Genomic DNA, 71,915 nt, shown 5'->3' on the forward strand with positions numbered 1-71,915 from the left:
AAAAGGGAAAAATTTACTTATCTGTTTGGTCGACCAAAGGGTGTTGGGAAGACGCACGCAATTAGATTACATTTTGCAGGGTAACATGTTTCACCTAGATGCTTGGCTTGAGGTTTTTCTTGTGGTTTATAATGGATTGTGTTATGGAAAGCTTAGTAAAAGTGGCCTTTTCCTTTTTCTTTTATTTTATTTCTTTTTTTTTTAATTATTCACTTGAACTGTTTAAGTCTACCACTGTAAATATATTTCATAGTGCAGTGATGGGGCTATGGTACCATTATCAGTGTAGACCTCAAGACCATGCCAAACTCAAAGACGCTGTGCTTGCTTCCCCTTTGCTTCAGAAAATACTCATTCGTGCTGATCTAAACCAGAGAGGGTGAACAGGGAGGGGAATTCTGTTAGTGCTCTTCCTAGGCCGTGTTGTGTGGATAAGCAGTTTCTTTTATTTCTGTATATTCACACCCTTTGCCCAGGTAGCGCGTGTAGGAAAGGTTAGTGTTTCCTTGTGTATAGCCCTTTTGGAGTAAGGAGTCTGCACAGAATCCTCTGTATTACTGACTTGTTATTCAGCATCACACATGGATAATTATTATTTCTGTAAAAGAAACCTGATAGTTTGACAGTGACTTATGAAGCGTGCTATTTGTGTTTCTTGGTGTTAAGTTACTGCAAGGACTGGCTTACGTCTTGCTTGCAATAACTTCCTTATTCTGCCTCATACACTGCAATATCGTGGTAAATGGTTTAAATGGTGTAGCGAACGGTGGTCAGCTTGTGCACCCTGTTCCTTCCTTGCTATGCAGGGGAGGCTGCAATGGTGAATGGTGGAATTTTGCTGTGGTAAAATCCTTCCTCTCATAGGAAGGAGTGCATGGAGAAAAATCATGTTTAAAGTCCCTAGGTTGTGTGTATTTTCTCTGTACTATGAGAGTCCCTTGAGTTAATGCATCTTTTGCAAGAGTGTCCTAATGGAGACTTCCTTAAAAGCCCAGCTCCTGAGATGCTGTTCAGTCCCAAGGTGGGCATGGGCTGGCAGGTGAAGGAAAGGGCATCACCTGGGGGGGGATCCTTTAGGTTCCTTGTTGGGCTTTTGCAAGCACTGAGGAATAACAAGCTGGGGAGTGTGTGACTGCTCTGGAGGGGAAGAAAACCCCCTCCAAAAGGGAATTCCTACAAAGTTATCTGACCGCTGCACCTTGCATGTGGAATGTAGGAGTTCCTGGGTGGCTATGTCTCATCCTGATGCTCCTGGGCTGCCTGCTGGCCCCACAGGCTGGCTGACAGCCCCAGGGGGAGGGGGAGACTGGTCAACTGCCTCTTCCTGGTGGTGGTGGAGCAGGAGGAGGGCCACCACATTGCATGACGTCTTCAGGTATGGTACAAAGTAGAGGAGGTCACGCATAGTTGAGCCATGCTGAGGATCATGATCCCTACTCACAGCTTACTGCTGTTTTCCCTGCAGGGCTTCCTTGCATGGGAAGAAAGAGGGGATGTCAAAGGTCTGAATGCTGCTGAGCTAAACTTAGGATTTCATTTGCCTGGGGTGATTCTCCGTAAAGAAGCAGAAAGGCTCCCCTCTTCTGCTTCCCCCCTCTCCCAAACGTGTTTGAGTTGTGCTTGTTTGTTTTAACATCTGGAAAATGGCACAGTATTCTATTTAAATACCTGCTCCTTCAGGCCAGCACACCTGCTGGTACGGTGAGAAGCTTCTCATCATGTGTTATATGTGTGTGCTGTCAGATTAAAACGCAGTGCTGTGACTTAAAAGGAAATTTCAAAGCGCTTTTGTGCCTGCCTCCCAGCATGGTTTCCATAAGCACAGTACCTGTGTGGCAGGGTATTTCAAAAGGAGAGCGAGGTCCTAGTTAGTAGAGCAGTGATATTGTGAAAGGGCTGTAGATGCAGTTCCAACAAGAAGCATTAAAATACTTCCCTTAGGGAGAAAGGAACACATCTGAATGATTTCAAACAATAAGTAATAGTCCCATGAAAATTGTTTATGACAATTGCTCCATCGTCATTGTTTGAGTTTAGTTGTGTTTTGCTTTGGGAAGTTTCCCACTTCACGACTTTTAGCTGAGCAATATCTTGAGGGGTGCATATATGAATGAGATCATTTTACTTCTCACCTTTAAAAAAAATCAGACAGCCCTCTCTCCCTAACCCCCATTCTTGCTTATATTTGAAATGAGAGGATGATCTCTCAGCTGTCAACTTGTATTGAGACTGAATCAGCTCAGATCTTGGACAGTGGCTTCTGAATTTGGAGACTGGATGAGTATGCTCCTTTGCCCTTGGACACACCTCGGAAAGTGCAAGTGGATTTTTTGAGTCCTTATGTCCACATAGTGAGACATCTCAGGCTTTCCCCCATGGCACAGGAATACATATAAAAGGCGTATAATTTTATAAGTGAAGCAATGATCAAAATGTCATTGATGGATCTGGCTGCTATCCCTAGGTCAGCCACTGATTTTGTATTCTCTTGGGTAAGCTGCTTAACACATCAGTTTCCTCACCCATAAAATGGAAGCAATATTTCTGGGGACAGTGACGAGGTCTTTAGATGAAAAGAGATATTGAAGGGCGAAACGGTGCTGTACCATGATGATTATCCTTATACTGAGAAGGTGCAATTTTCAGGTTTAACACTGCTCGGTAATGATTAATTGAGTTGCGTAGATCAAATTTTTAGTGAGAGTTATGAAATACTTTCCTGAAGAATAATATGTTTTAAATGTTATGTGAGATTTAAGAATCAAAATTTTGGTCTCGTATTTCAAAGAATTTTAAATGACCTTCAGTCTGAGCCAGTCAGTGGTTTGAATATGCTAATGAAATCACTTTGCTCGCAAGATGTTTTGTTGGTAATGAAACTCAAAACTACTGACCGTGTTAAGCTGATGATGTTTGTCTGTCTAATACACTAATATTCATCAATGCAGTGTGTGCAGGCAAAGTTCAGGCATGAATATAGATGACTAGGATTTTCTGGGAGCTCAGATATAATAGTCTCTTCTAGGTCTCGATCTTTGTAGCCAGCTGATGACCTTTATTTTACACTGATAATGAAAGAAAGCGGAATTATTTTATCACTTAGCTCCATGAATACAGAAATAATTGAGTTCTCATTACTAATCATTTCAGCAAATTAGAAAGTCCCATTTAGCCCACATCTTGCCAGCTGTACTTGTACTGAGTAGTGTTTTTGAAGTATTTTGAGACTGTTTACTGCTTAATGTGCTGCTCAGTGAGGATATCAAAATTCAACCCTAATATTCTGAATGTTTTTCAGAGTCCAGTTTTGGGGTGGTTTTTTTTTTTTACTTGACTGTTGCTGTCATTTTAATTAGACTGAATATAGGTAATTTTTCAGGATGAAGTATGAACGTTACAGTTACCTTGTTAAGACAGAGAAAAATGTATCTATACAAGCTGTGATCTGAAGTATTAGAGTTTAAAAAAATAAAAGGCAGTAACCTCAGAAGATTCAAATTAAATTTAGGAATATCCACAGATTTCTCTTTTATCTTGTGCCTTTACTATTGTAAATCTTATTAAGTAACATTGTAATTCTATAAATGTTCATAAATTTGGATTAATCCCAAAAGAGTAGATATCTAAAGTTGCAGTTTTTCTGGAAAGCTTTCCTCCCACAATTTATTCTTTGTCAGATAACTGTACTATCTACATTAAACAGCACTTGTAATACTGTAGATCAAAAATCTTTTAATATTTTATCTAAACTAACCTCAGATAATTAAAAAATTGTATTTGATTTAATTTGTGAAAGCTCATCAAAGATGCCTGGAGCATTAGGTGAGGCCTTAGTTTCTGAAATTCTGAATGACTTTTCATTAAAGGTGAAACTTTCAATTTAAATACGTTGATTTCATTTATTTTATGCCAAAATTGTTGAAACTGAAGATTTTGCTTTTAGTTTTGGAACTGTTTTATAGTTGAAAAGTGTTTATCAGTTCTGCTGGTCAGATATCCAAATATAACTGGGAACATATCAACCTGTTCCTCTTTCCTGTGATACGTAATGAGAGAGGAGTGGGGAGTAGGGACAGGAGGCATGGACCAGCGGAGGGAAGCAGATGAGCTTCATATTAGAGGGTGATTGTTATGCCAGAGGGAGAAGAAAGAAAAAAAAGAGAAGTCTCATTATACAATACATTTCCCACGAGTTTTAACTTATCCTTGTCCCAAGTTTCTAATAAAGTTGAGCAATGGGCAAAAGTATTAATCAGTGTCCCAGAATGTGATTTTAGTTGTTACTTTTTACACACCTTTCACGCTTCCCTGGAGAGGCTTGGGCATATGAGGCACAGGTTTGCCTCTGGCTGTGAATCATGTGAAATTGCTGGCAGCTTATAGTGTCTAGACTACCAAAGTTTTTTTGGTATTCATTCTAATTAAGTTAATTGTAGAGTCGGAGATGAGATCACATAAAGAATATATGATTTCTTTATCTATATGGTTCTTTCACTATATGGTATGAAGGGGGTGAAGATGCTCTTGAGGATTGCCTTGCTATTGCAGAAACTTTGCTGTGATCCACCAAGAGCTGGACATGGGCCTAAACCCAGACCATGAAATTCATCTTCCCAGGAAAACACAGGTGTATGTTGTTCAAAGAAGGCACAAGCTGTAATGCTGAAGTCATCTTGCTGTGATAAACAGCCATGGAAGAATGTTTTGAGCTTTTAAATGTACTCTGATCTTTTCAGGATTTTTGACTTCTAGAAGGAAATTTCTGAAATCCTTTCAAAAGATAGTCAGGTTAGTATTCAATGCCCCTTCTGGGAATTAAAAAGAAATTTTGCTTTCAGAGATATATGAAGAGAAAGATACTTTCTAGAAAAATATTTGAGGGTTTGTTCATTGTCATTGTTTAGCACAATTGCTTAATTGTATAAGGTCAGTTTCTGAGAAAAAGTTATATTTGGTAGATTTTTGCACTTTGGATAGGGAAAAGCTTGTACTGCCAGTTAGATTCTGGCTTTTCTGACAGATCTTGTCATCTTTAATAGTAAATGGACTAATTCATAGCAAAGCTGCAGAGATTAGATGATGCGGTCTCAGGCTACGGGTAACATTGGTGAATTTTGGTGTTAGGTGGGTAGGTATTCGGATGGCCGATCTGAGTGGTTCCAAGGCCTTTTCTGGGGAGACCTTTATGATCTCGGGGATCTGGATTAGCAGCTTTACCCTGGCAAGCTGTCTCCCTTAGGTCTGATTCATTTGCTGTACTTCCTTTGCCCTGGTGTGCTTACACTCATTCCTTTACATTTTGTTTCCTTCCATCTTTGTGTCGCTTCAGGGTATAAAGGGGCATTTCTGTAACATTCAGTTCTCCTCCTTTCCATTTTTTTTAACTTATTTTTAAAATAAACATGACTTTTTGATTAACTGCATTTGGGGGGAAATTGTTTTGCTGATGAAAGTACAATTGAGATGCAGGGGATGTGTATGTTTGCACCATTTTGGGAAATGTGAAGGGACCTTTAAAGTGCAAGTGAATGTAACTCTTTTCTATGCTATAGTAACTTTTAAATGTTAGAGTTTTCCAAATATTTCATGTTACTATCCAGCAGGCAAAAACCACCCATATCTAACCGTTATTTGTTTGCCAGGTACCATGTTAAGAGCTTTTCTCTTTTTAAGAAAGTACTGTGAAATCGAAGTCTTGGCAGGTGACACCATTTTACAATGTTTGTTCCTTACAGAACTACTCTGATTTTCTTGTTGTTTGTTTGAACTAAGTTTTAGCAAACGTGTACTATATGGTATGGATGAATGATCTGATCTTTTGAAAATAGTTTTTTGTAGTTGGACACACTTTTGAATCTGAAAATATCAAGAAATATGACTTCTGACTGCAGAAGTTTGATTCATAATTGACAGCTTAGATGCAGATAGATAATAAAGTCAAGTACTTTAAAGCTGTGAGGCAATGTTGAATTTGCAAGATTCACAGTACCATTTACACTCTATTCAGTGTACATGAATATTTACAAAAGCTTTGTGAAAGCAATGTTTGTCTTGTAATAGGAAAGAGAAAACTAGGAAAGAATTAATGGTCTGGCAACTGTAGCAAAAGCCCGTGTTTGCATGATAAAAGCTTCCTGGTGTTACAGACACCCTTTCAGAAATGACACAAGAAAAATGGAAAGAAGTCATTTGGACAGGAATGAGAGTGCTCACTGAAAAGTTAGGTTGTTAGAAATAGCACTGTGTGGATTTAAATTCATAACCAGGTATATGAAAATCTTTTCCTGTGTGGAAAATTTCCAATTTTCCAAATGAAAAATTACATTTAAAAAATAGACGTTTTGCCACTGAAAAGGATGTTATGTGATCCTGAATTAACTGAAAATGAGCCAACGATAACACATCTGAGTTTTAAACGTGGCCTTCAACAATTGTGAAATCGTTATTATTAGTAGTATTTTGTAAATGTTTTACGGATGTCAGCTATAACTTTTTTTTTCCACGTAGTTGGCTAAATTCATGCCTGGTACAGGTCCACTGGCTGGGCCCAGTCATAACGGTTTGCAGCCCAAACCTACACTACTTTTCACTGGAGTTACACTGGAACAAGCTTGGACCACTGACAAGAAGTGCCAGGGTCGCTCTCTAGCAGCGTATGTGCCATGTGTAACATTTTGAGAAGCACCAGTCTGGGAGCGTGAAGCAAACCAGTAGAACTTGTATATCTGTCTTATTTAAGTTTGTAGATCTTATCTATAAGTTTAAACGTATTTTATGATCCTCCCTGTACGGGGAGCTGCTGACAACAAGGGTCAGGTTGTTCTTTGAGAGCCGTGGGAACACCACCTTTCCCTGCAGACAGCAGATCATGTCTGAGCTGTACGTTCAAGGGCTCTTTTCTGCAGAGATGATCTAACGTTAAGGACAGGTGGTTTGGAGAAACAAATCATCTTACATTCTTCTTGGTCTTTATCAAGTAGTCCCACTTGGTCTAAATCAGGCTTTAAGGCTATTGTTTGCTCTAATGCAATTACACATGTTTTTCACTCAGACTCCAGCGAACCAGACTTTGGCAGCAAGACCGGATAAGCCTTCTATAGGTTTTTAAAAGTGAATTGCATTGTGCTGGTCCCTGGGAAAGTGTCTTCCTTGAAAATGTTTAATCTGCCCTCCCTCCCCATCATTTGTGGATGAAACTATCCATGGCGTACACTGACAGTTAGCCAATTTATGTCTCACCTAAGAAAGAAGATATTTTTTTCCCTCTGCACAGTGTAATGTACTTAGAGATGTCTTTTTCATTTACAGTGTGGGAAGTAAACCATAAATCTATGATATCCCTCTGTCTTTTTAGTATTTCAATAAAATGAGCATAGTAATTTCAGTTAAAGGTCTTTCTTGATAGTAAAAATAAGGGGAAGAATTATGTAAATATGCAGATCTTTAGAACAGTTGTGAACTACTGAAAATATTAAAGTGTTGCAAAAATGGCACAGCATTTTCAATGGTATCACTAGTGCTTATTTCCGTCCAGGTCGCTGGTTTTGTGTGGTAATGCTGGCATATTTAATGCTTATATTCCGAAACGTGATGAAATCTCTCTCAGCCTTGCCCTTTTGTAATGCTCAGTTCTTCCAGCTCCTATTGCTGCCACCTACAGTTGTGACAGCTCGTTCTGTGAAGACAAGTCCTTGAAGAATGAAGTGCACTTGTGATACTGAGGAGCAGCCCAAGCATTTGTATTTAAGGGGCTACCCTCACCATTACTGTGGGCTTCACAGACCAGCTTTCTCATGTAGCCTGTGCAGCAACGATAAGAGTATTTCAGCCTGAGAGCTGAGGGCCAAGTGTGCTACCACATTGACATGAGGAGAGGAGGAACTGTGCACTTGCTGTTCCAACAAGGATCTTTTAGAGTCTGTGTGCACGTGAAATGGCCTCCACTATGTTTTGCAGGTGCTCTTGTTACACAGCATTGAGCAGGAAAAGCTTGGATGCTTCATGCGCAACAGTTACGACAGACTCCTCAGCTTTGTGTGATTGCTGAGCAGTGCAGAGTGTGCCAGGAGTACAATGAATCAGGAAAATACCCTACACAGAGGAATGATACAACTGAAAGCCCCAGCAGAGCTGAGACTCTTTGGAAATCTGGAATGCAGCTGGAGAATGCTCAGCTTGTCGTTTTATCATGTATTTGCAAAAGACTGTTACTGGCAAAATAGAAACAAGTCAGAAGATAGTTTTCTGATTCCTTCGTATTTGTTTCATAGTTTTACCCAACCCAGTAAAAACTGACCATGAAATTATGGAATTAAAACCTGGGAAGTTAGGTATTCTGCATAAAAATGAAACATGTGACAGAGGAATTTTTACATGCAAGTACATTGTGCAAAAATGTACAGGGGTGGCAGGATGCAAATTGTAGTAGCATCAGAAGTAGAAAGAGTTAAAGTTCCCCCACCCCATGTGCAGGAAAGGCAAAAGTGCAACTTACTCCCTAGGAAACCAGAGGTTCTCTGAGATGCATTATTGGGTGAGAGGAATACATGGGGGTGTATACGTATATCTATACGCACACACCCTCTCTAGAGTGCAAATGTACATGTGGGTGATTATGAGTGGGATATGTTTCAGCCTTAGGAGTTTTGTAGTGATTATACTTGTAGAGAATTCCATCTCTACAAGCACTTTATTTGAACAAGCCTTATATATTAAATTTATCTAGAAGGTGGTCTTGGAGACCCAGGAAAAGGAATGAATGAATGATGCTGCCAAGACCTGCATTGTGCCTGGTTTCCTCTGCAATTATGTAGTGCTTGGTGAAGGTGAGGATGAAAATCCATGTTGTTGATCAGCACAGGATCATCTCCTGGGAACAGAGAGCGTGCTCCTGTGAGCAAAACGATGGTGCTTTCCCTGGCTTGTCTCACAGCCAGTCCTGAGAGCCTACAATGAGAGGCTCACTCTGAGCTGAGAAAACCGTGTGAAGGGATCTTTCTGTCACAAAAACAAATAGCTTAATTCTGTCTAAACAAAAACTCAAAGGTTATTTGAAGGCTCTCTTCAGTATTTTGGGATTCAGTCAGAACAGTTATAGGGGGAAAAGAATCAGTCTCCTGACATGAGGTAAAAATTGGAGATAACTTAAGGGAAGAAAGTAAAGTGAGCTCAGCATTATCCCATAATGGACAGTGTAAAAAGGGACTTCATCATTAAAAATGTTAGTTTTTCTTAGTTCTCCTTATGGAAGTAAGAACCACTTGAAAGGCCAGTTTCAACTGAGGATTCAGGAGGGGGCAGATGGGTTTTACTGTGGCATGTACTAACATCACATGTTACACATGTGAGAATGGGGTCTGTGTCTCAGGGCAGAAAGCCTCCACTGAATTTTTGAGAGCACTTGTAAGTGTAGGGAAGGGACGATCTCTTTCAGTTGGTGAAACTGGAGCAGCTAAACTGGGGAAGTGTGGTCTGGATGATCGGGTAGTGAGGTGGATTGTGAACTGGCTGAAGGAAAGAAGCCAGAGAGTAGTGGTCAGCGGGACAGAGTCCAGTTGGAGGTCTGTGTCTAGCGGAGTTCCGCAAGGGTCGGTTCTGGGACCAGTTCTATTCAATATATTCATTAATGACTTGGATGAGGGAATAGAGTGCACTGTCAGCAAGTTCGCTGATGACACAAAACTGGGAGGAGTGGCTGATGTGCCGGAAGGCTGCGCAGCCATTCAGAGAGACCTGGACAGGCTGGAGAGTTGGGCGGGGAGAAATTTAATGAAATATAACAAGGGCAAGTGTAGAGTCCTGCATCTGGGCAAGAACAACCCCATGTACCAGTACAAGTTGGGGGCAGAGCTGTTGGAGAGCAGCGTAGGGGAAAGGGACCTGGGGGTCCTAGTGGACAACAGGATGACCATGAGCCAGCAGTGTGCCCTTGTGGCCAAGAAGGCCAATGGCATCCTGGGGTGTATTAGACGGGGTGTGGTCAGCAGGTCGAGAGAGGTTCTCCTCCCCCTCTACTCTGCCCTGGTGAGGCCGCATCTGGAGTATTGTGTCCAGTTCTGGGCCCCTCAGTTCAAGAAGGACAGGGAACTGCTAGAGAGAGTCCAGCGCAGAGCCACGAAGATGATTAAGGGAGTGGAACATCTCCCTTATGAGGAGAGGCTGAGGGAGCTGGGTCTCTTTAGCTTAGAGAAAAGGAGACTGAGGGGTGACCTCATTAATGTTTATAAATATGTAAAGGGCAAGTGTCATGAGGATGGAGCCAGGCTCTTCTCAGTGACATCCCTTGACAGGACAAGGGGCAATGGGTGCAAGCTGGAGCACAGGAGGTTCCACTTAAATTTGAGGAAAAACTTCTTTACTGTAAGGGTGACTGAACACTGGAACAGGCTGCCCAGAGAGGTTGTGGAGTCTCCTTCTCTGGAGACATTCAAAACCCGCCTGGACGCGTTCCTGTGTGATATGGTCTAGGCAATCCTGCCCCGGCAGGGGGATTGGACTAGATGATCTTTTGAGGTCCCTTCCAATCCCTAACATTCTGTGATTCTGTGATTCTGTGACAGCAGCTCTGAAATTGCTGGCAGAAACCCTCAGTTAAACCATAACTCTTTAATTTTTAACTGTTAGAATTAAATATTAGAAGACAATTCAGAAACAAAGGACGAGAGGGCTTTCTGGGTGATAATAACTTCCATGTATATTTCTTGAACCACTAGAGTATGTCCAGTGAAGCCTTTCTCATCCATAAGGCACTCTCTCACCAGAAGAGTGCACATCGATTTGGTTTCCATAAGCTGTCCAAACTTGGGATGCTGAGTGTTGAGATTCAGATGGTGATTGGGATTTATTAGTACATAATTAGTAGAGCCCTGCCTTTCTTTTTAAGATCTGGCCAAAGACTGTAGTTTGGAGGGAGGACAGATATAGGTCATATAACAAAATAAGGGGGACTATTTCTGCTCTAAGGTTGTAGATAAGCTGGCACATCCTGTTAATTTCTGAGGAGGAAAAAAGGACCTTGGGTAGCCTTTATGTTAAGATTTTTTAAAAAAAACAACCAATCCAAAAAACCCTCATCGCTCCAGGTCTCCCATTTGTTGTCTACCAGCCTGGAACAACTTGAGTTTTCTGTGAGTGTAGTCAGAAGAGAGAAACTGCTCTTAGTTCAACCTGGCTTCTCCAGTCCCAAAGTCTGATTGCTTCTTGACACAGGAGAGGAGCACTGTATCATCCTTTGGCTTATGATTAGCATGTTCTCATGGCCAGAATGGAGTGTCCTTGGACAACAACCTAGCACAGGTTCCTGAGATGTCAGCATGGCTGACAGGAGGCGTTTCTCAGGTCCGTGTGGCCCCAGGACCTCCCTAAACAAGCGGAAGAGTATCTATTCCTGCAGATCTAGATAGGAGCTGGGATAAGAAGAGCAAATGTTGGCAAAACCCTTCTGAGGCGGAGTTAAAAATTGGCCATGAAATTATTATCTACAGAGTCATAGGGTAACTTTGGGTAAGGCTCAGTCTGAAGCCCAGCCAAATAGCTGAGTATGGCTGGTGTGTTAGGGCTTCACCACCAAGAGCATCTTGGCAGAACTGAAGTAGTAGCAGATTAGCACAGTATCCACAGAGGGTTGTAACAAAGCTTTAGGAGAGGTGCTATTCTCTTTAGAAATAAGCTCCATTATTCTATCTGATGAATGTGAAATTTGTCAGATACCTAGTATTGGTAACACCCTAGCTAGTCAGGATCCTCAAAAATGTAGCGAAATAACTTTATTTTAAATTGAATGCAACTGAAAGCAGTCATAATCAAAACAAAAAGAAAAATAGTGAAGTGGTTTCCTGTAGTGAGAAGTAGGCAATGTGGCACAAACACATAAAAATAAAAATCCAAGTCATTCAGCTGTATGAAATGCAACACTAAATAGCAGTGGCGTGAAAAACTCGTTTGAGGTGGTGTCGGGCATGGTGTCACAGAACAGCTTTATACCGTACTCTGAAGAAAAGTTCAATACCTCATGATTGCTGGCTGCATGTGCTTTCCCAGTCTCTCTTGGTCCCAGCTTCTGTGGGTGAGTACCCTTTATGAACCTACTGTAACCTCCTCTAATGAACTGTATAGGTCTGGAAAGCTTGAGCACCTGAGCAAAGTTAGGTAAGTCTTCTGACCTCAGGAAGAAATGGAAATCTGGAAGTGAGCTCCATCTTCTGCTTGGGAACAGGCTAAAACCTCTTTGCATCTAGCTATGAGTTTGCAGTAGAACTACTACCTGTTGGGATTTGAGAAAAAAGAATTGTCAAGGACAAGACTGTAAAGTTATTCTTAGTGGGTTTTTTTCTCCCATGGCTTCAAGGCCCCAGCAGGTAGGTGGACTGAAGCCCTTCTTGGATGTATCATGTTCCTTGTTGAGGGAGAAAAGGTCACCAAAAGGATACAACATTTGAGAACTGTTTGTAGTCTGTAAGGTGTTATAAGGCACTGTCATCATTGATGACTTCTGTCTTCGTTTCCTTCAGTGCCATGCTCTGATCTGAGAAATTGTATGGGTTCCAAATATATGCTCAGCTGAATAGAATACTAGAGTTTAAGACTCAGTTTTCGTTCATTAGTCGGTGTACTTATGAGTTCACAGATTTAATATATATCAGATCAAGCCCAAAGTAGTATAGGTAGCAGTTCATTTGATGACAGCATCTTCCATAATATTGCAAGGATTATTTTAAAGTTTTTGTATTTTTTTGCAATATGAAAGTCCATATGCGGGTAGTAGTTATGTGCATAGAGACTCACCACTGTTAAAGCACATGTATAATTTGCCATCTGAAGTACTTCTGAAATTTCTCAACAACCTCAGACACAGCCGTCCTCAAAACACATTTAAAGATAATATCAAGAATTCTACAGAATGGCTCAATACAATACCGCTTTTCTGCAATTATCCATGAAAAATGACAGAATAACATGTATGATTGCTCCCATATCACATATCTGAAGTATTTGCCGTCAAAACCCTAATTCAGACATTTGAACCAGTTTGGAATACCAAACACAGAAAGTATCGTCATCTTTACATAAAATAAATTAATGGTCCAACCCAACCATCTTTGGTCACAAAACACCAAAAAAACACCCCCCCAACACAACACCCCCCCCCCCCCCCCCCCCCCAAAGAAAAATAGACCACAAAAAGACCCCTCCACATCAATACATTTTACCTCCTAAAAAGTAAAAATAAATTAAATAGACCATCTGTGTCATTTTTTCCTTTAATTTTTTTGGCACATACATAGAACACGGGACTGTGGTGTACTGCAGTAATTTTCATCATTTTTAGGGTAACCTCTATGTTCTTTACTGCTCTGAAGTAATTCCAATCTCATGCCAACAAATCACTTAGTAAATTCTTTGAGAAAAGATCCTGCTTTTACTTAATGTGAAGCACAATAAAGACCAGGACCTTCTGGATGAGACTGTAGATGCTGTGGCAGTATAAATTAATGATAGGAACTGTGAATGAGTTTTATATGACACTATGGGTTCTTTCGAGAGTTTATCTTAGATACATAAGCATGATGTGCTAAATGTTTAAAGCTACCTGTTCAGAAACTTCCTCCTGGACACAGCTGCTCCATATTACATATCTCTAATTTATACTAGTATACGTTAAGATAAATGATCACTGTGCAACTGCTGGGAGTTAGGTTAATTTAGATTATTTTGCTATAGGTTCTTGACTTTTCCAGACTTTTGATTGAGCTCGCAGCCAGGTTGCCTTCCAGACAATTGCCCGGATGAGATTTTGGGGGCAGGTGTTAACTGTGGAAACCTACTTCGTATTAAACGTACCTGTCTCATTGCTACCGACTTTGGAGACGATACTTTTATATATTTTTTTTCTGGTCATTGTTCTTCACAAAAGACCTAATTGAAAATATCTGTTAAATCATGTATCTGGTTTCCTTCTTCTTCCCCCCCATTAATTGGACACGTATTGTGTTTGTGTGGGAAGGAAGGAGGCTTTATAGCAGTATAGCAATATTGCTGGGAAAAGAACATTAAAATGGATAAAGGGATTTCCTAGTGGTATAAATACCTGCACGCGACCTCCCCGCGCTCCGGAGCCCTCCTGTATATGTACCTGCAGGTAAAAAGCCTGGAATAGAGCTTGAGCTGCCGTTAATCACGCAGGATCTGTTCTGTTAGAAAACAGGGGCGAGTGGCTCTTTTGCCTGTTGGAGGGCATGACTTGCCAAGCATTTTCTTCATCTGACACCTTTGTACCCTTGAATTCTGACTCTTCTCCCTCTCTGCCTCTGATAATGCATCACAGCGCCGCAGAGTGCCTGCCGGTTTCTAACCACGCCACCAATGTGGTGTCCACAGGTACTTTTTAAAAATAATCTTGCTCTCAGTAACTCTCCTTTGTAATGTTTTTGGTTGATACGTGTTCATCAAGTTCTGCAATATTTAAAGTGTTTGGTATCAATGCTATGTGTGATTGGGGCTACATTAAAGTAGAAGCATTTTCACAAAACTCCGCATGACGAGCAAATCAGGAAAACCCAAATGTTTGTGTTGCAGCTAAATTTGTAGCTTTCTCTAAGTTTTTTTACAAGATTAGGCTCAAGTATGCTACCAATGCATTAATTTAGAACAGGTTCAAACACTGCCACTATTGTTATGACTATATTGTCTTCAAAGATAAGTGTCATGTAAATTAATTGAAAGTTCGTTTATTATGTAACCACAATTTAAAATTTAAATTACTTTAAATAGGAAATGTATTTAAAACAGGTCGGGTCTAAATGTCATTTGGGGAAGCTTTCAAGAACGAAAAACATTGCTTTACAAAGCATATTGCATACTGAATCAAGACTAAGATTTAAGTGTGACGTTCAAAATTGGTGGCAGAAGTGTCATCGATATTTTTGAATTTTTTGTGTTTGTGTATATAATCTAATTAATTGCATTTAAATACTAGGACTATGTAATCATTGAGCTATCTGAGAGAGAGAGAAAAAAGAGCTTTCTTGCAGCCTTAAACCTGCAGAAGTGGGATTCTGGAATATAGGAATCGTTGATGGAAAGCTTTCAGGAACAGAAAAATAAATAGTTTTGATTTATTTGAAATTGAATTAAGTTAAGAATTTTATTTGGAGTCTTAACAAGAAACTAGCCTTCTCCTGAAATGCATTGGTAATAAAATATTTTAATAAAAAGAAAAAGCATGTGAGTAATGAAAACTGAGCATTGATGATAGATAATAGGATCTTATACATTAAGCAGAAGGCTCAGAATATCCTAATATGGCTGTTCGTTAGCAGTGGTAGTAGGGAACAGGAGAATTTAAATTTTGTATGAGGCCAAATTTATTTCTCTGTATAGTAGTAGCATTTTCTAGGTTGATCTGATTCATAATAAAAAGTATATGGTGACAGCCAGCCAAAAGCATTTGCTGGTCTGCTTCAGATTTGGGGTTTCATATTTTGTAGTTACCACCCAAGGACAAATACCACTGTAGTCAGTGGGAATTTTGTTTGCAGGATCACATCTAATTAATTGTTATTATTGAATTTAAATATCATCCTCCTCACTATTTAATTTTAAATCCTTATTAGCAAGTTGAAAATGCTATTTTTGTGCATAAAAATTATAGCCTATGAGTTACGAAGTAATAGCAAAAAACCACCAGTAAATGCTTAGATCTTATCTCGACAGAAAAGTTGCATTGCTCTATATGCACTAGTATTATTAATTGCATGCATTTTATTTGCAATATTTATTAATTTGCATGCATTTACACTAGTATAAGCATGCCTGTTTTAGCAGATTTTGTATCTGTATAAATATATCTAAACAGGACATTTAACTGTTATGATTACAGTTCTAAAAAAACAGATTCTAATCCCTAATTAATTATACTGTTTTAAACAACTGGAATGTGTGCTCAAGTGCACTTTTACACGTCTGAATGTTCACGAACATGAATTTTTAATATTATACTTTATAGCAGTTGTTAGAGGGGACAGTATATGCATTTCTGTGCCTATTTATGCATGAGAAACAGCCATATCTCTCATTTTGCATTCAGTAAAAAATTGTCTGAGCGATTACTGAGCACGGATCTGAAACACCCCTGTGAAAACACAAGAGATAAATTAATTGTGTGTTTGTTGGTGGTGATGATGGGAAAAGTTGATTTAGGCCTAACTTTTTAGAAGATCATAGAGTCTATCATCCTATTTCCTTACCAACCTGCCAAAGCACTCTGAAATGTTTCTGGTGGCTTGGCACTTAAGAAAATGTGGCTTCTGGATACCTCAAAGCAAATGTCCCAAACTGCTGCTTTTGGAAATGCAGGTCTTTTAGGCATGCATAAAATATTGCCTGCCTTGATGCCTGTGTTCACTGTGGTGTTTGCACAACAGTGAAGCCAATCAATTTTCTGGGAGCATAGAGCAAGTTTTTATGTAAGATTAAATGAAATGGTGTGTGGAAGTTGGGTGGGGAGAGGAACCAGTCTCCTCTTGGAGAGTTCAATGCTCCCCTTGCTCAGCAGTATATGTAAACTGGGTTATGCCCATAGATTATACTATATGACAAAAATAATGCACCAAGACCACAGCATGACAATTTCTGGTCTCGGCTCAGAGGGTATCTCACTATCTATACTGGCGGTCTCATCTGGTGCGACCTGGCCAAGTGCCTGGACTTCAGCAGTGTTAATCTGATCGTTATGGCCCAGAGTTAAATGCTTACTAAATGCACACTAAAATTGCGTACAAGGGTATGCTCTGCCTCTGAACTTAAAAGCTGTGTCTTGAATCCTCACATATTTCCTTACCAGTCCCATCTGTTTTGTCTTTGATCCAAACTCCTATATGCTCCTGTATCTGCTTTGCCATGGCGACTTTGGGAAACGTTTTGGCAGGCCTTCATTACTCTGTGCCTTCCTGTCATTATGGAAATCAACCGTCTACCTACGGGGTGATGGCAGGTAAGAGACACACCCTCAACCGAGTGAGATATTGGCACGTTGATTTTGGCCAGTTTTCCTTTAGAGGGACTGATTCGAGACAGTGGCTTAAAGAGGACAGGACTGGGGTTAAGGCACTAAACAAGGGGTTAGAAAATTAGGAGTCAGTGCCCAGAGTTTCCCCAAACCTCCGCATCTCTCGGGAAATCACTCTGTATCTTACTTCTCTCTACAAGACTGGGACAGTGCTGCTCTTTTCACTCACCTCTGCCCACTTCCCCTGGCAATCTTCACTTTTTGAGGGACCAGGAGTAACATGCCCGATATACCTGTGTATTACCAGTACCTGGGGTGATGGAGCCCTGACAGGAGCTATAAAATAAAATAGTGGCATGCTGGAAGGACAGCTGAATTCGGCAGGCAGATCATACAAATGATCGTGGATTTTTACACTCTGAATGTATGCTAGCATCCTGCTCAGTCCCAGGCTGAGTAATAAAGATGAACTGTTATTCCATGCAAGTCCAAGTAGCAGTCAATGAGATAATGCCATGAACCAAATTAACATGATTCCCAGGAAATAATAGTGAGTTGGAGCTAATCCAAAATCAAACTCAGCATTTTATTTCACTTAGGAATGAAGGAAATTAAGTCAGCATAGCTGAATACATTTGCATAGGGACTTTTAGGGACAGAGAGTAGACTTTCTTAACCATATGCAAATGTCCAAATGCTCCTGTTTCACTGTGCATTTATGTGTCTGTTGCAAGCATTCCTGGAATTGTTCACGTCTCTGGGAAAAGTTAATAGGCATTAAACAAAAGGTATTGCTCAGAGGTTCATTTTGTTTCATTCCAAAATAAATACATCTTCATTTTTCTCCTCTCATTTTTTACCCTTACTTTTTGTTTTAGGCATCAAGCCTGCAACTCCAGAGATGCTATCAGCAAGTCTCTCCCAGAGTCGCATCTTACAGACATGCAGCATGCCACATCCCAATGTGGTAAACGGTGTCAGCACCTTGCAAAGCAAGTCCTTCTCTTTTTTAGTATTTTCCTTTATTCTTTGAGAAAATCTTTTTTTTTCTTTTTTTTTTTTTGTGGTTATCTTGTGTGAAGCATATGAAATATTCCTATGGGGTTAGAACCTTCAATGGTGGTGAGAGCAATCAGGGCAGTGAAGACAAGAAAAGTAAATGGAGGAAAGAGTGGGAGGTTAATGAAGTTCTGAGTTCTGCTACAAAGTAGAAAATTAGGAAGGATGTCCTGAGAACCTCGAATTTATGGGCTGCTCACGATATACAGAAGAATGTTAATATTTCTCCAATGATTTCCCCCCCCCTGCTTCAGGTCAGAGACTTTAGCTGTGTGTACAATACCTAGTGAAAAAGCAGCCTTCACTCTTAGTTGAATCTCCTTGTTTGATATTTGTCTGATATTTGTGAACAAAAGGTAGTTTTGTTTCGGGCTTGAGCAATTTCTTTTTAAGCAGAATGGTCATTCTGAATGTGTTGGGTTTATTTTTTTTTTTCTTTTCGCTCTTACCTGTGTACTTTCCTCAAATAAATTTTATGCCAAAGCTAAACCAAAGTAATATCTTGTCTGGGCATCAAATGGTATTTACATGGAAATGTTCTTTGTACTAGAAAATAGAGACTGGCACATTTTAGTGACATAGATCCATCAATCTCATTGTGCCACTTAATACCAGCTGAGGTCATGGATTGTTGTTTGTTTAAGCTTGGACCATTTACCATCTTATTTAAGTGGATCACAGTTTGCTATGAAAAAGGATGGCCATGGCCTGTGAAAATGTCTGTCCGTTTTCATGTACAAGAACAAGAGGAGATCCTCACTCTTGGATACTTTTGCATATGTTACATAATAAATATTACAGACATCGATTATGAGATGATGAAGGCATGTTTTTATTGTGTAGCAATATAGAATAACTGTACTGAGGGGTTTTTTTTGGTGTTGCTCAGGTAGCCTGACCCCTTGCCTTTACAAATTCCCGGAGCACGCCCTGAGCGCCAGCTCCTGTGCCCTGGGCCACAGCTTCACGCCCATGCACCAGTCCCTCCTCACGGACGATCCCACCACCACAGACTTCAAGCAGGAGTTCCGCAGAAAAAGCAAGTCTGTCGAAGAGCCTGTCGACATGGACTCCCCTGAAATCAGGGAACTGGAGAAATTTGCTAATGAATTCAAGCTGCGGAGAATTAAGCTGGGTATGTGCTTTATGTCTGCGAACAAAAGATTGAAAAATTCCAACGGAGGTCAAATTATTTCTCAATGTTTTACAATCTGGACTCTGCAGTTGTCTCATCATAACTCTAACCCTGCCTTGCACTGCCAAACTTTCTCCATTCCTAGACGACTTGCAAGTAATGAAAGAACTTCAGCTTTTTGCAACTTAGTATGCAGAAAGTGACATTAAAATTTCCTGCTCTTAAATTATTTGTCTTAAGTGCAGAGAAAATTATTGCTGTTCATTAAATTACACTCAGTAGCAGGTGTGTTATTTTGCACAGCCCCAAATAGCAGCACGTGACAGCAGCACGTGCTCCCACCTCTTATGCCCATTCTCTTTTCCACGAGGTGCTCCATCTCACAAGATGCTGCAATGTCATTTTAGTATACAAGGTGGATGACATCCATGGCAAATCTTTCATACCAGTAGGAAGCATCTCTTCCTGTTTTATTTTCTTGTGCCAAGAGGCAGATATAGCAGCAACTGGTATCTTTGTTGCTATCTGATAACTACCGGGGCTGATGTGAGAGGGATTGCATTAGAGGATCTCTGGTGAGCTGCTTTGCCTTCACTGGGCAGTCTTAGCTGAGGACAAAGGTGGACTGAGCCCTGTCTTTCTCATCTGTAGGGAGTTTCTCCTTTCTGCAGGATTGAGGTACATTGCCAAGTAAAAGCCTGTCTCGTTCTCATTTGAACTGTATGGAAAAAAAAAATATCTGGTGCTGCAGATTCATCCCACTTACGAACATTGGGTACTCCTAATGAAGAGTTGCAATTTTTACAGTATCACTTATAATGATGCATTGTATCATTACAAAATAGGGCATCCTACAAAAATGCAGCTTTATAAATGTAAAAAAAAATCTAAGATTATTACAGGTATCTATGCGTTACCTCAACAGCTAGAAAGCTAGAGTCTTCCATTTTCAATGTAAAAATAAGGACTGAAACAAAAATTTAGGGTTTAAAATAGCGTTTGCAACTTGGTTGATTTTGCTGTATATAATGTATTTATGGTCAGCCACAGCAAAGGAAAGGTTTGCTAGGCCCTAAACTATTAATTACTGTAATTATTACTGCATCTTCATCCTGAATTTGTGAAGGAACAAAACTTCCTCTGGTGCAAACAGATGGCACAGAGCCTGTAAGACTGGGCTTACTGCTCTGATGGGAAAAACATAATTTGCACAGGAAAACTAATCTGAGGTTGAGCTTTACAAGGGAAGACAGAGTTAATATGGGCTGTGGGTCTGAGACCGAGAGACACAGAGTTAGTGCAATCAAAATGGACGTAAAAAGCTGCCTCGTGAGACATTTGGTATCTAAAGAGATTGTGCCCATTCTGGCGCAGAGGCAGAAAGGGAGGACGATGAGGCAGACGCACATTCAGAGCACTGAATGGGGAGCTGCTGTTACAAAGTCAGTGTCTGCATGGAAACTGCAGCATTTCTCTGATCGCCTCAACTTAGTTGTCACAACAAATAACAGGAGATCGGCAATGCCACCAGGAATTAGCTTATTGCCATTGCACCATCTATAGAAAGAAAGATATGCAGTCTGGATCCTCAAATCTCTAAACTCGAAGTGTAAAACTCCACTGAAACCAACAGGAGACTGAACACGTCTCTGAGGTGAGCTTGGAGGCAGCCCCAGACACCTCTGCAGAAAGCCCATCCTGAAGCCACTGCAGGCACACACTGTTCATAAGAGTCAGCAGTGAAGGGCTAAGCATCTCAAGGCAAGTAACCCTTTCTAGAAAGCTCCAAAGTGATTTTTCTTCTCTTTGTTTTTGACAGGTTACACACAAACCAACGTTGGAGAAGCACTGGCTGCTGTGCATGGCTCCGAATTCAGCCAAACTACTATTTGCCGGTTTGAAAACTTGCAGCTGAGTTTCAAGAACGCATGCAAACTGAAATCAATACTGTCCAAGTGGCTGGAGGAAGCAGAACAAGTAGGAGGTAGAGAATTGAAATCCTCTAAATATTGATTTGCATTTAAACCACAATCCTATCTATATGTTGAAGGACTAGTATGTGTCTTCCATAGATTAAAGTTTTTGTTTTACCAGCTTTAAATACTAAGGTGTGCTTATATTAAATTTTGGTTATCTTTTTTGGGTGAGCAAGGAGGGGCAAACTGAAATGCACGGAGGGTACAGAACAGCAGAAACTTCACTTGGCCTGCTGGAAGTAATTTCTTTCACTCCCATCCCAGCAAACCAGCTCCACTCCTATAGCATAGGTCAGAGCTGTTACTAGGATCTGTAAGACGGCCCATTTAGCAGTGTACAGGGATTTTTCAACAGCAAAGGACTCTTCCTTCCAGCCTCTGGCATATGAGATGTGGCCATGGGGGAAAGGATTTCAGTTCAGCTGAGACAGTGGTCTTTAAACCCTGAAGAACAGCATAGCATAGAGGTTTTTGATGCAACCTTTTTGCTGCTAGGGGATTCCCTTCCTCTTGCCCAGTTACTTTCCAGTGGCAGGAAGAGTTCACTGAGCAAAGCACACTTTAGAACAGGTTGGTTGATTTAAAGGAAATGGGTTGTTTTAAAGAACAGCCTTTTCAGCTGGATGAATTGCAATGCTGGGAATCAGTACACCTGGAGGTGACAGCGAAAGCCAGGACTACCACTGTGCAGTACTCACCCAGCATGGGAAGAGAGATGATATTAATGCTACTTTTTGGATTTGCCATTGTATTCAACAGTAGGAAAGGTTGTTAAACAGCTGCTTCTGCCACACGCTTCAGTTTCCTTTGAACCAAATGTAGAAAGCTTCCTTCCCCTGTAACTGCCCTAGAAACCAGAGACTCTCCTCATGTGGCCAGCACACTGCAAGAATCTCTTGTTAAGGGGTTTGGGGCAGGTAGCAGCTGCTTACTGCGTGAGCTTATAACCATTTATAGCTGGAGGTAAAACAATGACCAACCATCTTAAAGAAAAAAGTGCTCCTATGTGTGGTACTGATCTCATTCAGCAGTATTATCTGATAGCTTTCTTCTGTCTTCAAAGAAAGGGACTTTTTTTCTGGAGATAATTGAGCTTGTTTTCCATCCCCTGTGGAAGGTAACTTCTGGCTTTGGTTTTATTTTGTTTTTAATGCAGCTTTATACAACGAAAAAGTTGGAGCAAATGAGCGGAAGAGGAAGCGCAGAACCACCATAAGGTAATAAATATTTAGGGTGTTACATGTTGCCCCTTTGGCTAAGATGCTGCTTTTCCCTGGGCTTGAAATCAAAGTGTTATTTTTTATTAATGAATTCCCATAGCTAGTGTTTCAAAATATTTTGCTATTATGAAACATTCCAGTGAAAAATAACAGCATAAGTCTCCAAAACCCCAATTTGCTCCAAATATACTACATTTCCCAATTAAAGATTTTTTTTTCAACATATGACAACATACTTTAACATGAAAATATACTTTTCCAATTCTGCCCAATCTTATTTCCAGAATAAGGCATGAAGTGCCCTCTTGTGTCCAAAGAAATCACAGCTACTGCTGAAGCCAGTTTTGGATGCATCCTGGTGGCACACAAGCATGTCGCAGATACTCTTCGTTTTCAGGGAATATGTAACATGAACAGGAAGCAAATTCTATCTGGCAATAAGGAAATATAGTAGTCTTACTTTGTTTATTGAAGTAGTCTTATTACTGAAGTAGTCTTACTTTGTTTATCGAACCACTCAACTTTGGTCACTGCAGACTGTGAGGAATAGATTAAGGCAGACTTTTAGAAAATGTGATGATTGCTAAACCAGCTTGCCATAATCTCTGTGATTTCTAGAACCACTCTAGTGCCTTCTCTATAGCAAACTGAGATGTAGAACTTGATACAACACATAACGTTTCCCAAATTGTAAGTGATGGAGGTCTTCCCCTTTGTAAGCCCAAATGATTTGATACAACCAGGTAATACCAGTAATGTGCATTTGCTGAACCCTCATGACACTGCTGTGTCTGGGGTAGAATGGGTGGTCAGGCTTGTTCCAGCTCCTGTGATCCCATTCACATCTAGCTAGTAGCTGTGTCTCCTAGCATCAAGCAGCACAAACATTTAATTGTTACCACTGAAATTGTACTGAACTTGATGCTGGTTTTGCCTTTAAATTACTCTGTGCTGAAATTTTGCATGATGTTGCTACCAGACGGTTCAGTTCAGCAATGATTTAGCAAGAGTAGGCCTCAGAGTAGGCTCTAAAGGCCTGCTCTCTGTTACCTTTACACAGAACAAACTTTCCTGTCAATAATTTTCCTTTTAGCTAGAATAATAGAGAATAACAATAGGTTCTGAAGCAAACTACATGTTTTGTAGATAGAGTCTGTTTATGGGATTGATAACAAGGTTCTAGTAAACAATGATTCATGCTGTTTACGCTTAGTCTTAGAAAAACAAAGGTCTCTGCTAATTATAAAAGGGCCAAAAGACAAAACAAAACTGTAAAGAACAACTTTGTGATGTCTAAATTAACTTGATTCATAAACTCTTGTGTCAGAGGAGAGATAAGTTCAAAATGATATCTTCTTCTTGAGAACACATGTACTTGTAAACAAGAAGGCCTTGACCACGCTTGCGCACAAGCACGATTAAAGGGGGATTGCGACCACCAGCAACCCCCAGAGACCACCCAAGACCCCTTCCCCAATTTAGTACGCATGCGTAAAGACATTATGTAACGCATTACATAACGTAAGTTTTTTTTTGGAAAGGGTGGGCTTTTCTTGGAATTATGTATATAAGGAGCAAGCTTTTGTTCTTAGGTGTGCATGCTAGGAGGAGAGATCCCCCATGCACCCAGCTGTAATAAACCAATGTCGGCTTTCTAAACTATAATTTGGTTTGGAGAGTTTTCTTGGTTACTATTTTTCGGTAACAATGTTATGCTGTCCATGTCAGGAAGGACCAACAGCATACTTTAAGCTCGGTGGGTTTCCTTGACATAGAAAAAGAGGAAACAAACCAAGTCGCTACCTTCAGTGCTCTTACTTGACCTTTCTTCTGAACTAGTGGTGAAAGCTTGAATGTGTCAGAAAAGTTTTTAAAAGTGACATTTTATCCCTTTATCCAGTATCGCTGCCAAAGAAGCCCTAGAGAGGCACTTTGGAGAACAAAGTAAGCCTTCTTCTCAGGAAATTATGAGGATGGCTGAGGGGCTCAATCTTGAGAAAGAAGTTGTGAGAGTTTGGTTTTGCAACAGAAGACAAAGGGAAAAAAGAGTGAAGACCAGTTTACATCAGAACGCCTTTAGTGCTATTATCAAGGAGCATCACGAATGCCGGTAAAGCTTTTACGTGCATAGATGTGGATTTTTGTTTTGCTTGTTGTAAATATTGTAAATACTACGTTGTTAAAAAAAAAAAAAAAAAAAGAAAAATCAGTAAACCACTGGTTTCTCTTCCAAGCTAGCCAGCTTCGGATGTAGTGTGTTGTGGAAGACTCGATTTTAATGTAAAATGTTGGAAACAAATCAAATGCTACCGCATGTATTTAAAGAGTTGGAGGTCTCTGCTTAACTGCAAGGAACCTGTTATGTGTTATTCAACTAGAAACGCTTTCTAAGTTGCACAAGTAGTTGCAGTTTCCCCATGCTGTGCCTTTCTTGCATCTGTGGAATACTTAATGATTAATGGACAACCCCATGGAAGTACCCTAAGCATCAGGAAACACAGCCTTTGTGTTGTATGTGAAGAAATGTTACAAAGTTTGATAGCAGCAGCTATAGCACTGAAAGCATTTTGCCTCTGCATGTCCATGCACGTGCTTTACCCTCACCCCAAGCTAACTAGCTAACCTTTCCGAGATTGTAAGCCATTAGGCACGTGGCAAGGTCCCATCTCCAGCTGTGAACACTGAGCATCAGTGAGAAATGAGAACGTCAAAGAAGAGATGGTGAATAAGTGACCTTAAACAAGCAGTGGTGACACTGCTGAATATCTAGTTATGGCCAAGGATGGGATACACCCATGGGATGATCTGAGAGCCAGGTAGAGGAAAGCTAGCTGAAGACCCGCTTTTCCAAAGAACGGCTCAAACTCAGCTACCTGCTCAGAACAGCTGGATACCTCTGAGTGAACCATTTCAGGTAAATTCCTTGTGTAAGTTCAGGACAAAGCCATCAGAAATGTGCCATAATTGCTGTCATTATTTACAGTAGAGTAAGCTTACCAGTACGGTGGTGTCAACACTGATCCTACTGTGTGCTCTGTCTCAGCATACCTTTTGACTGCCTTAAATGAGTGCCCAGTACAAGTGACTTTTTTTTATGCTTGTTATCAAAGGTAATTCTTGCTAATTTATTGTATGTCTTAAAGTTTGATTTGGATAGGCTCAGCTATAAAAACTGGGACCTTTGTGCCCTGAGGGGAAAAAAACAGAGAATTATCACAGGGGTCTTATTACTTCGGGCTTTCTCTGCATTGTATATTTTTTTCTGATTAAATCTATCTGTAGACATACTTACCCCAGAGATAGTGTGTTAAGCTAAAAAAAGGCAGCCCTTCTGCTCTAAAATAAGTATCCACACAAAGCATTTATTGCCCTGTACCTTCCCACTCTTTTACACGCCACTAATTGACAATAATCCCTTATTTGTCATCCTCTAGCCTAGAGAGATAATCAGGAAAAAAAAAACCAGTGCCAGAGCTCCACCTATCAGAAAGCCAGGCACCAAGAAACTGAATGAATCCCTGTAGTACTCACCAGGGACAGATTATCCAGCCCTCTCATCAGCCCTGCTCATTGTTATTAGAATAGCCCATTACCATATATGTGGTTTTGACTGTTTTCCCAGGGCTGAAATTAAGTGAGTACAGGCAAGTAGTAACGGCCAGATACATTTTAGTTTTCCATAAAACAGACCTGATGATTTAGAAAATGTCTAGATAATAGGCCCACAGAAAGCAAAAGGAGTTTAATGTTCAACACCACTTAGCAGCAGTGTGTACAAGTTAAGTGTTATCTCTCTAGTGTACATTAAATTATCTCTGATCCCTATTACAGTGACCATAGGCATATTCAGCTATGGAAATTAGGCTCCTGGATTAAAAGAATACATTTTTATGGATGAATGCATTGCTATAACCCCTTAATTTAGAAGAAAACTTCAATTTAATAACTCAAAGGGGAGAGATCATGCTATGTACTCTCTTCAGGTTGTTCTCGTCGCTAGCATAGCCCACCCACTAGAGCAAAGCAAGACCAAGCCTTAGCCTTTATCCACCACCTGTGTAGTGACAGATCATGAACTTTCCAAAAGGATAAAAGATAAATAGAGAAGATTAGCAGTCAGAAAAGGCTGGGGTATGCATTTGTGTACCATTGATGTTACGTGATCTAATGTTATGTATGTCGAAACTATCTGAAAAATATATATATCAATGTTATTTATATTCTAAGTTATTTTCTTAATTATAAAAGGCTTCCTAGAAATGCTATAAGCCTGTACTTCCCCCCTCCCAATAAAATATTCTTATACATTTGGTTATTTCAGGTAATGGTTTGTAGTTCTGTTTTGGTAATACTTTACTTTTTTAGTTGCGTATCATGTTCATGTGCTTATTCATTTTAGTATGTCGTCATAGTTAATGCAAGAGGAGACTTATCATAACACAGTAATTTCCAGTCTTAGAAATTAAGACTAGAAATTAGTAATTTCTAGTAATTTCTTAGTAATTTCTAAGTCTCACAGGTGAAGCCTAATTGCAGAAGCATAGCAAAATAAAACTAAAGATGTCACACAATGCCATTTTCTTGCAAAAGAGTGACAAAAGGCTAAGGGGAGAAAACAGCCACCATTTAAACACATCTAGCTGTTGCCACGCAAATACAAATTAGAGCAGAATTGTTTAAAGAAAAAAAGCTGGATGAAATCAATTTAATGTGCTGCAGCTTCAGCCATTAGACTTAGAGAAAGTGGCAACTCAATTTTTTTTTCTGTAGGAATAACTTACTGGTTAATTGCCATCACTCGCTCTTGACTGGGGACAAACCCCTAAGTAAGCCTTCTAAGAGACAGCTTTATAAACCTGCAAGGAAGAGTTTTGTTGGCCTTTTGACTAGCATGGGCTGTACTATTTTTGAGATGTTTGTGAGGTTTTTTTTTTCCTTGCTCTTACTTTTCCCACGGTAACTTTAGGCAGGGTGTTAAAACTAGAACAGAGGACAAAACAGGATGTCATGACAATGTATAAATCTGTGGTTCAGCTGTCTCTGAAGTACTCTAGCATTCTGTCCCCCTCATCTGAAGGATACCACAGACCTAGACAAGTCCTCTACACAGGCAAAGCCGATGATCAAAGGTGAGTAACTGTTGAAGCTACTGTCTCTCTTCCAGATTTAATGTGTGTGCATTGAGTGCTATAGAGGTCTACCGAATTATGAGCTGTATTGAAAGGCTGGATGGAGGCAGGCTGTTCACCATCTTGCCTCATGGAAGAACTAGGAGTAAACAGGTGAAGCTGGAAAGAAGCTTAAGAAAAAACAGAAGTGGTGGTTTCTTAATGTAGCAAAGAAAAAAATCTGCAGAACTCCTCTACTGAAAAATGTTGAGAAAGCCACTTAAAGCTGTTGTATAAAGAGGAACTTACATATCACTCTGGATGTGCTGTAAATTGAAAACAGTTAGAGACTGGAAGAGTATTAGGGGAGGAAGCACTATCTACGTTTATCTTGTTCTCGTATTTCCTGGGCATTGCTATGGGCATTTGTGGAGTAGGCTTCTGGGTGAGACAGACCTCGGTCTGCCCCAGCAGAGCCATTCTTAGGTGCATGCACAACTACATTGTTGTTCTTGGATGGAGGACTTTCAGATTCAGTTGCTATTAAGGTGTCAGCAGGGATAAAGGAGTTTACGGATGAAGTGGGTTTTTAGTTTGCTAAGAGTGATTTAAATGGAATTCTTTCCTAAGTAGAGGATGCAATTCTGTTATAGATAGCTACAACATACTAACTATAACTGAAATAAATAAAAGCAAGCCTGCAAACCTACACCACTTCCCATTCTGCTAGTAAAATATTTTTATACAGGTTAGAGCTGCAGAACTTAAAAGATAACTGTCAACAAAAACACCAGATATATATTGACAGTAGCCCTAGTTCAGCTGTCTTACTGGACACCAAAAAGCAATGCCTTTATTACTGTTTGTCAAAGACCCCATAGATAAAGAACTCATAACTGAATTATGCCCAGTTTTGAGAGTCATTAAAAGGATAAAATGCACACTGCATTCAGAAAGGACATAAACCTTGGTGTTCAACCAAAATACAATCAGTCAGTAACATTTTATACCTAACTAATTTCACATTATGGTTTCTCCTTCATTGCCTAAGAGCAGTACTTGGGCACTCAGTTACAGACAGAAGGGAATGCAAACCTGACCAAGTCTTTACTGAATGCTGAGTTTATGTCAAAGGTCCACAAGTAACTACAACAACTATCATGCTGCTTTATAGCTCAGGTCAAAGGAAAATTTATCAGAGCCAACAGGAGTCCAAAGATAGCCCGCTAAGAGACAGATGTGTAAGACTAACTCTACAGAGGACAAAGTCATTGTGGAATAGAAAGCTTTTTATTAGATTTTTACAAAATAACCTGTAAAAAAAAAAGAAAATTCACCTCATATCAGATATATGCAATATATAAACTTACACATTCCTACCCACTACCTCACAGATTCATATTTTGTCCATTACTTCCTTCAAAGAGAAAGAACACCTGCATTCCTATACCAAAAATCACATGAAGGCTCACCTGTTTTTTCTTTCTCTGCTGACTTCAATCCTAAAAAGCAGATGGTGTGACAACAGTAGATTCATAGAGGTTATGGCTTCCTGCTACGCTTTCTCTAGCAGCAAAGTCTCTTTGTGAAGTTTGTTATCCTGGTTTCACTCTTGGGAGGTATTTTGCTTTTCTCTTTTTCAAGCTGAAACAATTTTGTTGTTTCTGTTCAGTGAACAGGCCCACTAAATCAGCGCAACGGAGGGGCAAATAATCTCCACCAGAGTAAGAGCTGAGGAACTTCACACCATCTGGGAAGTCATAACTGGGAACTGCATTCTCAGACTTTGTCATCTATTTAAAATATTAACAGTTCTTACTTCGTTAGCCCAATGCATTCCACTTAAAGCTAGAATCATGCTGATGCAGTTCAAAGACCATAGAAAAACCTTCACAGAACCAGAACACTTTTATAGTGTTTAGACAAGTAGTTATCAGGTATAATCCAAAATTGTTCTCAAAACTAAAATTTAGATTTAACTTATCAATGTGATCAATTGCATCTTAGTAAACAACACAATTATGCACAGTTATCTTCCATTAAGAAATATTGTAAAATATATACAAATGTTTCAGGCAAATGTCCTTTTTGCAAGCACCTAAGTTGCATTTCTGAACAAGTGCATTTCTGATCTTCAGCACTGAGTCCCATCAAGCGTACACAGAGGTTTCGCCATAGCATTTTGTGAAACCACCTTAATTACAAGTTTACTCACCTTTCAAAGGCTCATTCTGAAAAAAAAAAATCACAAAGGTACAAGATTTATATACATAAAGGCACAGCAATTCTGTTGAAACCAGCTATGTTACAGTACAATAGAGTTCAATCAGTGCCTTTCATGCAACGAAGTTCACTAACAAATTTAAATCCTCTTCCAGTAAAATTAACTGCACAAGGACTGTATCCTTCCCTTTCAGTCAAAAGAATAACCAGCTATTATCTAATCAACTCAAAGTTACTACAGGAACTTGAAAAAGAAATATATAAAATGCTTTTTCTTTCTGCCTAAATTTGCTACACTTCCAAGGCTATTTCTCATCAAAAGAAAACAGTTTCCGACTAAGAGCAAAGGTGAAGTTTTATTTGTGCTAAGATGACAGACTAAGAATTTTTCTATAGTGATAGTTTTATAAAAATGATATACATTATACAAGTGCTGTCCTAGGAGGCATCACCAGCAGCCACAGAATAGCCAATTCTAAAAACAGATCAGGAACTGAGATAGAAGAAAACTTTGAATTCAGAGGACAGGTTCAGATCAGCTATAAATGAATTTATCATTAGAACTACATCCCTGGTTGGTCCAGTGCTCAAAAAGGCACTGTGGAATGGACATACCAAGTGTACTTCTCCCTCTAAATTTATTCAAAATATTCTCCCCTTCTCCTTCCCCCAGTACTTCAAGTCACCATTTCTGAAGCTTCAGAGTTTTCCTAGACATCAGTTGCATTGAAAGAGTATTTGCACTTTCCACATGTGTCTGCAGCTGAATAATTAGAAGAGAGACTGTTATTGCCATCAAACTAATCAACTCCCAAAGCTTTGAGCTGTCGTTCAATCTCTTCATCTGATATGGTAGCAGCTTTTGATGTTGATGCAGAAGGTAAGCCTCTGGCAGCTGATGGAGCTTTGGCCATCTAGAAGAAGACAGAAGTTTTCTTCAGTCAAAATAATACATGTTATGACAAGCTGACTTCTAGACTAAGACTGTAAAATAAAGGCTGCTAGAATAAACTATTTTAAAAAAGGGAATGAAGGGGAAGAAGCACTTAAACTGAGTAAAAATAGCCATACCTTTCCAGAGATTTCAATTCCTATCTCATCAAGCACTTGGTTAACAATATCTTGGCTTTCTTCCTCTTCATCAGAAGCATCAAAAATATCATCCAGAGTATCATTAACTTAAAAGAAAGAAAAAAGTAATCCACACTGCATTAAGCAAAAAGGTTACTATAACAACCTAGTGCACCATCTTTCTACCCTCTCAGAATGTAGTAGTAATACCACTGTGTAAGATACCAACAGAAAGCACCTGTATATTGGAGAGGCTTTCTTACCTCTGCCTTGCAAAGCCTGTGAGCACAGCTAGAGCAACAAAAGGGGGTAAGGCATGACTGCTTTTATGAAAATGTTTAGTTTCACCAAAATAGTTCAGTTGCTCTATCTTCCCCCCCTACTGGATTTTAACATTTCTTAAAAACATAATCTACATTTCCATAAAAATCCCTTTCCTCTTCCTCCTCCAAGTAAGTTGTGAAATGAACTACTCAGCTAATTTCTGAATAGCATTAATACTGTTCTGCGCAGCTGAGGTGTTCACGTCTTGCTCAACAATATTGGTTTGAGTCCATGCTACTTACTACAGCCCACACAGTGGGCTGGGATTAGGATAGGAAGGAGACTGTTCTAGCAACACCAAGAAGTTTGGTATTATTTAGTTGACAGTGGACAGATGCAATCGGGAACAAGAAACTTGCCACCCCCCAAGAAGTAGTTTGTGGCTTAGAATAAATAAAAAAGGAGACAAAACCACCCTACACTACCATGTACGTAAAGCTGAGATTATTAATAATATCTAAATTATGTGTCCAGTCCCAGAAGAAAAAGCACATGCAGAACTATCAGCTACAGAAAGGGCAATTTTTCAAGTTCCCCTACCAGTTACGCCAACAAGGTTTTGAACTGGTCTCAAACTCCCTTCCCTTCTGGTATGTTCTTTCTAGAGGTATGATGGGTGTTTTGCATGAAGAGGGGAAGGAATGGGTTCTAAATTTAGTATCTAGAGCTACTACAAAGCCTAAGGCTCAGCCTCCCTGCTCAGACATGCATTGTTTTGTTTGCTTTTCAGTTTTGCTGTCGATTTCACTAACTGTAGAAATAAAACCTCAAGCATCAGTACTTCTAGACTGGTTCTGCCCTTCCAAGAGCACTGTGGGCTGCAGCTAGCTGTTCCCTGCAGCGCAGAACTTACTCATTTCTTCAGTCATTTCCATCTTCATGTTTTCCTTCTGGAAATTCTGCATAGTTTGTAGTGTCTTCTGTGGATCCATTTTCTTATTAACTGCTTGCATTGTCTATTAACATTGAAAAAACCCTTAATCATACAATGAGACATTAGTAAATACCAATATACATGTTAAGAAGGAATAAGACTTTTCTAATAAAAAAACCTGCAGTCCAAATTTCACTTTCCTTGTCTCTTTACACCCCATGAGAACTGTACACACACAACAGATCAATAGTACAGTCTGCACCTAGTAAGAAATATTGCTATGTACTACCCTAATAGAGATGCTTTTAAATGTACGTGTCTTTCTTGCACCACGACCCTTCTCCTGGCCTCATATTAGGAAAAATCTGCCTGATCTAAATGAAAAGAACGGGACAATTATTTCCTAACTTGCATGCTATGCACTTTGAATAGGTAAATGGCTGCAGGTTTTTTTATTCAGTAAGGAACATTTATCTGAATCACCACTAGAGGACAGGCATTAAATTGTAATTGTTTCTTTATGTTATAATTTAATGGAAAAATTACTTTTTTTCTGAAAAGTAAATATCGAAGTGCTCAGGAAGTACATATTAGCTTAGGGTGAATCTTTGTAATGGGTAGAGATCTTTCTGTGACAGTGTAATAAACGTCACCTGTTTTACAAGTATGCAGCACTGCCTTTGCAGCCACCAGTATTTAATACTTTCTTCTTTCCTAAGAAGCAAGCTAGTGTATCTCTCATGGGACGTCAAAACCTAAATATAGTCATGAGTAATTCAAACATAGTCTGACTATCTTTGAGAAGATAAAAGAGTTGGTTAATTAAAAGGGATGCTATCAAGCTACTACAGCCGCTACCGGCTTCGCAGAAGCTCTTCTGCCTTCATGTCTGAGTTTGTTTAAAGTAATAATGTATTATGCTTCTAACGTTACTTGAATTTCAAAGGCTGTGTTCATAGTCACATTATTTGAATTCAAAAAGTTCTTCTGGGCTTAGACGGTGTTGGTTCTTTAGGATTGTTTTACAAGAGTTATAGATAGACATCAAAAATATTTGCACTAAACTGATATAGTTTATATATCTTCAGAAAATAAGGGTCAGATGCATGATTAAAAGAAACAGGTAACTGGACTTTACTATGTCTATAATTAGCACCATACATGCTAAAAAGTATATAGAAAATACTTTGAAAGCTTCGCATTCATGTATTTGTCTTGCTCGTCGAGGCAGCTGGTTCCATATATTCACTGATGGCTGTATGAGATTAAGAATAGTTTATAAGCTTCAAAATGAACAACCGAATACTTCTCTTTAAGCTTCCAGTGTTGATAATGCAAAATACTCACTTTAAAGGTGATCAAAAGAATTTAACACCTTCCTCTCCAATAGTTACACAAACTAGTCCAGAAATAGTGTGGCCAGCAGGACTAGGGAAGTGGTCGTCCCCCTGTACTTGGGCACTGGTGAGGCCGCATCTCAAATACTGTGTTGAGTTTTGGGCCCCTCACTACAAGAAAGACACTGAGGTGCTGGAGCGAGTCCAAAGAAGGGCAACGAAGCTGGTGAAGGGTCTAGAGCACAAGTCTTATGAGGAGCAGCTGAGGGAACTCGAGTTGTTTAGTCTGGAGAAAAGGAGGCTGAGGGGAGACCTTATCGCTCTCTACAACTACCTGAAAGGAGGTTGTAGCGAGGTGGGTGTTGGTCTCTTCTCCCAAGTAACAAGCAACAGGACAAGAAGAAATGGCCTCAAGTTGTGCCAGGGGAGGTTTACACTGGATATTAGGAAAAATTTCTTGACCAAAAGGGTTATCAAGCATTGGCACAGGCTGCCCAGGGAAGTGGTGGAGTCACCATCCCTGGAGGTATTTAAAAGACGTGTAGATGTGGTGCTTAGGGACATGGTTTAGTGGTGGCCTTGGCAGTATTAGGTTTACAGTTGGACTCGATCATAAAGGTCTTTTCCAATCTAAACAATTCTATGATTCTATAGAAGTACCTGCTGTGTTTCAAAAAACATCACTTTTCTGGATGCTGGTTAATTTATTTTTTAATATTTTTGGTTTTTTCTACTGACTTAACCTTCATAATCAGTCTAGTGACACATTGGTTTTGAGAAATTTAATCCAAGATGTCTCATAGATGAAAACAAGCCAACCATGTAATAATTAAAAAGCAAGATCAACTTGTTCACATGCAACACTGTTGCAGGAATACTGATACAGTCAAAGCTGTTTGACTTGATCAGCCAGATAAGCCCCCCTTTGTGGGTTAGTCATGGAGGATGGGAAGTTTGCTACAGAGGCACAACTTTATATCACTGAATGGCTGGTATCTGCCACCATACTGCTTCTAAAAGATACCTGACAGCAAAGCCTTAGCAGTAATTACCTTCTGCACTAAGTTGTGCTGCATTACGGTGTTTAACTGGCACGTAACTGGATTTAACTTGGACTGTGATAAAAGCACAACTTCTCTACAGTGATGCTAATTCTGTTTCCTACAGCTCAAGCTGAACAATCCTGCTTGCCAGAAACAAACTCCCTATTTATCAATTCAGGGAAACAGGGGAACACAACTAACTCAGATAACTGAGATTTTTCAGACTCTTTTATGAGATGAGATTTGTGAGAAAACTTAATGCAATACTGTTTCCTTAGAGCACAGAGTGAGAATGACAGCGAATTCCAGATGAGATTTCCTTAGGAATTTAAGATCCGAAGCAATAACCTACTTTTTGCACAAGCCATAAAGCTGCTGTGACACACTGCCTTGATTTCTAGACGAAGCCTGCCCTACTTTTTCCCAATAAAAACTGCCTGTGACAAGATACACAGGCAAGACACTGTAGCAGCATGGTTTGTGTTTTTTTGATGTGCTAAAATAGTTTCTTCCACTGGTATTAGAGCTTATTTTTATCATGCAAATATTTGACAGATGTCTAGTCCAAGAAAATATGCTTAGTTAGATGCTCACTGGCTGGATTGACTAGACAAAAATTCCATAATACAAATCAAATTTCCCTGCTGTATCCTCAACACCATTTGGGGTATTACAGCAGCAAGTTTTTTCCCTTCTATTATCTTATACAAAATAACACAACTTTTCCAACCATATGCTGCATTTTAATGCAAAAGAATGTCTTGTAAGGCCTTACTTTTGCTGTAGTTGACATAGCTCCTGCCATCTTCATCTGGGAGTTCATGACCTTTGTTTGAGTTGACATAGAAGTGACTTTAGAGCTAACGGCATATGTTCGATTCTTCTGCTTCCGCAGTTGTACGAGCTGTTTTGCTAGCACTTTACAGGCTTCTTTGTTACCAGTCTTAGCCATTTTCTTTATTTCCAGTTCCTGTTAAAAAAGGTATAAGATTAATTCTACAGAATTTTCATTCAAACAAAGACTATAATTAAGCCTTAACGCTAATAATTAAATTCTAAAAGTTAACTATCCTCTTGATTTTTTTAAAAGACATTTAAAATTACCTAAAGTCTTCCTTGTTTTCTACCAAGCCTATTTAATAGAATAAATGCAATGTTGTTATGATATGACCAGAAGAAAAAAACACAACAAAACTGAATTATAGTATGGTAGCATACAGTTCCCCAAAAGGCTTCAACTTCTGCATCATGCCACATGCACTTATATGTGCACATCCAATTCCACATCTGGATAGGGAGTAACAGTTCAAAAAAAAAACCCCAAAAAGTGAAGAAATTATTATGGCCAGCCAACTATTAGTGCCACAACTCTAATCATCTTTGATTTCTTGCATTCATGGACATCGTCCATGGAAGAAACGGGGAGTTCATAGGTTCTTTTTAACACTTTTTCAGCCTTGAGAGAATCTCATCACCTTTTTGGGGAAGAAGTAGATAAAGTTACATGAGCAATAATTACAGGCTGTTTGCCCACATAATTTAGCCAGACTTAACAGAGCACATAATAAAAGCAGTATAATTTGTCTACAACAATATGTGCTTAAACCTTAAGACAGACACTTCTGGCTTACCAAAAAAAACCAACCCAAAACCCAATCTATCATCAATTCAAGGAGAAAGAGCAAGCTATTTAGCCCAGAGGTACCAGGAAAATGATTGGCACAAATAATCTTGTCAGCTGGGATTTTCCAAACTGTGCCTTCTGATTTATGACTTGGTAATACAAACTTTCCAACTGTTTTTTCCTTTCCAGCCTTTTTAAGGAGAGCTTGCCATAGTATCTCAGTTCTTTGTGTATGTCCAATTGTACATTTTGATTTTTACCATTAAGTAAAAGCAGCTTTTAAAGACCAGCTTTCTCCTGTGATTCTTCAGGAGAATACACCTGCTCCAGGAATACAGTTGCTTCACTTTATGTGCACTGGTCATCCAGAGAACTGCACTTATAAGAAGATACGTTGCTCTGAAATGGTACATACTGGTCACCAAGATATGCAAAACAAGCATGTTTAAAGGCAAGTGTAAACTGACCCACTACATTAGCTTTACTATTAGGAAAGATCATGGTTAAGTTTACTATGGAGATGGCACTGGCACAAGATCTCTGTAAATCCATAATTTCTCAAAGGCTGTGTCATACATACTATTTTTAATCCAAGAAGGTACAGATCAGCAAATAAGGAGCATGAGACTGTTCAAATATTAGAGGCCTGAAATATATGTGAAGCTGTCCCCTTTGTAAGTACCTCACAGAGATCACAAAAACTAATTTCTATAGCGTGCCCAGAATATTCTCTCCTTTTTTCATACCTCAAGTTATTGTGAAGGATAGCAAGGATTAGTTTGCACACTAGCAAACACTAGTTTGCACCCTAGATTTAACAGCAAATGTTTGAAAATAGGGATTTTCTCACTGAGATGAAATACCTAAGTAGCATTAATAACCTGATTTTCAAAGCAAAATACAAACCTACACCAACCACTGCTAAATCACTGCAGATAATCCAGCTGCAGAAATCAAACTCTACACATAGACGATTTTATTCTTAATTAAGAAGAATTTGGGCAAAGAGCTGCAATACATTATTTGCTTTTGAGAGGTCTGGGGCAAGCTTATTCAAGTCAGTTATGTTCTTCTGGAAAAGAATAATCAAAATTCATATAGTCATATGAGGTTACTGAACTGAAACAGAAATCTCTGCATACGTTAAGGTATTTTTATACATAGAATTAATATAACTAGGTTTTCTCAGAGTAGTACCTCATAGTTAAGGAAAAAAAAAAGTCTTTCTGAAGAAAGAACATAACAAAATGTTTGAGATTGACTGACAAGCCCTTAGTCCTTTTTTGCCTGATCTGACCCTGAAAATTAATATTTATTGTCCATTGATTCTCTCATCCTAACAGCAAATTTTAACTTTTTCAAAGACATATTTCACTTCTCCTTTCTTCTTCTTCTCGGAAGTCCAACATTTCTGAAACAATTTACTGTAGTAAGTAATCAAAACTTCAACCTTATTGTTCATGAAAATCAAGGTTATTTCCACAGTCCAAATATTTCATACTGAAAAATGCCTTATCGATGAGTAACCTATTACATCTTACATGTTCAAGGCTTCCAGAAACAATTTCTCTGACCTCTTTTAGTTTATTATTCCCAGCTCTTGGTATTCATGCTACCTGCTGCCACGAAACGACACCTCAGTAGCTCCTGAAACAGTGGCTGGATCTGCATAGCTTTTCCCACAGTCTGAGCATGTCTTCATGCATCAAACCCCACCATCTGTCACATCCATTTATCCAATTATACTGCCACACAGGTGCAGCAGCCATTCACTGAATACTTGATAGCTCACACACACTAAGTTTCACATAAATCTTAATTTAGGCAGATGTTTTACTATTATTAGCTAGTTTTAGGGAAGTTCTATATTAATGAAAATAACAACCCTATAGGGTATTCACGATACCTTATGGTTTTTCAAGTACTCTCTCCCACTGGAGCGTCATGGTAACACATGACAGCATTGACACTTCTTTTAGTTTTTCCACTACAAGACCAACGATTTACAAGCCTGTTAGAAAAAACCTTCTGAAGGACAGATAATGCTAAGAAGGGAAGGGAAAAACAGATCTGGTTGTTTAATCTAAACACATTGTTTCAGGCTGTTCTATGTTGAAGACTGAGAATCACTTTTAGACAGTAAATTTTTTCCAACACAATTTTAATAACTGAAAACTCAAAAAGGGGAAGACAACTTTTTTAGCCTTCAATTATTACACATTGAGCTGTATCTTTAGCCCTTTGCAAGTCTTCTGTTATATTGGAGGTGTGTGTTTTTAAAGAGTAAAATAAAGTTCGCTGCTCTACTTACCAGTTGTTTTTCCTGTTTTTCGAGTGCTGCTCTATCTCTGGTTATAGCCCTCTGTGTACCTCTTAACTCTCGATTTTGCTCCTTTATTATATCTGGAAAGAAAATATTTATAGCTGGGAAAAGTTTTCAATACTACATAAACGTACTCAGCCATAACATATTCACGGTGAGCCCACTGCTTCTCAACCAGTCAGGCCTAACTGCAACAGGTAGATCAGCTGAATAAACCTTATATATGAGATCTCAGAGCAGTTGAGGAGTTCCCGAAATCCATTAAAACAGTGAAGATACTCCTAGACGCAAGCTCTGGGTCCTGCTCTTCTTCGATCCTTATTCCAGATCGACGGAGACTACTCTCCTCCACAAAACGTACCACATCTGTGCAGCCCAACTTCAAGTCAGACTATAAAGCAACAGCGTTTGAACTTTTTAAATTAGCAGATGCTTAACAATATTAAGATACGAAAGCAGAGGCCTTTATAGCAAATTTAAGTTTCCTGACAACTGACGTAGCCAGCAGAAGCTCAAACGCTGTCAGGTGAAACACATCATCCTTCTTAGGAGTTTTGTCCACTGTACTATTTAAAAATTATTTACGGGTAACATTCACTTATTAAAGCAAGTATTATTTACAATATAGGCACCAATCATGCTAGTTGCAATTAACTTTTGTTAGAATTTACAGCATGTGCTTAGGTGTGATTCACCTGAGCAAAGGTAGAGAGGTCTGTCTCTGACTCAGCATCCTCTGACCTTTATAGAGGAAAGAAGTTAGCACTTTCAGGAAGAGATTAATCTATTTTTAATGTATGTGTCTACACGACATTAGATAAACTTGGGGTGGGAGTTTAAGAGGAGCAGACTGCCACATTAACTTTGTTCAGAGCTCTTCCTTCTAATCCACAGAAGTAACATCACGGCAGGGCACGGCTATTGTACTACAAGGTTTGAAGCACGTGAAAATCAATACAAAGAGGCAGAGTTACTAACTGGTTTTGGCCAAATAAATACATACTCCAAACAGACTCTGTGAAAAGGAGATCTGTGCTACTACTGCTCTGAGAACTACACAAAAAGCATCTTCAGGAAATGCAGACTTTTCAATGGACAATAATGAAGAGCTGAAAGACGACATGGAACGTAACGCTGCGTTCTTCACACCAGCAAAGCAGCAGTGAAAATTATTCTGAAAACAATGCTACAGGCAAGTAATTTTGAAGGTAGACAAATGTATATTACTTGCACAGCTGCACTTGCGAAAATGAAAGAAAAAGCTTAATAGCTACATACAAGATTGTCTTTCCTAACTACAATAACTATTAAAAATGAAGCCCGTAGCATGGAAAGCTTGAGAAGTAGGAACTTCAAGAAGATAAGAAACAAGAACTGTACTTAAGTCAGGAGACAATACTGGTGAGCATGATGCTTATTTCTGTCGTTTCTGATCTCACATAGTGGCTCAAACGAAGGACAGCAATAAACCAAAACCAACTATCTGCTGTTACAGGCCCTTTCACTTGTTTTTGCAAGCGAAGGCCAAGATGAGAACTTGGTTCTTGTTTCTCTGTGATAACTGATGCAAATTCCTAGCTTTACTCCTGCAGACAGAAGAAGACGGGGTATTCCCGAGACAGCCTTTTGCCAATAGCCACTCCCGTGTGTCACGCTGCCGCCTCACACACCAGGGTAAGGAGGAAGCACCTCCATTCCTTAGAACAGGCTGGACAAGAGACACCCATCAGGGCTTGACCTGGCTCCTACAATTTGTCGTGGTCATGGAAGCTTAGTGCCATCTCCCCCTTCCTCCCCTCCCAAAAATGGGAAGAGACAAGTGGGAAACACACGTATTCTCCCTCGGTGACTGTCAATTGGTTGACGTACAGCGTCATTTTTGGTGTGCCGCTTCTGAACGAGGACCCACCTGATCTGACACAGGGCACCCAACGTGCCAGCCAGCCAGCTCTGGGGCTCCTGCCAGGCTCTGCCCCACAGCCACGCGTGGGGCACACCGACTTGGAGAGCCGACCATCGCCCACGGGACTGCTGTCAGGTGAGCGATCTTTTTTGGCTTCACTTTGGAGAACGCTATTTCTGTGCTAAGTTTAAGCGTTCTGTCAGCAGACTGACTACAGAAACATCAAGACCAACTTAAGACCCGCGTACAAAGCCAAGGGCAGCAGCTCGGCAGCGGCTCCAGCCGCTCTCTGCGCAACCCGGCAGCGGCTCCCGGAGCCTGCGGCCACGCTCGGCCGCCTCCTCCCCGCCGCAGAGCGCTGGCTCCCGCAGACCAGCCCCGCTCGCCTCCCTGGTCACTCTCGGCTCCAGCAACTCTTCGCGGGCCTGTTTTGTTCCCTGGCTGCCAACGACAGACGTTCCTCCTCCTCCCTCACCCACAGACCGGGATCACCAGGGCCCGGCTCCCACCCACACCTCGCCCCGGCCCGGCTGCCTCACAGGGCCCGAGGCCCCGGGAACCCCCCGCCTCGCTGTCCCAGGGGGCCGGCCCGGCTCTGGGACTCTCCCCGCCGCCCCTCCTAGCCCGAGCGCCGCCGGTGAGTCGCCCCAGGCGGGTTGTGGCCTCCTCCTCTCCCTACAAGTTCCCGCTCCGCCGGGACACAGGGCCCGAGGCCGCCCTGCAGGCACTGCCACCACCCCCGGGCTCCCGCTCCCCCCCGGGCCGAGGCCGGGGCCAGCTCCCCGCTCGGGACCGTACAAAGGCTGGGGGCAGCCGTCCCCGGGCTGCGAGAGGGGCGCGGGGCCGCCGGCGCCCGGGGGAGGGCTCCGCCGCGCCCCACTCACCGTCCACAGTCTTCTTCTTGAAGAGGGAGGCCATGGCGGCACCCAGACCCGGAGCCCCGACCGCCGCCGCGGCCTCTTGCCTCCTCCTCAGGTGACCAGGAAGCGGCCGGGCCGCGGAGCCCCGCCCGGCTCCGCCTCCCCGCCGGCGAGGGGCGGGACAGGGCTGGAACGGGACGGGCCGCTGCGCTTCCCCCGCCTGCCCCGCAGCGGCGGCGGCTTGGGGCGGCCGTTGGCCGTGCGAGGAGGCGGCCGCACTCACCTCCGGGGCCGCCGAAGCGGAGGGGACTACGGGGGCACTTCTCCCCCCGCCCCGGGGGAGTCACTGCCTGGGGAGGGACGGGGCAGCTGCAGCACCTCCCTCCAGGGTCACCCCGAGCCGCGGGAGAGGCTCGACGGGACCGGCCCGGGCGGGGAAGACGAGGCTGCGACCCGGCTCAGGGGAGGGCGGGGCAGCCCGCCCAGCGGCGGTGTGCGGCCGGGCCGGGCCGGGCCGGGCTGGGCCGTCATGGCCTCCCGCTCCGTGCCCCGCCGAATGGTTTAGGTTTTCTTCGTGTATATTTAGTTGTTAAAAACTAACTGCGTTCAGCAATGTCGTGCTCTGCGGGCGCAGCTCCCGCGCCGCCTCTCCCCGGGCAACTCGATGTGTGGGCGGCTGGGGGGGCGATCTGGGCTGGGGTCGTAAACCGAGACACGCGTGGGGCTCGCTTCTGCACCGCTGAACGAGGTGCGGCTTGAGCAGGGGGCCCCGGCAGCCTTTGGACGGACCCCGGGGGGTTTTGGAAGGGGCGTCCCGGCTCCCAGCCCCCGTCCTGAGCCGCTGCCGTGCCCAGGGCACGGGTAACGCGTTCATCTCCTCAGATAAGCCTTTGTGTGGGGATCGCAACTGCCGCGGTGCACAGTATATGCAGTGTGGGAAGAGGAAACAATAATTCTCGTGGTTTTTCGGTGTCTAATTACAATCCTTAATTTTTAGTAATGTAGTTTGTAACGTAGCTGTGGTTTCATCCTTGACAATCACCTCGGTACGCATCGTGACCTTAGAAGATGAAAAAGGAGCTATAGTAGAAAATACAGAGCTATTGGTTTGGATGCTACATAGGTATACATTTACTTACTTTAACGTGTTCGGGGGTTTATGTTAATTTGCAAGGAGAAACAAGTGATTGGAATGTAGTAATGCATTTTGATAGCTAGATATAAATTTAACCTGAGGAAGAACTGTTAAGTTTATGGTGACAGTACCCTAATAAACCACACTTTTATAACCTTGCATGGAGAAACAATCTATTAGAATATTATAATAGCAGTGTAAAGATGTATGTGGACATAGGAAGGTACAAACTGTGTATTTGGCGTCAGTATTTCTTGATTTGCTGAAAATACTGATTTTACTGCAAGTAGCAAGTTGCCATTGTTTTTCACGTGGCCTTTTAGTTATTTTTCACCGATTGTGCTAGACTGAAATCCAGATCATGTGTGATGACGTAGATACTATGGAAGTTTAGCGATTCACTATAAGTTAAATAAAATACCCTTTACAAGTTTATTCCTGTATGTCTATAGTGTCTGTTTGTTAGGTCAGATCAGTCAGAGATGACTTAGTAAGCAAAACTGAAATCCCGGCTTTAAAAACGCACAGATGAAGGGGAAGAGAGCACTTGTAGTTGAGATTCAGTTCCCCACTTCCCTTGGGAGAGGAGGCCCGGCGACTTAACTATGGGGCACTCTTAAATTGTGCTAATTAGCTATGAGGCCAGAAGAACATTTTTCCACAATATTTCTTCATGGATGTTTACTTGTGTTGAGGTAAACAAAGATGTCTGTAATAGGCTTCATGACTGCGATAAATAAAACATGTCTGAGCTATTGCTTGCTAAGACTTACCTTTTTGGGCTGTAAGCCTGAATGCTGGGGTGCTATCGTATACTTGATTTGAATCATTTTGGTAGTAGTGATAAGGTAAGAGAAGCCCTTGAATTTATCTTTTAAAAGAATAATGCTTAAACTTCAGTGTTTCTTTTAGATTTTCAATGTCCTGTTTCAGGAACTATTTGCAAATCAAAATGTAAAAATAATATCTTAGTCCTTTATGCTATAGACAAACTTAAAACATCAACCAGATGTAGTAAATAACCTTTTTTTGGTGACTGTATGCACGTATCGGTAGCAAACAAAAGCAGAGACTGTGTATTTTGTGTTTGTTGGATATTAAGTAAAGCAGGACACAAAAAGTGCTTCAGAAGGATGATATGATATCCTGTATTAATCTGACATTGAGCACCTTCAAATCAGAGAATAAAAAATTAATTTGGATAAGAAAAGCAGAAAAGCTGGTCTGTGTTCCAGAGTTATGCTTAGAAGGAGGTGGTGGTTGTTTTTAAATACATACATAAGCTACTCCAGCATTGGTCCATTGGAGTATTTAAGCATATTGTTAATTTAAACCAGGTGACTAGGTTTGGTCTGCTTAAAGCTAAGCATGTTCAGGTGCTCAGATGAAACGGCTGCTATGAAGAGACCATTGCAAATGATCTCTTTCAGGTACTGTTCTTTAGAATAGTAGAGGAGTGGCTGATTTGGAAAAATACTTCTCTGATGCGCTCGCAGGAGAAAAAGGAGAGGTGAGCTTTCAGGCATGTGAGTCTTGAAGAAACTCAAGGTTACGCTTTAAACCTTTTCAGGCTTACTGGCTGTATCAGCGGGTCTAATGAAAGTTCAGTTTTCCTTTCTAGGGTGAGGGAAAGATTGCAAGTGAACTTTAGCTGACAAGCTAAGGCAAACTGTCTTGGGATGCTTTGTGGGTAATGACCCAAATTCAGTACTCTGTTTGATCTATTCTGGGCCTGTCTAATTTCTCATCTGCAGATATAAGGAAATTAATTGAGGCCATGTGTAGTAAAGAATGAAGTGGGTAAGCTGAAAATTACAGGAGCCTGAATGAGATAGGTGATCAAAGACCACTATAAATGTCTTGTTATATGAAATGCACAGCGCTTAACATGTGAAATAAGGTTATGAGAAGTGTCTTTGGGGCCTCAGAAACTGGCTGTGTTCCAAAGCATTAGCAAGTCCTTGCAGGATTTACTTTATCCTGGAGGGGCTCCACTGAAATCAAATGCCGTGGCACTTACATGTGTAAGAGTTTGTGAGATCGTGCCATACAGGCTATGTGACCTTACACCTTGTCGTACGAAGGTGGCTCAGTTAGGAGGGGAACAGAAAGGAAAAAACAGGCAGAGAGGTGCAGACCCTGGGGAAGCTCAGGCTGCAGTTCAGCTCCATACCTGAATTTCTTTCCTGAGTAAGAATCTGCTGTGGCACAGACTGAATATTATGGCTCTGTTTAAACATATGCTTCTGCCAAAGCCCGTGTGTATGTCATGATGTTATCTCTAACTGCATTTATTAGAAATAAATTTAAAAATTTATTTCTAAAAAATAAATTTATTGGAAATTGGAGTGCGCACTCCATGGGCACAGAATGTGAGATGCTGGGGAGGAGGTGAAGCAGAAAGGGGCAGGGAAGGATTGGTGGCCATTGCAAAAGGTGTGTGTGGAAATTCGTGAAGAAGAATAAAGAGTTAGAAACAATAGGAATAAATGAAAAAGGCCCTGGAGGTGAGGATAAAGAGGATGGAGAAGAGCAGTGGAAATGGTGCAGCTGTAAGATGCTGGAAGTTCCCTCCAGTACTGTGATTCTGAAATTAATTTTCTCTGGTTTGCTCAAAATGAAATCACTTTTTTTTTTTATGAGTACAATTATAAAAGTGTTTTATACAGCCCATCTCGCCCTCACCTTGCAGATTAGGCAACTTTCCAGCCACTTCTGTGGAAAGCTCATGAGAACTGAAAAATATCTCATTTATAGGAGGAAACAGGGAGTCACATCTAGTAAATACACAGGTATGAAATAACCGTTAGAAACACTGAAAGTAAAATTGTGAGATAGTTTTCATAACGGGAAACTATTAACTGTCTACAAATAATGGCAGTAGTGAATTGCTGTCAGGTAAGAATAATGCCAAAATAAATGAGATTGCAATGGGAATCAAGTCAGTGAGCTACAGAACGATCAGTGGATTAGCTATTTGGGAATAGTTTATAATTCTAAACCTTTTCATTTTCAAAAAAAAAAAAGAATATATTTCATTAATTAAAGAAAATACTGAGGAATGTGGTGAATCTGAAATATGAGTGAATGTCTTCTCATCTTCTCACAATTTAAGTTGAATTGAGCATGTATGTGAAGCAGAGGGAGTGTATTGTTGGTCTTACTAAAACTTAACTTTGCTTTCTCTGTCTACAAAAGGATCAACTGCCAATAGACTGTTTCTCATCTATGCCTTACAGCATACAAGGCATACAGGACAGAGGGAAGTACACATTTAGGTGTGGAAGCATGGCTTGATTTAATTTGTTCTTGTGAGGGGTGTGTGACATCTGTGGGGACTGAAATTGTCTTTTTATGTGAGAAGGGCTTTGTGACGTGCATGTTTTGCTTGATAATCCACTGAATTCACTTGACAGACTTCTGGGTAACTAAAAAATGGCAAGAGTGAGTTAAAGAAAAACTGTAGTATCTTAAATGTGAAATGTTATTGTAGAGTTTGCTGAAGAGCTTTTAGTGAACTGGAACTCTGAGCATTTAAAGGATGTTGTCTTCGTCTTATTTTTTTACTCCTGGATGTATTTGTGAACAATTCTGTGAAAAAAAAACCCAAACCAAAACAAAAAAAATCCAACCATCCTTAATATATGTGAGTAACTAGACAAGTAAGTTTTTTCTGTTGCATGGTAACAGCATATCAAAGTAGGATACTTATGTATGCAAGATTGCACCTTAGTTTCAGTCACTTTCAGCATGTTCTTAATAAAGCATAAGTACTTTGCATCATTTAGTATGTGCATGAAGTTCAGTACTTTGTAAAACTCTCTAAATGCCTAACCCCTCCTTATGGAAATCTAATTTTAATTATTACCTTGATTGGTGATAATAAGATACTTTCGAGTTGCAGACTACATCTTTTATAGCCTTCACATCTGATTGCAAGGTTCTTCCTTGGTGAAACAGCAAACACTTCATTATAAAATGGTGCCATTACTTTGTACAAGCAGATTTAGTTTTGCTTCAGTAACAGAGTACAGTAGGACATCATATTTCTGGAGGGCATTCATGAAATCAAGGGTTATATTTTTAAAAGCATTCGCTTGCAAATATCGTATCTTTAAATGACTTTGCCCAAGGAGAAAGGGAAATCCAGGCTAGCAACAAAATAGGTAAATACTGTTAGCATTTTATCACAAGCTTCAAGAACTCCTCAAGGCATCAGGTTCAGAAAAAAGAGCAAGAGATTATGGGGAGGATATTTATTATTACAAACCGCAAAGTCAACAGGGACTGCTAAATGTTCTTACAGTCGTAATAGCCTATCTCATGTTAATTCTAGCCCCAAGCTCTGTGACTCTTTATGTGCAGAGATAATGGGGGGTAAAACTGTATTTTTAGTTTAGCAGCAGATTCCTCCCAACCACGGAAAATAAATTAGAGAGCTTTGCAAACTAAAAATGATTTGGGCTTTGAAGGAATTCCCAGCAATAATATACAAGACTTATTACCCTGGGTAGTTAGAGGGTCCTGTATGTTTATGGCTGATAGTAGTCATTTTGATTGAATATTGCCTCAGTAACTTGTTTTCAAATAATTTGCCTTTAACCCAAATCTGTTGATCCTAAAAAGATGACCTGTTTGGTAATGTTCTTATTGTTTGTACTTCCTATGTGTATCTTTGATAAAATTCAGTGTATATTGCCCAGACAAAATGCTGCATTAATGGTAAAGTTGTTGTATTGCACTTAGCTGGAATTCACTACACGTCAGGATTTAACACATCAAGACCTGTGTTAAATAGGTCCAGTTTTGAGAACGTGTATATTTTTTTCAAGTAAAACACTCTACAAGTAGTTGTTCTAAAATAATGCATTACAAACCTAGGAAATTCAGTTTAAGGTTATTATTGTTCATTATTTGTGTTACATTATTATCTAGGAACATGACTGCTTTGGGCTGGGAATGCTATAAAGGTGAAACAAAACCACTCCATCCCTCAGGGTATATATTGTCCCAATGTAATAAGAAATAATATGTGGACATCAACAAACTGGACAGTGCAAAGAAACTAGAAGTTTCCTGAAATACTGTCTGTGCATAAGTGTCAAGGTAAAAAGATGTTAAGCATTTGAAAAAAGACCTTTGTGTCAGTTTGTGAAGAAGTCCTTCCAGCAGTGATGAAGAAGAGAAGACAAAAGATGGTTGTTAGAAGCAAAATTAATAACTGGTTGCTAAAAGCTAGAGTTAATGAGAACTGACGGAAGGAGTCAGTGTGGACTGTGAATGTGAGGTGGTATGGAGGTTGGGATAGACCAGGGAAGGCCTTGGATAGAGACACAGTTTGTGGTGAATATCTGAATGAAACTCTTGGAAGGAGGCAATGAAAATGGCAATGCGATCGAAGTAATGAACTAAGAAGATGGCCTTTGGCAAAACATTTTGAAGGAGCCAGGTTGGATTCACCAGGGACATGAAGAAAGATATTGCATTCTTCTTGCACCGCAGTAATGAGTATCTGGTCTAAAGCTCCAGCTTTGTAATTCAATAGGAAAGGCTGGTCCAGCAGAGCTGCTCTGCAAGGGGAGGCGGTAAAGTTTTTATACAGCTAAAACGATGAACATCTGGGGATACGATGCTCATCTGACCACCCTCAATAATGGAGGTGAAGGTAGTGGTAATTGTATTGATGAGGAAAGGGAGAAGGTTGGAAGCACTGGGTGGGTGAAAGACTGGAAACACTGCCCTATGGAGATGAATATCTGTAAGCTAATGGTGGGCAAAAAGACTGACGTTTCAATTCAAATAGAAGTTTAGAGTAGAGAAGTAGAGCTATAAGTTATCAGAATAAGTGGGATAGCTGAGGTTTTGTACTACTGAATGAGACTGGAAACAGAATAAAGACAAAGGAAACCAAGGACAGGGCCTAATGAAAATTAAAGGGTGCATCCTTAATATACTCAGTTCTATTTTTTTTAGCAATTTTGTAATTATATTTATGGAGGGGATATTTTTTAGAAGTTTGACAAAGTGGAAGTACTTTAATTTTATTCTAAATAAAGTGCATTATATTCTTCATCCCTTAAGGAAGCAAGACATTTTTTTACTTATGGTGATTTTGCAATACTTTAAAACATTATTCAGTCTTTTGATAGCTGTGAGAAGAAGAAAACGTTTATTTAGTGGAGTTGTGATGGTATTCTTGCATCCACATGAAGACAAAATAATTTTAATATTTTTAGAAAAGTTAACGTTTCTTTTAAGTGTAAAGGGAATACAAAAATATCTCTTAACACTGGAAATGGCAAATCAAGGATTTCTCATCTTGATCTTTTTGTTAATGATTTATATTTTCACTGGGGTTCAGAATGCTTGTCACTTACTCGGTCCTTTGAGAATAGCTGTAGCTACCTAATGGTCCAATCCAACAAAAAATATGTTCCATTCCTGTATGGCAAAAGTGTATATAAAACTAAAAGTCACTAGAATCTGCTCCCAAAGCATATACTGCCAGAAAACCAGATATATTTTATATTGCATTGGGCCCTGAAGTGTTATAAAAAATGGCATATCCCTTTTTTTCATAGCTTTATGACCAGCAAGACAGCATCAAGCAGTTTATTGCAGACCCTGTTTATGCCTTGCAAGAGTGCAGCATAGTAGACCCTTGTGCATGCTTTGTTTTCAGCACCAGCTCTGGAAGCAATATTGAATCTCATTTGATTTTGGTTGAATCTATGTTCTCTTTGTTGTCTGTGTGTGAATCAGTATTGGAAAAATGAGACCAATGTTGTTTTCACTGTTTAAAAAGGCATTCCATTTGTTCTAGATTAGTTCAAACTCTGTTTTGACATCATGCTTAACAATTTCTTTCTTAACCATTTAATGCCATCGTCACTTTATACAGCTAGGGTAAAACATGTGCCGTTTTCAGGGATGGGGGGGGCAGAGGGGGAGCTCAGCCAATATAAGTGAGGATTCAATTCGACAAAGCCAGGAAAGACATTTGGCCACATTAACTTCAGTGAGAATTCATATGCATAATCCCTTTATAAGTTTATTGGGTTGTTTCATTGGTAGATGAGGTAGCCAGGATCCACATGCAAGCGTCTGTAGCCTTCTGTGAGCCTCAGCTGTCGCTGATGGAAGCAATGTTGAGCAGTCTCTCCTTTGCTCATACAACATCAAGTCTCCTGAGCTGACCCTTTGGATCTGATTAGATCCCTGTTCAGGGGACTTGTCTGGCTTAACCTTTAAATTGTATCTGAAAAAATGTGTCTCTATGGTGGCTCTTTTTTTTTTCTCAACTTGTATCAAGTGACTAACTTAGCAGCTCTTTGCTTGTAAAATAGTGTCACTAAGTTAACTTACTCCTTGATTCTAATACGGCTATAGTTGCCGAAATGTGTGCATGATAATTACAGACCTTGGCCCAATGTTAGATGGAGAGCATGAACCACAGGTGGTTTTGATGTCCCAGTTCAGCAAAGTTCTTCTGAACTGCTTGCCTGTATGCAAGTGCATGATCCTTCTCTCAACAGGAAAAGTCCTTTTATCAGGACTTGCTCCAGTTTTGCAAATGAATCAGAGATACGGCTGTTCTGCTGAGAACAAAGACTTGGTGACTGCTTCTGTTTTTTGCTGTTTCGTGTAATGCGCAGAGAACCACAGTAGGATGAAATTGTGCTCTGTGTAGCAGAGTGGCAAGAAACTCCACTGCTTCTTTCTCTCTGATGCCTGGGAGAGGCAAGTTCCTTCCAAGCAGGAGGTTGTGGGAAATACAGCTGGCTGGGAAGTCAGGGAAGAGCAGCTCTGTGTGATCCACCTTTTTTTTTTTTTTTTGCAGTAGCATTTTCTGATTGTAACTGCTCCTGGGAATTATAGATATTATGGTGTTAGGAATAGCCCCTGTACAACAGGGTATTTTACATGATGGTGGCAGAATTCTGAAACAGGTTGTTTCATTCAGAGTTCTGCTGACTACATCACTTAATAACAAAAGATCTTGTTTTTTAAGTGCCTGATCAGAACTACTGAAATGTTGGAGCGAGTCCAGAGGAGGGAGACCAAGCTGGTGAAGGGTCTGGAGGGTCTGACCTATGAGGAACGGCTGAGGGAGCTGGGGTTGTTTAGCCTGGAGAAGAGGAGGCTCAGAGGTAACCTTATTGCAGTCTACAACTACCTGAAGGGAGGTTGTAGTGAAGTGGGAGTCAGCCTCTTCTCCCGGGCAACTAGCAATAGGACAAGAGGACACAGCCTCAAGCTTCGCCAGGGGAGGTTCAGGTTGGACATTAGGAAGAATTTCTTTTCAGAAAGGGTTATTGCCATTGGAATGGGCTGCCCAGGGAGGTGGTGGAGTCACCATCTCTGGACGTGTTTAAGAAAAGACTGGACATGGCACTTAGTGCCATGGTCTAGTTGACATGGTGGTGTCAGGGCAATGGTTGGACTCGATGATCCCAGAGGTCTCTTCCAACCTGGTTGATTCTGTGATTCTGTGAAATTTGTAACATTAGCCAAATCCACCAACTGGCAATTTAGCTCTCGCTTCGGTATCAATTACAGCTGGTTCTTGTGTTAGTTGTTGTCATTCATGTTCACAGAATGCCTTAATAAAGGGAATAGAAAGAGGGTTACCGTGCACTTTCCTGTTGTACAGAAATAGATGATACAAGCACGCCAATTTTGTCTCGCTTCTTATAAATAGCTTCTGGAAATAGTGGTCTGTGAGGGAATAGGGCTGATTGACTCATTCATTGTGAATAATTTAGCCTGAAAAATTTGCATTTTTGTCCATGTGTTATCCATGGAGAGCTGAATTTACATTCATCTATTTGTTATTCATAATCTTGCATTTAATAGTTTATGAATTGCCGTCTGGATTTTTTTGGGGAAGTGCTCACTGCACTGTTTCATTACATGTGATGTGTGATGGTCATCTGAGTCATCTTAATGGTTGCTGGGTCCTCACTGGAGGACTGAAGCTTTTAACTAGAGAACTGTTGCAGCCGGCTGTGGTTTGTTGTGGTCACATGAGAAGATGGCTCTCCTCTGTGAACAGGACTCATGTGCCAGCATTTTTTAGGAGATGGACATGGGCAAGGGGGACTTGCAGTGGTTGTGAAGTCTGTCTCACAGTGGTTTTTAAATTCAAGTTTGTGCAAGACCTCATAATCTGGCTTTCTTATCAGAGCAAGTTCCCCTTTCTTTTGTGAGAAGGCAGGGTGATACAGTCAGTGTGGGGCTGGGAAATGTGATGTCCATAGATACAGCTCCCAGGCATGAAGTGTTATACGTGGAGGTGATGGAGAGCTGCTGAGCAAAGTAGTGCAGGTGCCAGAAACAGAGTGCATGATGTTCTACCTATAAAAGTGTGTGTATATATATATGTATATGTGTGTGTGTGTATATACCAGCTTTCTAGTTTAGGAATTTCTTGGATATCTCTACTGAATTGTTTTTGGTGTGTGTATGTGTACTTACATGTGTGTATGTCCATTGCATGTATACACACGTATGATATATACATGCCTGAGTTTCACGCTTTTCTTCATTTCTGCTCTGTGTGTGAGTGGCCTTGCACAGATCTGTTTCTCATCAGCAAATAGGAATCACAATTGTTTCCCACTTCCTTCTCAGGAGTGTTGTATTTTATTAGTCCATGGTTTTGAGGTGCTGTGAGCTTGCTGACCGTTTGTGTGGAAAACCCAATAGTGCTGGACTGCCAGGATGCACTAATGAGTGCCAGGAGGAATTGATGTTATAATCACACAAGCAAATATACAAAATCACCGAATGTTAGTTTTATGCATGGTTACAATCGATGTCAAAACTATAGGATGTTGTATAATCAAATAATTTATTAGGCACAGCTGGTTAACTGCTTACAGCAAAACAACCTGTAGCTTAATTGCTCCTTCTACTGCAGTGGTTTTATGCATGGTCTTTCTGGCCCCAATACCCAAAGCAGAAAACCCTGCCTTAGGCTTCTTGAGAGTTGTGCAAGAAACAGTGGGTCATAACTCATCCATGTCAAATTAATGTTGTTGTCATGGGACATCGGTGGCATAATGAAGGGAGAATAAGGGCATTAAGGAGAGTTAGTCCTTCAATAGGACTTCCTTTCCGATTTCATTCATATGCTAAATGCAATGGTATCTTCTTCCCCCCGCTCCCCCCAAGTTATCATGATAATATCTTTGAATAATTAACTGTGGGGAAGAAATATGAACTTTATTGTTTTAAAGCATTAATAATTTTGTTTCCATTTGAAATGGAATTGTTTTATACATTTAGGAATACGGTAAGGGAAGTTGCTACATGACATCAATTCTAAAATGTCTCTTCCTCTGAGGTAGTTTTTGACAGTTCAACTGTTTTACCCTATAAAGTATGAAGTTAAATGTCTTGCTCTGACCCATGTTCTGGAACAGCAGTTCACTATTTTGATTTTATTTTCAGGATCTCTCTTTTATAGCCAGGTAGGTGAGGGGTACTGCGTGCTTAATTACTTGCATGCTTAGGGGCCAGTTTGAACAAAACCAAGACAGCTTCAGTGGGTCATTGATTGTAAATGAGAGAATCTGAGAAATAGTGCTTTACTTAATCATTGAAGTCCTTTACATGAAGTGCTGGATTTTCAAAATAATCTCCTTGATTTAGGCCCATGAGTCTATTGGGACAGGTGATATTCAGTCCTACAAGACGTGTCTGTGTTAGAGTTGTTCATTTACTGTATCAACTCAGATAACTGTTCAGCCCTATGGTGTGATGGTAGATGTTTGCTAATTCCTATTGTGAAGAGAAAATGGACAGTTCTGGGGCAAAACTCTCTAATTTTCATCTGTTTGCTGTTTGCTTTTTATTTGTGCGGTGCTCAGCCCAATGAGTCTGTACTAATTCAATGGGATTGTGAGGTCATACTGCTTTACAAATAAAGAAATACACAAATTGGCATTAGAATTCCTGCTACTGAACGTTGGGATTGGGCATAAGCAGTTTTCCACCTTTCTTGCCTATCCTGCATTCCCTACAACTCCCTGCATGTCTTTTTGTAGGCATCTTAACTATATGAAAGGTCACCCTCTGTGCAGACCATTTAGCACCTGCTTCTCATGTGCCCTTCAGTTCGCATGTGTGTCATGGCAGCTGCTCCAGTGTAATTTTTAAGTCACATCAGTTCTCACTATCTGCTTTTCTCTGTAGATCTAGACGTGAGAAGCCGTGAACTCTACTATATCTCAACACTTGTGCAAAAAAACCCGTGAAATTCCATTTCATACCTGCTGCTCTGACAGAGGTGTCTACCTTGGCAGAACTTAGCTGTCTCCTTGAACATTTGGTGGGTTCCTAGTTTTCACATATGCATTTGAAGGGAAAGAAAAATAAGTTGAAAATTCAGTTTTCCGTTTGTGTTTTTGGCCATCAGATCTTGCTTAAACTCTTGAATGTGGCTAATATACTTTGTCATATATTTCTCTCTGCTAATTTCTTCAAAGATAAGTAACCAGATTAACTTCTTTTATTCCTGGCAGGTTTATTTATTTTAATCCAGGGCAATGGGAAGCTGGGAAAAAAAAAAATCTTTCCATTCACTTGCATGGTAAGCTGTCACTGGAGTGATTTCGTCAGAAAAAACCTAGATATCCTTATGTAACAGTTTCCAATTTGTTCTACAGAGCCCTCACAAACTTAATGCCTGTTTCTAACAGGTCCTTGAAAAGTCAGGCAGAAAAATAAGCTCTGTAGTGGGTTTAAATTGGTTTTGCAGGTAGATAAAATTCTTAAGGTGGCTTCCAAACAAAAAACGGTTGTAAACCAGTGCTATAGGGTGATTACACACACAAAAGGCTGTGTTTCTCAAAACACTTGACCATTATTCCTGTTTTCTAAATAGGTAGATTGTTTATAGAGTGCTAAAGTCAGGGTGCCACCAATGCAGCTCAACAAAACCACATTAAAAGCCATGTGAAAGGGGAATCCAGCCTATTCATTGTATACATCCACCTGCTATACGCTGGGAAGGAGAGACAAGGCTAACAAATACTATAATCAGTTCTGAGCAACAATCTCTGCTTAATGACATTTAAAACTAGATTAGAGAAAACTCAGGGAAGTAAAGGAGAGCTAAAGGGAGCAGTCTGCTGCGGTGGGAGGATGGGGCCAGATGATTCTCCCCCTCCCTGGTATGAATGAGCATAGAAACAGTGCCATATATTCAGTGCCCTAACATTTGCATTACAAATGCTTGTACTGGGTTTAGAAAAGAGCTAACAGATTGTCATTGCCCAGAGCATTGGCATTACAATGATTGCTCCAATATAACACGGCTTTTAAACTTCTTCTTAACCCTTGTGCTGCCTTCACTCAGCTTGAGAGAGTTATTTGCCTAGAACTAGCCTTAGATAAGTGCACATATTAATGCCCACAGAGATCTGGACAAAACTGTTTTAATAACTAACATTTGAGATATTGCATGTTCCAAGGTGGTGTGGATTTTCTCAAGTGCTGGAGTAATAGATGGTGCACAGTTCACCCCCCAGAGCACTGCTGAGATTGCACCCTCGGCTGGTGTGAAAATGAAGAATTATGCAAGGCTTTTCACACACTTGTTTTTCTTGTCTCCTCTACAGTTTTCTGAAAGCTGTAGGCAATAAAACGAACACCCTTTTGTCATTTACGTCATTGTTGCTGTCATTAACTGAACGATGCTGTCATTCAGTTTAATTTCAGCTTTAATTTAGATTGGTGGAAGTTGGAAGAGAATTTTGTTCTCTGCTTACTTAGTGAATCCTCTATAAATGATTAGATCTGGAAACTTGTGAGGGTTTGTTTTGTGAGTATTTTATTTTAAATTCTTCTGTAAATGAAAAAAACCCTAAATTTCATTTGTCTTGAAGTGCCACAGCTAGTTGAAAAACAGTGAATCTCACAAATTTTTTAACTTGGCTTTTTGGATCTAGGTTTTGATATCAAAGTTATCAGTACCTCTAAAAGGGCATTAACATTAGGACAGGAATAATGGGAACCCTTGCAGGAAAAAATGGAGGATTCTTGGCACTCTTTTCCTAAATATAGTCACAAAAACTATTTGTGTGACACTTGAGTTTTATTGTATTCTTGTCTGCTTATTCTTACTTGCTCACAGTCCTCTATTTTTATCCCGTCAGTGCTTCAAAGCTTTTTACTGAGTAATTCTTAGTGTTTTCCATCCCACTAAATGAAATCAGATCTGTGTAGGCATCTATCAGCCCCAAGTGTGGTTATAAAAGTTATTAATCATCTCAGCAAAGCGAAGCTGACACGCGAAAATGTTCCTGTTCATATCAGTGCAAAAAGTGTGTATCTGAAGAAATACTCTCACTAAAGTAAAATAACCTAACAAAAGTATTTTAAACTTTGTTGCTTAACAACAGCTCTTCAGAGTCTCATACTGAAACAACCAACCAACTGGTATTAAAACACTTGCATTCAAATTAAATTCCACTATTTTTTTGCCTTTTAACAAGATCAGTTCATGTCTGTCTTTCAGGAAACGTAGCCTGAACAATCTGGTCTGTGCCAGGACAACGTGCTAGCATTTTAAGTTTTAACAGAACTTCAGTTTGCTTAAAATAAATAACAATTGCTGATACATAAATAGATCTCTTGTGCTTTTAAAAGCTCCATCTCACAATTGCCCCTGAATTATTAGTCATACTGCAGAAATGTCCATGTTCAGATGACTATATATTCTTCTGATTCAAGATCTCTTAGGAGGTGGAGGACCATTTCTTTCAATACTGCTTCAATTCAAGCACCACTGTCATCTTTTCTTTGGCTCAAAGGCATCATAGGATAATTTTACTGGTGTCTCCAGCTCAAGAACATGAGGGAAGGTCACAACTCTTCAACTTTCTAGTTCCTTTGCTTTTGTCTTTTGGTTAGGAAGATGTAAGGACATCTTTAGAGTTTTACCTCACCTGAGACATTAACTCACCTCCAGAAAAGTTTTAGTATGATGAACAAAAAAAACCCAAAACAAACCAAAACCAGCTCCTCTTTTGCTATAGTCATTCAATAAAATAAAACAAACTTTTTATATTTGAACAAATGTTAGTCTTTAAACTTAAATAGTTCTAAATTTAACCAGTTAATCAGTGTTCGGTATTCTGATTTCCTCTTCCATTTACAACTGATTATATTACCAAAAAAGCCCCTTTGCATTAGCATACAAAATATCCTTGATGTTGACGTAAGTTGCATCAAGCAGTTGTTGCATGACAGCTTGCAACTAGATGTAAATTTTTTTAAACTATTATCTGAAAGAAGAGTATACCACTTTAGCATTTAGTGGGCAGCAAAAATGTGTACTTTGAAGTAGAGACATAAAAGTAGCCAATATTATCTGGAAAGCGATGCCCTCGTATAAAGGATCCGTATGGTATTTGAAGAATGAGAACTGCAGAAAATTTGCAAAAGTATTTCAATGTAGATATATGAATCAGAAACAAAGTTTCTCCTTGCCGTAAAGAAAGGCATGAGTTCCAGTTTTATCACTGGGTAACAGATTCAAAGTAACTCCTTTTTTTATTCAGATCTCCTGTACAGAGTGTATAGTCACATTGAGGAATCTGAATGTATAAAACCAAACATAGATATTCTAAGCAATCTTTTTTTTTGGGATAAAAATATTGTCTCTGATAGGCTGGTGTCTTGTATAAAGGGCTGTCAGTAACTTCTTTGAGAAGACAGGATTTAGTGGGGACTGGTTTTTGGCTCCTGGTGTTACTGTCTACCATTATTAATTAATTTATGACTTGCAGTTAAAATCTTCCACAAATATTCCATGTAGGTCATGAAAGTGTCTAACATGCACATGTTTCAAAACACCGTGTGAAAGAGGATACAATGGCATGCTCAAAAAAAATAGCATCATAAAGCTGCATTCCAGAATTTGTGCAAATGTCCTAAGAAATAATGAGTAGGATTTTGTGGCTGAGGGATGGTCATTGTATCTTCTTCCCCATCTGTGAGAGAAATGAGCTGTTTCTGCAATTATCTTGACTACTTCATCAACTTAAAACAACCTATTGTTCTGAATTTTAAGAATGGTTTTTGGTTGAAAGAAAAAGGCAGATTTGTGATTATCTAAATTGTGAAGAGGCTTATTTTATTAGCAGTCCTTGGCAGCAGTACTCATGTATGCATGCTGTAGCACAATCTATGGTATTTGTTACAGGAAAATCTAATTAAAATTTAAACGAAGCTGATGGCATTCAAACTGCTGTTGGAGAGGGAGGATCACACTCTATGGGTCTCTTATTATATATGTGCGTTTGCTTTTTCATTTGGAGCCAAGCAGCTTCTGTCTGAGCTCAAAAATGTGTTAGTCTGCAGTTGCTTTGTGTGCTGTTGTCAGAAAGCAAATACATAGCCTGTTGTTTGCCTCAGTTTTGTGTGATCCTTGATAACTTCTGTGGTCCTCAATAACTTCTCTGGCCAGGCATTTTCAGCTGTCAAATGCTGGAGCCCTGTTTTGGTCTGCAATTTTACTCAGCACCATTGTAATGAAGAATTAGGTATGCAAAATGGGTTTTATGTCAGATTGTTAGATAACAGTTAAGCCGAAATAGTTAACCACCCGCTGTTGCAGTTGCTCTTTAGTTCATTGAGGATGGGAGTAGTAAATCTTGTGTTTCATTTTTTTGTATGAAGAAGTGACAGCTCAGTACAATGTTTTACTGTACAACGTGTCAGTCTGGCATATAAATGCGCTCCTCTTCTTAATGTGCACCAAAGGCTTGAGACAGGATTACAGAGGCTGAATAAAGAGCAGTATGTGCCATGGCTTGCTTTTACTCATGAATGCGGCTTGGGCTAACTGTCAGTAGGGCTTACAGAAAACTCTACTACATACCTAGTGAGCTGCTGGCTCTTCTGAAAGTTAACAGTAATTCTATGCGAGTTGCTACGTTGTCATTTTACTGGATTCAACTCCTACTGTTTGAGCTGGATGCAATCAGCAAATTATCCATTTTCTTCCTTTTTCTGTAGTATTTGTGTTGGAAAACATACCAGTAATGGTGGACGGACTGTTTCTTTGTGATATTTGTTCCTTCCGTTTGGTACTTAGCCAGAGAAGGCTAATACGAATATATCAGTGGTGGATTCCAAGTAGTAAATGGAGGCAAATTGTGTGGCAAAAGCAGTGAATCTGTAAAAGATTGTTTGCTGAAACATTTTATGTAGGTGCATAACAGACTTTTTTTTTTTAATTCAAGGTTTTTTTGCATGTGTGAAGTTTAAAAGGAAAAAAAACCCACTTTTTAAAATTTCCGAAATTCTTTGTCAATACAAAATACTACAATAATATCCTGTAACACCATTTGACTCTTGCATCCTAGGTTTCAGTATATGCAGAGATGCAAGAGAAAATAGGGTGTTTCTGTAGTTGGTGACCAAATATCCTGTAGGCACTGGAGAAGTAAACATTGAACAAAGATTAGAAACAGTCTTACACCGTAGGTCTGAGAGAGAATTTCTAAAGAATTAAAGAAATAACACAGGCATCTCTTTTACTACCGATTTTTTTGACTGCTGTAGTTTTTTTGTCTCCACCTCAGGGAAGTTTTCACACTATGAAATTTTTAAAGTGCTTTCTTTCAGAGGGGGTTGTGTTTAATGTTTTAATGTTTTCGTGTGTAATAGAAGAAAAAAGGTTTGTTCTGTAATAATTAGCAGATACGGTAGAATGATTGGGAGCAGACGTGGAGTCTAATGGAGTTGAATGAAATTATGGTGTAGCCTGAAATTTCTTTCCAGTGGAAACTTTTTATCAAATACAGTGAAGCTCTCTCCTGGTGTCCCTCAGGAGCATCACTGTCTCTCTGGAAGTATATGAGATTTTTGCATCTATTAAGGTGATTGGCAGCATTTTCAATACATTTTCCAATTATCTCTGCAAACGCTTTGGAAAAGCCAATTGCCCAAAGCTCTTTTTTTTTTTTTCCTTCCCCCTATTTATGCTACTCCTTATTTAAATAAGTTAAAAAAGAAAAAAATGTTTAGTAATAGAGCATGTCTTTGCTATGGCAAATGTAAAAAGTCAGATCCTTATTGAGTTAACTTAATTAAGTGAAACTATGCAAATACTTTTACAGTCATTTACGTCCTTTGACAATCTAACCAAAAGCCATTATGGAGTGTAACATGCTGCTGTTTTCTCTTGCACTGTCTGGAATAAATACTTGTCACAATAGATTACATTGACAGTTTTCATGTGCAAGAGATCATACGTATATGCAGTAAATAATCCTGAGATATATGACAGTGGTTTTAATTCTCAACCCAAAATACATGCAGTGAAGAGAAAGTTTTATAGAGTGGTTTCCTCCCCCTCTCCCCACAAGGACTTCATTATATATGAACAAACCTGCTAATAGTCACTGAAACATTATTGTTCTTAAGCATAAATCTGCTTTTTTTGTGAGTGGACATGAAATTAATTATCTGTTAATGTCTGTTTTGTTTCACTACTATCGTCCTACCCTTGGACAATGGCTTAGCTGCAAAAATTAGCTGTGAATGGGAAAGGAGAGCAGAGACCAAATGTAAATCTAAATATGTAAATGCATTTCAAAAGTGATGTCCTTGATGTTAAATCTTTAAAAGACCCTTACTCTGTCTTCGTATCGTGCTGTTGCCCAGCATCCTGTCTAAGCCTATTACTGCTCCTGCTTGCTGCCAGCATATTCATTAGCTATTTAATCTTTTAATTCCTATGTGAGGCTTCATAGAGAAATGGTGTTTGCCTGTAAGTATATCTGTGAATGTGGGCTGTATGACCATACAAAACAAGTTTTATTTCTCTTCCTCCTTGTGTTCTTGCCCGTACTTCTGTCACTGCATCTTTACAAATGACACCATGGTGCCACCTACACAACCACATTCTGATGATGTCTTGTCACTGGGCAAACAGAAGTGCTGTCTGGGGAAATGTTTCTTCCTTCTGAGGCTTTGGCAGCTATTCTGGGAAGGACCCCCTCCCCCATAAATGATTCTCTCCATCCTGGATGTCCTGTTGTCTGATGGACACTGACAGTCTGGAAGTCCTCGTCAGGAGACTTCTATGTCCTCAGCTAGCAGGAAACTGTGGGCCTGGGCAATGTTGTCAGTCCTGGAGGATCAGATAGTCCTTGGGATGTGGGAAAATGGCAGTGCATGCACAATGGTAAGGCAGAGGGGCACAGCCAATGCTGTCTCCTGTGAGCTGGCACCAGAGCTGGAGCATCATCAGATTCCATTTCAGGAACAGCTTTCTGTATTTGAAATGTGCTGCCATGGCCCATCGGAGGCCAACTGTAATGACCTAGGTGCCATCTGACTTTTTATGTAGCATAAGCAGCACTTTAGGATGTCATATGAGCTCTCAGCAGTTTGAGAGCGGTCTGTTGCATCATGCAAGCTGGGAACATGATGGAAGACTTCATGGTTGTACAGCATGCTCATTAGTTCAGACTTTTTTCGCCCCATTAACCACTGGAGCGTGCTACACGTGCACCTGGAGCACACTGCCAACAGCAATCTAGGTCTTGTGCACAATTCAACCGTCTGAACCTGTGTGCAGTTAGCATGGAAGATCAGAGGATTTGCTTCAAGTGCCATTCTGCTCCGCACTAAAACAACAACCAAGACCCACTCTGAAAAACTACCTTCCAGTATGTACTATACATGGTGTAGCAATAAGAAAAAAAAATCCACTGTTAAAAGTCTCTTAATGCCAACTGTGTGTGTTTGAGTAGAACTTGGGTGTTGTGGCCCCACTGTGCTCTGCACACACTACTGTGAACTCGGTACAGCGTGGGTCACTGTTAAGACGATTCAGGTGGTTAACCTTGGTGGTGTTACATTAAGGATAATACTTTAGACCACAAACCGCCATTAATTGATGTCCATTTCAAATTGACCAACAGATGGCACTCTCAGTCTCCTTTTCTCTTGTGGCTTAGACATGCATCTTAAGCAAACTGTTGTCTGTATCTCTCTGCTGCTAAATTCAGTAAATTTCTTTCTAATTAATATTTCATTCAAATTCCTAATGTCTTATAATAGTGCTTAAAATCTGTGCACACCTACATGTGCAATGAAACAAATTATAAGGATACATATTCATAAATTTAACCTATAATGTTCCTGCTACTGTATTAAATAGCTCTTGGTTTTTGAGGTGTTTATGATTCAATCCTGAATTTGAATAATTTGAGTAGAAAAGGCACCGCATGTCATCCTTTCAGTTTAACAGATACATATAATAGTGAAGAGCTAAAAGGCACCTTGAAAATTCATGGAACAAGCTAAACTGCATAAAAATATACTGCACTAATTTCTGGAAACTCTACCTTTCTCTTTTCTCAAATTTATAGTAAGTTTTGATTGTATTCTGTAACTTTAAGACGCATCTTCAGGATCCATAGAAAACACCATTAAGTGATAAAAATGATGACTTATAGCAGCTACATTCTCCTATATTATCTGAATTGCTAATGAGATTTTCAGAAGGAGACGTTACTGAGAAAGTGTCAGGAATAAGACCTGCCTGGACACAGAGAAAAGAAAAATAAAGTCAGAGGGAAAGAGAGAGCAATGCAGACTTCAAAGGAACCATTATATAGTTTTGAAGGGATAAATTCTGTGCAGTGTAGACGTCTAGCTTTGATTAGCTACCGTGGCAGAGAGAGACTGCTGAGGCTACACTGTGTGAGCTACCACCCATGCAATAAAGGGTTTTTTCCATATGTTTAAATGGAATTTCCTGTATTTCAATTTATGTCAATTGTCCCTTGTCCTTTCACCAGGCACCGCTGAGAAGTGTCTGCCTCCATCATCCCTGTCCGCTCTCTGTCCTTCAGTTATACATGTTGACAAGATTCCCCCTTGAACCTTCTTCGGGCTGAACGGTCCCAGCTCTCTCAGCCTCTCCTCCCATGAGATGTGCTCTAGTCCCTTAGTCATCTTTGTGGCCCTTGGCTGGACTTGCTCCAGTATGTGGGGTGCACAGAGCTGGACACAGTGCTCGTGATGTGCTCTCACCAGGGCTGAGGGAAGCATCACCTCCCTGTGTTCACAGATAGCACACCAGTTTTCTTTCACAGTAGTCCCAGCTACCTTGACAAGATGATGTCAATTTAGGAAGATATAAAGGTTGCTTTTGAGTTTTGGTATTTATTATTTTATCCTGAAAGGTGTTAACTGCTCGTGGTATATAGCCTGTTTTCTGAAAGGCCAGCCATGGTGTAAATATGTTTATCAGCCTGAATACTTTGGACAGCCCTAGGCCAGCATCGCCACAGTTGTCCTCCCTGCGTGGTCAGTACGTACCTTGCGCAAAGCTTCTCTAAACTACTACTGCTCTGAATTGCTTGGTTTTGCCAGTTGTTGACTGATTTTGCACCAATGTATGTGACTAAATAAAATGTCAGTCAGGTTTGGAACCAGGTTTTATTTTCTAATAAGTGAATAGCAGTGTTGTTCCAAACTTCTTGTGGTGGCTGAGTACAAATATATGCTTAACTTGCAGAGCATCAAGACAAATGCTGCTGTGAGGGTGAAAGAAAGCAGGATGTAGGGTCTAGTAACAAATGTAAAGTGAGTTTCCTTTATACTCAAAGCCTTTTCTTTCTCCTGGAGGTATTTTTATCTCCACAGGTATTTCAGTTATGTTTTAATTAAGCTGTATGATTATAGATGCTTGTCAACAGAGGACGTCTATCTAGGTAATTAGAATGATAGCGTAAGGGATAATTATAGAATGTAAAGAGTATCTAAAAATGAGTCTGTGGTGCAGTTAAATACTGCACAGCCACTCTCCTTTCCTTGCCCCACCTCAATTGGTGCTTAAGTCACTGGCTTGCTGTCCACTCACACTACATCACTTTAAACTGTATTAGGGACCTGTTTAATGTGAAAACTTAGTAAGATGGAAATCCAGCAGGGATATGAATGGAGGGAAAGCAACCAACGCACCATCGAAAGCCTCTCCTGTATCATAATACAGTGTGTTCCACGACAGACAAATCCTTCTTCAGCAGATGCTAAATAAATGTATTGTTCCACAATAAATCCTGCTTAGAGATCCCCAAGACCTGTGTCAGCACGCTGCTTAAGCACATGCTCAAATCCAGTCAGATTTCATGAAGTACTTAAGCTCTCATCAGGGTTATGTGCAAGGAAAGGTTGCAAAATCAGAACTTGCTAATAAATATCTATTTTATTAAACTGGGATTTGTTAACACTTTTCCATCAATGCTTTTTTTAATTTATAAGTATAGATTTTTTTTTTTGATTGGCTTTAAGCTGCTGGAAATCAGCAGCAATGTATGAATAAGTTATTCTTCATTTTAGGTCTGATTTCAAAGACAATGGAAATTAATGGAATTTTTCCTTAGTCAACAGTGAGCAGCATTAGGCCTTTGCGTTCTTAAAAGTTTTCCAGAAAGCCTCAGATTTCCTTCAATGCACACATCTTTGTATTTTACAGTCCCTGAGAACACCTATGAAAAAGTCTGAAAGGAGTGAATGCAAATTCAAATTTTTATGCAGAATTCTGAAATCCAACACTTCTTAATTATGGTATTCACTGAATAAAAACATAAAGGTTAGCGTGAAAGCTTCAGAAAAAAGCCCATAATTTCTAAGTTCTAAAAAAAAAAAAACCCCACCCTATGCAGCTTCCAGTAGTTTGTAGATTTTTGAGGTGTCCTTGTGATACCAGACGGTTCAGTTCAGCAATGGTTTAGCAAGAGTAGGCCTCAGAGTAGGCTCTAAAAGGCCTGTTCTGTGTTACCTTTACACAGAACAAACTTTCCTGTCAATAATTTTCCTTTTAGCTAGAATAATAGAGAATAACAATAGGTTCTGAAGCAAACTGCATGTTTTGTAGATAGTTTGTTTATGGGATTGATAACAAGGTTCTAGTAAACAATGATTCATGCTGTTTATGCTTAGTCCCAGAAAAACAAAGGTCTCTGCTAATTATATAAGGCCAAAAGACAAAACAAAACTGTAAAGAACAACTTTGTGATGTCTAAATTAACTTGATTCATGAACTCTTGTGTCAGAGGAGAGATAAGTTCAAAACGATATCTTCTTCTTGATAACACATGTACTGGTAAACAAGAAGGCCTCGACCACGCTTGCGCACAAACACGATTAAAGGGGGATTGGGACTCCCAGAGACCACCCAAGACCCCTTCCCCAATTTAGTATGCATGTGTAAAGACATTACGTAATGCATTATATAACGTTTTATGTAAAAGTTTTTTTTTAAAATGGGTGTGCTTTTCTTGGAATTATGTATATAAGGAGCAAGCTTTTGTTCCTAGGTGTGCATGCTAGGAGGAGAGATCCCCCATGCACCCAGCGCTGCAATAAACCAATGTCGGCTTTCTAAAACTATCGTTTGGTTTAGAGAGTTTTCTTGGTTACTATTTTCCGGTAACACTTGCTTTTTATGTCATAGTTATTTTCTTTAACCTGACTTTTTGAAAATGGAAGAAGCCAGCAGTTCTCTTGTATGCACTCCTTTATTATTTGAGAATACAGTAAGAGAAAAAAGTGCAGCTGTTCCTTTTCCTCTAAACCTAAAGGAAGGTTTCTGAGTTAAGGACTTGCTTTGCAGCCTCAGGAAGGCAGTGGTAGCTGTTTAGCTTTGATGGGCTTTGCATGAGGTTCGTATTCTGTTGATTTATGGTGAGTAGGGATAACTCTATAAGATACAAAGTACTGTATCTTAATTTGTGTGCTGGAACCTCGCTGTAAATTTGTCCAAGATGTTTCCCTTTCATAATTAAATTGCAGTAGCTAGTTTTATTGCTGTTCCCAGGGATAAATCTTTGATCTGAGAGCTTTCACGCTCTGTATCTCTATTGCTCACCTTTTTATTACGGGTAAGGGATTATTTTTTACTATCTTCCTGGCAGTCTTGACAGAAACTTAATTTATATTGGTCTGTGCCTTCTAATTTATTTGTTGACTGGAGAAACCTTGTATTAATAAGCTTTTTACATATTGGCCCATACTGTTATGTTCTCTTCAGCCTATATGCAGGTACATTCCAGTTTCCTATAGATGTTTTTAACCTCGTTGGTTTCTGTTCTTTAGGACGTCTGTCATGCTGTCCTCAGGCAGCATGCATAACTGCTAGTACTATCAAAGGAATCTGTATAACATCTTATATAGTAACAGAACCAAAAAATTCCAGAAAGCAGAAGATCAAGCTTGTATTCAGTTATAGCAGCAAACCCAGAAACCCCCTGGAGGAATTACTGTCTAGTACATATGGGGTTTTCTTGGAAGGCAGAGAGAACAACAATAAACTAGTAATTGCTATTTGTTATAGGGTTTTTCTACAGAAGAGCTTGAATGGCTGAAACATTTGTGAAAATGCGACTGATAGCCTGTGTATAAAAACAAAATGAAGCTCCAGATAAGAGAATTAGAACAGAAAACTAAAGCAATACACAAGAATTATAAACAGCGTAAAATGTAATTGCAGCATTTAACGTTTATGCTGTAATGTCATAAACATTACAGTGCCTTCAGCAGAGATTAAACTGCCTAGCATCACCAGCGGGATGGGCATGTGTAGTAATCATTCCAGTTGCTTCTTGTGCACAGCTGTCCCAAGATCTCTCTTGGCAAAGAGGATGCTTTTTGCTACCTTTGCACGTCTCTTCTCCCCTTTTGGGATTTGTCAGAATTTTACCCAGGGTTTATGTTAATTGGGAAGCCAAGATGTTGCCACAGGAATCTCAGTTGTTTGCTTTATAGCTTTTTGATATACAAGCACCATTCATTGTAGTGCTGCTTCTAAAAATTTTAAGAGGTGTGTTAGTAGCAGATACAGATGTGATGCGATGTGCTATCTTTCTGCTTTTACAGGAAAGAAAAAAGGAAATGAAATCTGATTTCCCCACGCACCTTAGATTATGCATACAAAGGTCAGAATGAAACCTGGATTGCACTTTGAACCCTGCAACTGTCTGCATTAACATATGTTAATGTTCAAGTGTATTTCTCTTGGTCAGTCTTTGTTGGGTTGGATCATATTTATGAAGCTGGAGATGCTCCCTCTGGTGGTTAATTCACCATTTAGCATCTTTTCCATTTTTAAAAGCTGGTCTCTGTGTAGTCTGACGGATAAAATACCGGCAAGCACAAAGTGTTGGTTCAAATGCTGTTGGAAACGTAGCAAGGTTTTTCAGTTTACATTCAGCAAAGAGTGATTAGTGAGTACTAATGGGAGTGGTTTGCTGAGCATGCACAAACTTTATTATAAATTTACCTGCACATCTCAAACATGACCTTTGACCCCTGAAAAATAAGTTTGGCCGTCTCTTGACAGAAGTTGCTAGCATTGCTGAACTTTAGGAAAGCTGTAGGATATGCTAAATTTAAAGACCATCTTTTCCAGCCTAACTACTGTGTATCTATGTACATTTTATTGTCTTTTAGCAAAAAAAGAGTGCTACGCTTATGTTGTGAAAGCAAGGGAGAAGAGTGTGAATAACTTTTTAATTAGAATATCTTTTTTTGTCAAATCTTGTGATGGGAAAAAATATTGTTTCTGTAAGAAAAAAACCCCCACACCTAGATTTCAGCAATAAATGCTCTTAAATTTATCTCTGGATTAAAGAGCTTTGGAGCTGAGGGTCCCTGTCAGGCAAGGCAATTTTGCTAACAGGGCATCTACAACAGTGACTGGGCATTTAGCAATATAGAGGGCTTACAAGATTTTTCAGCCTTTTAAAATGACAACAGCATTTTCTTTCTCTATTCCAAACAGTTGGATTCAAGGTAATTAATATAGTAGCGTTATGAGATGTAACTTTAAAAAGGAAGTGTAACATCTTAGAGAACTTGTATAGAAAGGATATTTTCAAGGATGTTCTAGTTACTTTGAAAGATGCCTTAATTTCATATGCAAATGCAGGTTTTGAAGCAATTTCTAATAAGTGATGTAAACACAATATCCAATGCTGTTCGGCTTTTGGGGTAGCCTTTGTAATCAGTTCAGTCTGCCACTTGTGATGTGATTGTGATGCTGCTAAAACTTTGGTGGTGTTACCCTCTACTGCTCTTTCTTTGTGGAAGCATTTATGAAACCAAGTATTTAAAAAAACTATAAGCGTTCTTTTCAGCTTTGATGACAACTTGCATAAGTTTTGTGATTTGGATGTTTTCCCAAGAGGCTCATCTACTGGAATCAATAAATTGCACTGAGAACATTGGCTTTCATTAAAATTAAATACCATAAGAAAGTCTGCCATCTGCCTTTGCAGAGAAATTCTTTAAATATTGAACTGACTGTAGGCTGTCGATTCAAAAGTGAAAAGCCAAAGCTAAATAATCACAAATTTCATGACATTGAAACTTGTCTAAGAGTTTTGGGAGCCAGGTTGCTGTTTTTCCTTGAATTTCAAAATAGTGAGATTTGGAACAACTAAACAACATCTGCTGAAAATAAAAATTTGTTATGATTATAGCGAGCAAGAAAAGAACTGCTCCAGAAGTTGCTCCAGCTTGTTCAGAAATACTTGTTGAACAAAGAATTAATGTCTTCCCTGTTTTCTATGCAATTCCATGCCTTTGCTTTCAGTCTTAACAAATGTGTATTTTTCCTTTATCTGCCAAGCAATTGATAGTATTCCAAATTTAGGCTTTTCATGTGCTCAATATTGCTAACTACAGCCATTCAAAAATTAGATCTTGCTCCTGCCCTCTTTCCTGAGTGAAATCAGTCACTTGGCCATAGTATCATGATTTGGAAAACTAAAGAAATCTATTACCCTTTAAAAGATAGTTTCTTTTCTTTGAATTTCTCAGTGATGAGACTTCCTTTACAGGCAGCAAGAAACCCAAGGTTTTTATGCTGGCTTCCGATTCAAACTGTTAAGTATTAAGAAGTAATTCCAGTCATCTTAGATTTATTTAGAAAGTCATGCTAGCTAGCAGTGATGTGCAGTTTCAGTCTGTGGTCAGGTGTCCTTAATGTCCTGGGACAGCAGAATAAACTTTTACGTCTTTTTTTGCACGTAACATTGTTAGCCTGATGCAGCCTCTGCAATCCAAATGTTTATATGCACCGTTATGTCTGAGGCTTCCACATCATGTTTTCAGTCTGTTGGCTGGTGGTAAGAAATTTTGACAAAAGGTCAGATGTTTCAGATATATTTACATTTTCAAGCTTAGCTTAACTTCAAGAAAATAGTGGGCTGTCCCTGGAAAAAACAGCCCTTGCATTGCTGCTTCCTTACGTGGTTCTAGCAGTCTTGTGGCTGTGTGGTCACCAGAGCCACTTGCTGATCGAGGTCAAAATGAATCATTTCTAGGTCAGGCCAACTCACAGATGGGTAAGCAAGCTGACCACGTGGCCACGAGGTTGCTGTAATTGGCCAAATGGTGACAGCAAGTAAGTAATAATGGGTTGTTGGGAAGAGTGGCAAGGAGGAGGACTGAGAGTTTGGGATTACCTAGTTCATTAGCAGCCACTTGTTAGATTGAGCCACAAATCTTTAGAGAGTCAGGCCTCTTTGGTTCTGATTTACACACATATCTACTTGTTTTTCAGAGCTTTATGCACCATAGCAGGAGCAAAGATTAAGAGAAGGCCAGGGAAGCATTTCCAAGTGCAAACTTCCCCCTCGTGGTCTATAATGAGGAGATTCATTTTTATTGTTCTTTTTTTCTACTGTCTCCACATTCTCACATGGGAACCAGCTCAATGAGGCTCCTGTAGCAAAAGAATAAATTGCTCTGAACTGGTGGACTGTTCTGCTTCAAGAAGGAAGGACAGGATGGAGGAGGGATGAGGAGGGGAAAGCTATAAGGAAACTTAGGCCTCTGCCTTGTCTGAAATTCCCTTTAGGCAGGCTGTAGGCAGAATGGAAGAGAAACATTTCCCTCTTGCTCAGGAAAAGCAGCCTAATTTAATTAAACAGGTTGACAAATTAATTCAGACTAACACTTGGTGAGTTGAGCTCTTAGTTCACTTTTCCAGAGGAGACACAGAGCACTTGTGGAAATGGAGCAGTGTCTGTAGTCTCACAGATTTTAGAGATACTTCAGGCTTAATTTTATTAAAATAAAACTTTCAGCAAAACAATAGCAGTAGAGCAGCAGGAGGATAGTCTTACAAGATGCCCTTCACTGATAACAAAGCATAAGTACTCCTGACTTGCCTTATATAGTGACATTTTCAGTTATTTAAATTTCCCTGTCCTATAAAGAGTTCCAGATCTGCAGCCCACATAGAAATGAATGTGAACGTCCACTGAGTGAGTACTCCTGTGAAGTGAGTCTCAAGGGGGTAAAAAAACCCCAGCGTTTCCTAGTACACAATTGCTCCTTATGTTTAGGCACCCAGAATCCATTTTAGAGCATTACCAGATGCTTCTTGGGGTAAAATCAAGTCCAAACTGATCCATTGTGGAAACTTCCAGCTGAGAAGAACATATCTCTTCAGGGGCAAGTTGGCTTTTTTAATGATGCTTTATATATTCCTTCAGATTTTTTTCTTTTAAAAAAGCAAAACAAAAAAAAAAAATCCCAATAATTGAAGTGTTAGCATTCATGTGGGTCACTGAAGGAACCCCACTGAGGCATTGATATCTGTGGCATTTTGAATTTGGTGGTTTTATACTTATTGTGGGAAATCTATATGTATTTTCATGAAGGTCCCCAAGCAAATATCTACTAGCCTTGATCATGATAGCTTTGTTGTTTTGGTTTTTTTAACTACATTTGAGTCTGCTGAGAGCAGCTGCCTAAAAGTACAGGGCATCTCCTGTGAAGACCAAGATTATTTCAGTTCTATTGATATGCTGTAGTCAAAGATAGGTTTGATAAATTCAGCTTAGCAAGCAGACTTCTTTGCTTATGTGCTGCTGATAACTATCCACACTAAACTACACCATTGAAGACAAATATTTCTATATGTTTGGTCATTGATTGCTGTTAACAAGTGCTACACACAGCTCCTGTTTCATGTAATCTCAGTTAGAATCACCTGTACTCTCTTGTTCCCACAGTCCTTAATGCTGTTTCAAAACTTTCCTAGGGAATTTATTGTGCTCATGGAAATTTGTGCATAACTTTTGAATCTATTTATGGCTATGTGATGCTCTTAAAATATTTGCAATTATTTTCTGCTGTTTCTTAAATAGTGACTAACTCCAAAAACGTTTTTAGTGTTGCACATCTAAGTGTTGTGTGTGTCTGATTAGCAAAGCAAATGAGAAGAAGTTTACATGTGTTGTCTAAAAGACAAAAAAAAAGAGAATTTCAAATATTCTTTTCTACTACTGCAGATGAGTAACACATGTTCTATGTTTTCAAACCCCAACACTTCAGAAAAATAAGAGATCCCTGTCTTCTAAAAGTCATGTGCTTTGATTAATGAATAAGCAGAATACATAGCACAAATCAGTGAAAACCCAAGTGCTGAGAGAACATGCAAGGAGGTGAAATAATGTCTGTATAAGACTTGGACATTTAGTAACAATTAGTGCTGCATCAAGTAATTTATTGAGACTCTTCCATACCTAATCTCTGAAAACAACAGGCTGAGGTCCTTGTGTAAAACATGGAAGTGTGCCCGTGCAAAGTTACAGAGGGCCTTCTTATTGGGTCTAGACATGCACTTATGTGTTTTACTGGATTTGGATTTTGGTTTGTGAAGGTTCAGAAGTAACTGATTTTGTCTTTAATAAGCTGTATGAGGAGACACAAAATGAAGTCTAAAAGAATAAGAACATGACAAATGCCTCAAGAAGTTTAATTATTCTTAATAATTATGAATGTGTGCCTAAACTGCTCTTCCACTGCTTCTAAGGCTTATCCGTTACTACTGAAGAGGTCTTTTTAAAGGGCATCTGTTACAGCAAATGTTCTTCTCATTTGACTTTGGATAACCTTGTCTGAAAGCACAGGCTGTGCCCACATCCTGCTAGAGGGCAGGACTGGTTTGCCAAAGCTAAAGAAACTGGAGTCTCTTGCCTTCCCAACTTACTCTGAGTTGCTCTCGGCAGGGACTAGAAAATGAAGACTGTCACCATCACAAACTTCTCTGTAACAAGGGCATGGATAAGGCAGGGTGTTCTCTGATAAAATAGTAGGTGCCTGAAGGATGCCTGTAGGATTTGCAGGCTCTGAATCACAAGTTGGTGTTATGGTGGTCCACTGAAGGTTGAAAACCATGAACCAAATCAAATCAAAGGGAAGCAGATATGATAATGGAAGTACCTGCGTCACTCTCTTGATTTCAGCATCTGTTATTCAGAGGCTGATTTACAAACCTAATTCTTCCTCTAAAGCTGTTAATCCAAAATTAGCATTAGAAATTACCTTTTTTTTTTAAATCAAAATTACTTTTTGCATCATGTTTCATATTCCTGTACTTTTTCCCAGTACAAAAGAGATGGAGCTACTGGAGCGAGTCCAGTAAAAGGCCACTAAAACGATTAAAGGACAGGAGCATCTCTCATATGAGGAAAGGCTGAGAGAGCTGGGACTGTTCAGCCTGGACAAGAGAAGGTGTGTGTGGGGGGGATCTCATCCATGTTTTATACACAGATATTTATTATCTGAAGGGAGGGTAAAGAAGGTGGAGCCAGGCTCTCTTCAGTGCCCAGTGACAGGACAAGATGCAGTGGGCACACACTGA

At 39.8% G+C, this 71,915-nt stretch overlaps 2 protein-coding genes across 5 annotated transcripts; one reads left to right on the forward strand and one right to left on the reverse strand.

The window, feature by feature from the left end:
* The first annotated feature begins 14,234 nt into the window (after nucleotides 1-14,234).
* Nucleotides 14,235-24,509, forward strand: POU1F1 (POU class 1 homeobox 1). 4 transcript variants are annotated; one of them, XM_068425530.1, is made up of 7 exons: nucleotides 14,235-14,376; nucleotides 16,841-16,990; nucleotides 17,884-18,001; nucleotides 18,958-19,199; nucleotides 21,019-21,183; nucleotides 22,332-22,392; nucleotides 24,296-24,509. In XM_068425530.1, exons 1-7 carry the CDS (start codon nucleotides 14,235-14,237, stop codon nucleotides 24,507-24,509), a joined length of 1,092 nt encoding a protein of 363 aa, XP_068281631.1. The 4 variants fall into 4 exon arrangements, with proteins under 4 accessions (XP_068281631.1, XP_068281632.1, XP_068281633.1 ...); XM_068425531.1 differs by having other exon boundaries at nucleotides 16,925-16,990; XM_068425532.1 differs by lacking the exon at nucleotides 17,884-18,001 and having other exon boundaries at nucleotides 18,954-19,199.
* Nucleotides 24,510-28,774: 4,265 nt separating this feature from the next.
* On the reverse strand, nucleotides 28,775-41,225 carry CHMP2B (charged multivesicular body protein 2B). Its single transcript, XM_068425031.1, has 6 exons — nucleotides 41,110-41,225; nucleotides 38,311-38,402; nucleotides 35,151-35,345; nucleotides 31,975-32,077; nucleotides 30,798-30,904; nucleotides 28,775-30,640 (listed from the first exon to the last, which is right to left on the reverse strand). Exons 1-6 carry the CDS (start codon nucleotides 41,141-41,143, stop codon nucleotides 30,527-30,529), a joined length of 645 nt encoding a protein of 214 aa, XP_068281132.1. The 5' UTR covers nucleotides 41,144-41,225; the 3' UTR covers nucleotides 28,775-30,526.
* Nucleotides 41,226-71,915: the final 30,690 nt, after the last annotated feature.

Source organism: Nyctibius grandis, chromosome 2, assembly GCF_013368605.1.
Source record: "Nyctibius grandis isolate bNycGra1 chromosome 2, bNycGra1.pri, whole genome shotgun sequence".
Taxonomy (NCBI): Eukaryota; Metazoa; Chordata; class Aves; order Nyctibiiformes; family Nyctibiidae; genus Nyctibius; species Nyctibius grandis.

Coding starts and splice junctions, on each gene's coding strand:
- CHMP2B (XM_068425031.1), bottom strand. CDS start 41,143: ATGGCCTCCCTCTTCAAGAAGAAGACTGTGGACG. Junction 35,346..38,310: donor AAAAACAGGAAAAACAACTG/GTAAGTAGAGCA, acceptor CTTTTTTAACAG/GAACTGGAAATAAAGAAAAT. Junction 32,078..35,150: donor CTATGTCAACTACAGCAAAA/GTAAGGCCTTAC, acceptor CAATGTTAATAG/ACAATGCAAGCAGTTAATAA.
- POU1F1 (XM_068425530.1), top strand. CDS start 14,235: ATGACTTGCCAAGCATTTTCTTCATCTGACACCTTTGTACCCTTGAAT. Junction 18,002..18,957: donor GTCAGCACCTTGCAAAGCAA/GTCCTTCTCTTT, acceptor TTGCTCAGGTAG/CCTGACCCCTTGCCTTTACA. Junction 21,184..22,331: donor GGAAGCAGAACAAGTAGGAG/GTAGAGAATTGA, acceptor TTTTTAATGCAG/CTTTATACAACGAAAAAGTT.